Genomic DNA, 72,089 nt, shown 5'->3' on the forward strand with positions numbered 1-72,089 from the left:
AAAGGAAGAGGACTTGTGTAATCGGTCTCTGGGAGCCAGAATTCTTGTTGGTTGCAAGGGGATCAAATACTTATTTCACACAATTAAATACAAATCCATTTATATCTCTTATATAATACATATCTCTGGATATTCTTTTTGATATTCTGTCTCCCCTTAGTAAAGTAACCTTAAAATGATAGACTGTTCATTTATTTGTAAGTGGGTAAACTTACTAAATCGGAGCAGAGAAGTAAGCGGCTAATTGAACAATCTGAGCCGTGGTTGGCAGGACCAACCAGAAGATCCAGAGCCGGCAAACCCAAGATGTTGCTATCCACATCTGCAGTGTAGAGAATAGCCCTTTGGCTCTGTTTGACCAAAGCAGAAAGAAAGCCACTCATTGACCACTCTGAGCCAAACCAGAGCTGTCAAGCCCAAAATGTTGCTATTGATAACTGCAATGTAGCTTAATTCATATTTCTGTCAGGCACTCAACTGATAGCTATCGCTAACTGTGTTGATTCGTTTTAATATGGTAAACAATGCTCAATGATTCTCAGGAAATCTGGAATTTGTTGAACAACCTTGGATATTGTCCAACAAAGCAAAAGTGACAAATTATCCTTTTCATCGTTACCACATAACTGAAGGAGGCGGTGACAGTTACAGTCCTGCCAAATTGGCAAGGCAAGGCAAGGCAAGGCAAGGCAAGGCAAGGCAAGGCAAGGCAAGGCAAGGCAAGGCAAGGCAAGGCAAGGCAAGGCAAGCAAGGCAGGCAAGGCAAGGCAAGGCAAGGCAAGGCAAGGCAAGGCAAGGCAAGGCAAGGCAAGGCAAGGAAGGCAAGGCAAGGCAAGGCAAGGCAAGGCAAGGCAAGGCAAGGCAAGGCAAGGCAAGGCAAGGCAAGGCAAGGCAAGGCAAGGCAAGGCAAGGCAAGGCAAGGCAAGGCAAGGCAAGGCAAGGCAAGGCAAGGCAAGGCAAGGCAAGGCAAGGCAAGGCAAGGCAAGGCAGGCAAGGCAAGGCAAGGCAAGGCAAGGCAAGGCAAGGCAAGGCAAGGCAAGGCAAGGCAAGGCAAGGCAAAAGGCAAGGCAAGCAAGGCAAGGCAAGGCAAGGCAAGGCAAGGCAAGGCAAGGCAAGGCAAGGCAAGGCAAGGCAAGGCAAGGCAAGGCAAGGCAAGGCAAGGCAAAGGCAGAGGCAAGGCAAGGCAAGGCAAGGCAAGGCAAGGCAAGGCAAGGCAAGGCAAGGCAAGGCAAGGCAAGGCAAGGCAAGGCAAGGCAAGGCAAGGCAAGGCAAGGCAAGGCAAGGCAAGGCAAGGCAGGCAAGCAAGGCAAGGCAAGGCAAGGCAAGGCAAGGCAAGGCAAGGCAAGGCAAGGCAAGGCAAGCAAGGCAGGCAAGGCAAGGCAAGGCAAGGCAAGGCAAGGCAAGGCAAGGCAAGGCAAGGCAAGGCAAGGCAAGGCAAGGCAAGGCAAGGCAAGGCAAGGCAAGGCAAGGCAAGGCAAGGCAAGGCAAGGCAAGGCAAGGCAAGGCAAGGCAAGGCAGGCAAGGCAAGGCAAGGCAAGGCAAGGCAAGGCAAGGCAAGGCAAGGCAAGGCAAGGCAAGGCAAGCCAAGCAAGGCAAGGCAAGGCAAGGCAAGGCAAGGCAAGGCAAGGCAAGGCAAGGCAAGGCAAGGCAAGGCAAGGCAAGGCAAGGCAAGGCAAGGCAAGGCAAGGCAAGGCAAAGGCAAGGCAAGGCAAGGCCAAGGCAGGCAAGGCAAGGCAAGGCAAGGCAAGGCAAGGCAAGGCAAGGCAAGCAAGGCAAGGCAAGCAAGGCAGCAAGGCAAGGCAAGGCAAGGCAAGGCAAGGCAAGGCAAGGCAAGCAAAGGCAGGCAAGGCAAGGCAAGGCAAGGCAAGGCAAGGCAAGGCAAGGCAGGCAAGGCAAGGCAAGGCAAGGCAAGGCAGGCAAGGCAAGGCAAGGCAAGGCAAGGCAAGGCAAGGCAAGGCAAGGCAAGGCAAGGCAAGGCAAGGCAAGGCAGGCAAGGCAAGGCAAGGCAAGGCAAGGCAAGGCAAGGCAAGGCAAGGCAGGCAAGGCAAGGCAAGGCAAGGCAAGGCAAGGCAAGCAAGGCAAGGCAAGGCAAGGCAAGGCAAGGCAAGGCAAGGCAGGCAGGCAGGCAATGCAAAGGCAAGGCAAGGCAAGGCAAGGCAAGGCCAGGAAGAGGCAAAGGCAAGTGCAAGCCAAGGCAAGGCAAGGCAAGGCAAGGCAAGGCAAGCAAGGCAAGGGCAAGGCAAGGCAAGGCAAAGGCAAGGCAAGGCAAGGCAAGGCAAGGCAAGGCAAGGCAAGGCAAGGGCAAGGCAAGGCAAGGCAAGGCAAGGCAAGGGCAAGGCAAGGCAAGGCAAGGCAAGGCAAGGCAAGGCAAGGCAAGGCAAGGGCAAGGCAAGGCAAGGCAAGGCAAGGCAAGGCAAGGCAAGGCAAGGCAAGGCAAGGCAAGGCAAGGCAAGGCAAGGCAAGTCAAGGCAAGGCAAGGCAAGGCAAGGCAAGGCAAGGCAAGGCAAGGCAAGGCAAGGCAAGGCAAGGCAAGGCAAGGCAAGGCAAGGCAAGGCAAGGGCAAGGCAAGGCAAAGGCAAGGCAAGGCAAGCAAGGCAAGGCAGGCAAGGCAAGGCAAGGCAAGGCAAGGCAAGGCAAGGCAAGGCAGGCAAGGCAAGGCAAGGCAAGGCAAGGCAAGGCAAGGCAAGGCAAGGCAAGGCAAGGCAAGGCAAGGCAAGGCAAGGCAAGGCAAGGCAAGGCAAGGCAAGGCAAGGCAAGGCAAGGCAAGGCAAGGCAAGGCAAGGCAAGGCAAGGCAAGGCAAGGCAAGGCAAGGCAAGCAGGCAAGGCAAGGCAAGCAGGCAAGGCAAGGCAAGGCAAGGCAAGGCAAGGCAAGGGCAAGGCAAGGCAAGGCAAGGCAAGGCAAGGCAAGGCAAGGCAAGGCAAGCAAGGCAAGGCAAGGCAAGGCAAGGCAAGGCAAGGCAAGGCAAGGCAAGGCAAGGCAAGGCAAGGCAAGGCAAAGGCAAGGCAACGGCAAGGCAAGGCAAGGCAGGCAAGGCAAGGAAGGCAAGGCAAGGCAAGGCAATGCAAGGCAAGGCAAGGCAAGGCAAGGCAAGGCAAGGCAAGGCAAGGCAAGGCAAGGCAAGGCAAGGCAAGGCAAGGCAAGGCAAGGCAAGGCAAGGCCAAGGCAAGGCAAGGCAAGGCAAGGAAGGCAAGGCAAGGCAAGGCAAGGCCAAGGCAAGGCAAGGCAAGGCAAGGCAAGGCAAGGCAAGGCAAGGCAAGGCAAGGCAAGGCAAGGCAAGGCAAGGCAAGGCAAGGCAAGGCAAAGGCAAGGCAAGGCAAGGCAAGCAAGGCAAGGGCCAAGGGCAAGGCAAGGCAAGGCAAGGCAGGCAAGGCAAGGCAAGGCAGGCAAGCAAGGCAAGGCAGCAGGCAAGGCAAGGCAAGGCAAGGCAAGCAAGGCAAGGCAAGGCAAGGCAAGGCAAGGCAAGGCAAGGCAGGCAAGGCAAGGCAAGGCAAGGCAAGGCAAGGCAAGGCAAGGCAAGGCAAGGCAAGGCAAGGCAAGGCAAGGCAAGGCAAGGCAAGGCAAGGCAAGGCAAGGCAAGGCAAGGCAAGGCAAGGCAAGGCAAGGCAAGGCAAGGCAAGGCAAGGCAAGGCAAGGCAAGGCAAGGCAAGGCAAGGCAAGGCAAGGCAAGGCAAGGCAAGGCAAGGCAAGGCAAGGCAAGGCAAGGCAAGGCAGGCAAGGCAAGGCAGCAAGGCAAGGCAAGGCAAGGCAAGGCAAGGCAAGGCAAGGCAAGGCAAGGCAAGGCAAGGCAAGGCAAGGCAAGGCAGGCAAGGCAAGGCAAGGCAAGGCAAGGCAAGGCAGGCAAGGCAAGGCAAGGCAAGGCAAGGCAAGGCAAGGCAAGGCAAGGCAAGGCAAGGCAAGGCAAGCGCCAAGGCAAGCAAGACAAGGCAAGGCAAGGCAAGGCAAGGCAAGGCAAGGCAAGGCAAGGCAAGGCAAGGCAAGGCAAGGCAAGCAGGCAAGGCAAGGCAAGGCAAGGCAAAGCAAGGCAAGGCAAGGCAAGGCAAGGCAAGGCAAGGCAAGGCAAGGCAAGGCAAGGCAAGAGCAAGGCAAGGCAAGGCAAGGCAAGGCAAGGCAAGGCAAGGCAAGGCAAGGCAAGGCCAAGGCAAGGCAACCGCGCACAAGGCAAGGCACAAGGCACAGGCAAGGCAAGGCAAGGCAAGGCCAAGGCAAGGCACAAGGCAAAGGCAAGGCAAGCAGGAAGGCAAGGCAAGGAGCAAGGCAAGGCAGCAGGCAAGGCAAGGCACAAGGCAAGGCAAGGCGCAAGGCAAGGCAAGCAGGCAAGGCAAGGCAAGGCCAAGGCAAGGCAAGGCAACAGGCAAGGCAAGGCAAGGCAAGGCAAGGCAAGGCAAGGCAGGCAAGGCAAGGCAAGGCAGCAAGGCAAGGCAAGGCAAGCAAGGCAAGGCAAGGCAAGGCAAGGCAAGGCAAGGCAAGGCAAGGAAAGCAAGGCAAGGCAAGGCAAGGCAAGGCAGCAAGGCAAGGCAAGGCAAGGCAAGGCAAGGCAAGGCAAGGCAAGGCAAGGCAAGGCAAGGCAAGGCAAGGCAAGGCAAGGCAAGGCATTAAACATTAAACATTAAACATTAAACATTAAACATTAAACATTAAACATTAAACATTAAAAGAAAAAATACATGGATAAAAGTTACAGTGCAGGCTAAGATATGAATAGTTCAATTAAACATTAAAAGAAAAAATACAAGTTAAAAGTTACAGTGCAGTTTAAGATGTGAATAGTTCAATTAAAAGCAGCGACAAAAAGAAAAGTCTTCAGCCTGGATTTAAAAGTATTCAGAGTTGCAGCGGACCTGCAGGTTTCTGGGAGTTTGTTCCAGATATTTGGAGCATAATAACTGAGCGCTGCTTTTCCATGTTTAGTTCTGACTCTGGGGACAGAAAGCTGACCAGTCCCTGAAGACCTGAGAGATCTGGATGGTTCATAATTTAGCAGGAGGTCAGAAATGTCTTTTGGGCCTAAACCATTCAGTGCTTTATAAACCAGCAGCAGTATTTTTGAAATCTATTCTTTGACACACAGGAAGCCAGTGTAAAGACTTCAGAACAGGAGTGATGTGATCCACTTTCTTAGTGTTAGTGAGGACTCGAGCAGCGGCGTTCTGAATCAGCTGCAGCTTCCTAATAGATTTTTTAGTGAGACCTGTGAAGACACCATTGCAGTAGTCGAGTCTACTGAAGATAAAAGCATGGACAAGTTTTTCCAAATCCTGCTGTGACATTAGTCTTTTAATCCTAGATATATTCTTTAGGTGATAGTAGGCTGATTTAGTAACAGTTTTAATGTGACTGTTGAAACTCAGGTCAGAGTCCATGACTACACCTAGATTTCTGGCTTTATCTGTTGTTTTGAACATTGCAGACTGAAGCTCAGCGCTAGTAAGTGCATGATTCAGGCAACATATTCCTTTTCAAGTATACAAATTCTCATGCATTGAGATCCACAAAATTGCCCTCCCACCTTATCTTTTATTCCTAAAAAAAGGCCAGAGAAAAACGACTGACAAATAAAACCTCAGGTTGCACAACGAGAACACTGACAGCAAACAACATACAAGTTCTCATTCATAACACTCCGTTCGATGTCTCACTATGGGATGCGCCTCATCGCGGAGCAAACAGAAGCATCAATCTCATTACGCCAATCCTGATTGGCTGGTGATCTTGACGTCAGCGTCAGGGAATTCACCCCCTATAAGTAGCTTGCGCCACGACGCATGCATCATTCAAACACCTCTTCTCGCTTCAGAGCACATCTCTATAGTAGCCGGACAAGCTTAACGGTCCACAGACTGAACCCAAATATAACCATTTCGGTCGACGGGCGCTCGCCGGCTACTCCTTCTGCTTCACAAGAAGACGGTAATACTAACGCCAGTTAGTATTAAAATCGACCTCGCCGTTTCTTTCCCCGGAAAGTAAGGTACGGTTTTGATTTTTCTCAAGCTAGCTACACACCTGTTGCTAGCTAGCTTCCCCTTACTACCGACACCACGGTAGCGAGGACGCTTTTCTTTTTCTCTCTCACGGAGGAGAAAAGGATTAGAAGTATATTGACACACCAGTCAATATTCTTTGAGAACAAAGGACCCACACCGTCCCTTTTTCTCCAGATTAAGGACGGGTTGGTAACACTTTTTCTCTCAACGACGTACCTGTTACGAGCGGGTCCTCTCCACGCCACGAGGCGAACAAGATGGACGCCTCTCCCCCTCACACCAGAGGAGTCAGGGACTCGGAGGCTCGGTCATGCGGCTGCGGGTTGAAGATAGCAGGCACAGACTCACACCAGGTCTGCTCGTCCTAACTCGGGCTGGAACACGCCCAGGAGGCTATCGACAACCCCGGCTCGTGCGGGTATTGTGCCCTTTTCACCCGAAAGAGCCTCCACCGACGGCTAGCACACCAAGCTAGCTTGTTGGAACAGGACTCCCTCATGTCCACTGATTCGCCGTTTGGCAATCAAGACACGGGGGCTTCCGCCGCAGAGACTGAGCCCCTCACTGTGTCGGTCTGGGGCTCACTAACAGCGGCAGCTGCGGAACCGGGATCCCACGCCGTGTCAGGCCGGGACCCGGTGGCGGCAAGAGACGCGGGAACGGAGCCCCACGCCTCACCATGGTCTCGCCCGCAGAGGCTCGGCCTGCTCCGCATACCACTGATGGAACTGCTGGTGGCAGCCCACCTCCTACCGAGGATGGGCCCGTCACCAAGCAGGAACCCCACGCTGCCAGCGAAGGTGGACCGTTTCCAGTCGACCATGACTAAACGGTCCTACAGAGCCGCAGCGTTGTCCGCCAGGGCTCTGAACGTTTCCTCACTGCTAACCGCATACCAAGCGGAGCTCTGTGAGGATATGTTGAGTAATCCTGGACCGGCCGTTCTGGATGAGTTGGCCGCGGTCACAGACATTTGTCTCCGTGTCCAACGCTGCGCCGTCCAGGCCACGGGCAAAACAATGGGGATCATGGTGGTGCAGGAAAGAGCTAGATGGCTCAACCTCACCAACCTCCCAGACCGGGAAAAGGAGGATGTGCTTGACATGCCCATCGTTCCCGAGGGGATTTTCGGCTCCGCTCTTGCCTCCATGCAGAGGAGATGCGAGTCGAAAAAGAAGGAGGACGAGGCCCTCCACCTCTGCCTCCCTCGAAGGGCCCAGCCGCTGTCTTCGCAGCGGCAGCCCTTCGTCCAAGCTGCTCCGAACCCTGCTCGGTTCAAAATACTGAAAACGCAGAGGTCGCAGTCCGCCCCGAGTCCCCAGCCCAGGCAGGGGACGAGGGCGAGCTGGCCTAGAAAATCTCCGGTTCCGGCTGCAGCCCAGGCGCAGCCAACCCAGAATTTCGGCCAGCAGTCGAGGAAGAAGAAGCGAGCGGCGTGACAGCCCCTCCTTCTCCCCTCTGTGACAGAGCTGGAAGTCTACACTCTAAATGTGTTCCCGCCGCCTCGAGAGATGCCTCAACACCATCCTCAAGTCCGCGTAAACACATGTCACACACTTATTGATTTTTCTGTCATAAAACATTTTCCGCAGACGCATCCAGGCTTCGAGCCAAGGGCGCAGCTCGAAAATGAAAAGAAAAACAATAAACAGTCCGTCTACTGTTCCCCTTCTGAGAGCAGCTACGGCCTCTCTCAAAGGGCGGACAATTGACTGGTCTGTGAAGGCACCACCGTCACGCGCATGCGCAGTGCCGGCTGGGGCTGTAAAGGCACCACCGTCACGCGCATGCGCAGTGCCGGCTGGGGTCGTGAAGGCACCACCGTCACGCACATGCGCAGTGCCGGCTGGAGCTGTAAAGGCACCACCGTCACGCGCATGCGCAGTGCCGGCTGGGGTCGTGAAGGCACCACCGTCACGCACATGCGCAGTGCCGGCTGGAGCTGTAAAGGCACCACCGTCACGCGCATTGTTAGAGATTTAAAGGGAAAACTGATCCGCTTTTCAAATCTCCGCGTGTCCCTATCAAGCTGGTTATAATACAGGAAGGAATCCATACCTACCAAGTAACCGTTAACTTTAATGGTAATACGACAATGCAATACAATCATTACAATACAACATAATGGTTAAGGAGTATGCCGGCTCACTCCTGCCCTGGTTCGCGTGCTGCGGAGATCCTTTCGCTCGGGGCAGCATGTGAAGAGAGACCGAACGCCAGGGATCCACCGGATATATACCAGAGTAAGAAGGAGGGGTTAGGGGTTAGGTCAGCTGGTCATCTTTTCAGGTCATCTCATTGGGAGACGCAACGCTGGCCAGCAGGAAACCAAACAGGCTCACTTTCCAACCAAAGGTCTCAAGGCCTGCATACCTACACCTCCCCCACAGAGCAATAAAACCCTGTTTACTCCAACCAGCCCAGAATGTTTATAGCCATTTTTAGTCCTTACATTTATGAAAGGACAAAACAGAGAAATCAATATAAAACACAAACACAGGTATTGTTTGAACAGTATTCACTTAACTGCTACTATTGATAACCACCAGAGAAACCCAAGGGACCTCTCTTAATATCACAAACACTGTAGCTAGATCTAAGTTGAATGCAAATCAAGACATGCTCTCACCTTCCCCCATCTTCCTTTGTCCTCAAAAACACATGTCAACAGGCCCCATATCCAGCTCACAGTTTTACCCAAATTATTCCCATTTTAAGCTTATCCATAGTTTGCTAATATGAATACATACAAATATTACACTACAGCATGCGCAGTGCCGACTGGGGTCGTGAAGGCACCACCGTCACGCGCATGCGCAGTGTCGGCTGGAGCTGTAAAGGCACCACCGTCATGTGCATGCGCAGTGCCGGCTGGAGCTTTAAAGGCACCACCGTCACGCGCATGCGCAGTGCCGGCTGGTGTTGTGAAGGCACCACCGTCACGCGCATGCGCAGTGCCGGCTGGAGCCGTAAGGGCACCACCGCCACGCACATGCGCAGTGTCGGCTGGAGCTGTAAAGGCACCACCGTCACGTGCATGCGCAGTGCCGGCTGGAGCTGTAAAGGCACCACCGTCACGCGCATGCGCAGTGCCGGCTGGTGTTGTGAAGGCACCACCGCCACGCGCATGCGCTGTGTCGGTGGGGATTGTCGAAATGGGGCACCACAGTGCTCAGACACTGGAGGGCCCCATAACACAACAAATAGAGACTCAGAGGGGAAGAGACGTGACATCTCAGCTGGCTCTAAGGAGCATACAGCGGGAGATGCTCACGACATCTGCTTGGGTTTCTCAAGACAGTTACACGGAGCTACAGACTCCAAGTCACCGTCACCCCCCCCTCGCTTCTCGGGCATTCTGCATTCGCAGGCCCGAGGAGAGTCAGCCCATATTCTGGAGAGAGAGATTCTCTCACTCCTAGAAAAGAGGGCTATATCTATTGTACCCGCCGAGCAGAGTCAGGGCGGCTTCTATTCCAAGTACTTCCTCGTTCCCAAACGGGGAGGGAACGGAATTCGGCCAATACTTGATTTGAGGGCTCTGAACAAATATCTAAAAATATATAGGTTCAGAATGCTCACTCACACATCTCTGCTGCGGCTCGTGCGACAAGACGACTGGTTTACATCAGTCGACCTGAAAGATGCGTACATCCCAGTATATTACCCACACAGGAAATATCTGGGATTCGCATTTCAGGGGATCTGTTATGAATACAGAGCACTCCCCTTCGGTCTGTCTCTCAGTCCAAGGGTGTTTGTACGATGTACGGAAGCCGCGATAGCCCCGTTAAGACAACAGGGTATTCGCCTGGCGACCTACCTGGACGACTGGCTGCTTCTCGCACAGTCGGAGCAGGAGGCTGTTACGCAGACAAATGTCCTCGTAAAGCACCTGCTCAACCTGGGTTTCATAATAAACACAGAGAAGAGCATGTTGTGCCCCGCGCAGACTATACTCTTCCTGGGTTTACGCCTGAACTCGGTGCCCTTTTCAGCTCGCTTGTCAGCGGAAAGAGTGAAAGCTTTCAGAGCTTGTCTCGCTCTTTTCCAGCTGCGCAAACATGTTCTCTTCAGATCATGCCTACGATTGCTGGGGCTCATGGCGTCAGCCATCCTGGTCGTACGACTGGGACGCTTACACATGAGGGAGTTTCAGCGCTGGGTGGCCGCCCTAAAACTAAACCCATGGCGCGCGGAGAGTTATGGTTACTGTGAAATGCGTAATGGCACTGCGCCACTGGCTGCACCCGACTTTTCCAGTACGAGGTGTGCCTATGGGTGCTGTCCTTTCACGGAAAGTGGTCACCACGGACGCATGTCTGACAGGTTGGGGAGGTATTTATGAAGGTCGCCCGGTGAGGGGTCTCTGGAGCAGAGACCTCCAGCGGGCGCACATCAATTACCTGGAGCTTTTAGCGGTGTTTCTCACCCTAAAACGCTTTCTGCCTTTCCTCAGGGGACATCACGTCCTCGTGAGGACAGACAATATGACCACAATATCGTATATTAACCGCCAAGGGGGTTTGCGTTCTCTCCAGTTACACACACTGGCGCGCAAACTGATCCTATGGAGCGGTAGACGTCTCCTCTCTCTGAGAGCGACGCACGTACCGGGAGTGATGAACCTCGGGGCAGATCTACTGTCCAGAGGTATACCACTTTATGCAGACTGGACTCTACATCCAAGGATTGTGAGCCAGCTGTGGGTGCGTTACGGCAGAGCCGCGGTGGATCTGTTCGCATCGAAAGACAACGCTCAGTGTCAGCTGTTCTTTTCGATGCGTGATCTAAATGCACCGTTAGGCGTGGATGCACTCGCACACGATTGGCCCCCGGGCCTTCTGTACGCATTCCCACCCCTGGCTCTGATACCCCCAACTCTGGCCAGAGTGAGAGAGCAACGCCACACACTTATCCTGATAGCTCCGCACTGGCCAGCTATGTACTGGCCAGCGGAGATATATAAGCTGCTGTGCGGGCAGCCATGGCAGCTCCCACTACGCAGGGACATACTGTCCCAAGCGGGGGGGGCGATCTTTCACCCACACCCAGAGCGCTTGGCTCTATGGGCCTGGCCCGTGAGTGGTACAATCTGAATATAGTGTGACATGAAGCTGACCCTGGCAGCTGCCAAGCGAGCCAGTGGCACTCATGCGCTATCTGTACAGTCTTCATGCACTCAGTTTGCCCCAGGGCAAACAGAGTGTGGTTGAAGCCCAACCCTACCTTTATCTTAAGGCGGTTGGTTCAGGTACCACATTTGACATTGAGGCATCCTCCCCGCCACTGTATTCCTCCGGGGAACAGCGGCCGGATTTGCCGTGTCCAGCCCGTGCTTTACGCACGTACAGGGACAGATCAAGGGTGCTTCGTCATAATGACCAACCCCTTGTGTCCTGGGCTAACCCTTATAAGGGCAAGCCTGTTACTAAGCAATGGCTCTCCCACTGGTTTGTGGAAGCAATTGCTTTGGGGCCCATATGAGTCAGAGTTTGCAGGCACCCTCGGGTCCGCGAGCTCTTTCGACTCAGGGTCTGGCTGCATCCTGGGCTCTGTCCAGGATGTCTCCCATCCAAGACATTGGTGCAGCGGCGAGCTGGTCCTCGCCGCTCACTTTTGTCCGCCTCTTAACAGGCTGGACGTTCTGCTCCCAGTGTGACTCAAGCAGTGCTGGGCACCTGGTTGAGTCAGAGCTCTACCTGTTAAGTTCTGGTTGGTTTGGTGATTTTCGAGATAAGCTCGTCTGACAATACGGGAGCTACAATTTCCCATAGTGAGACATCGAACGGAGTGTTATGAATGAGAACTATAGGTTACTTACGTAACCCCAGTTCTTAGAGTAACATGAAGTGAGATGTCTCACCAGACGGCCCTCCTTGCTATGGTGAAGCGAGAAGAGGTGCTTATTTTGAATGATGCATGCGTCGTGGCGCAAGCTACTTATAGGGGGTGAATTCCCTGACGCTGACGTCAAGATCACCAGCCAATCAGGATTGGCGTAATGAGATTGATGCTTCTGTTTGCTCCGCGATGAGGCGCATCCCATAGTGAGACATCTCACTTCATGTTACTCTGAGAACTGGGGTTACGTAAGTAACCTATAGTTTCGGCTGGTTTAGTTTGCATTTTGGTTGCTGAGAATGTATGTACAGTAATATAAATTACAACAAAAAATGTACTGTTCATTAAAGTGGACACATACAGTGTCCATTTAAATGCTCTCATTAAATTAGATTGCATTCAGGTGACTCTTTAATCCAAGACGATTTACAATAAGGGCAGTAAGCCATAAGGATTCATACTAAGGACCACAAGAAAACTGCTGACACATTCACTTCAAACGAGCAAGACCATTGAAAGTGCTGTTGCATAAGAAAGACTCTTAAGTACCTTTTTATTTTTTATCAGCCAAGGTACAAGTGAAACAGGTGGGTTTTCAGTTTACAACGCAAGATGCTAGACTCTCTGCTTTCTATACGTGAAGCTAAAATGCATGTATTTTTTCAGCTGTACCTGGGTCCACTTCAAAGTGATTATCTTTTGTTATTATTATTAGTTCATTTGTTTTTGTTTTGAATTCATGGGTAGAGAGAAAACACATATTTATCTTTTTCAGATCACATACCGTTGCCTTAAAAAACATTATTTGTTTATTTTCCTGTGGTTTCTCAGTTGCAGCAACTGTTCAGCTCAGCTGACTAAAGGGATGTTTCACTCAGACAAGATAACCTTGACGGTCCAGAAAAGGTTTTGAACATATCGCTTCATTATAAGATAATGTTCAACATGTTTTTAATGTTTCATGTGAAAAGTGTTTTAGCCAGTACAAAATAAACTCACAGCAGCTTTTCAGTCAGAATCTACTTGAACACAGTGAGCTACACGGATATTTTGAATGAGCGAGGAAGCTTGTGTTGATCTGGCGTGCTGCATTTTATACACAATCATGTAAGTATTTTTCCTCATTGACTTCCATGTCAATAAATATAAGTACAAGACTGCCTAATGTCTGCACACTATGACAATGCATTTGTTCTTTTTTTTGCCATGAAAAAGTGTCAGCATTCTCATATTATTTTCACATTTCCTGCTTAAAAAAAGCCTGGTCTTCTGCAAATGATAGACTTGCTCTCCATTGAAGAGCTTCAGTGTTCAGCCCACTGAAGCCATGCCTCTGGCTCAGAGCTTTAGATTAGAGATGTTTTCATAAAAAACTGTTTTCCTAGTTTTAAAGAAACAACAATATCAAACCTGTCACTAATGTTTCCGTCTTTCTTGTGTCATTTTACAATGATTACTTATCCATATTGCATCATGCAAATTATATTTAGTAATTCTCTGAAAACCTGCATTACAATTTTCTCCATCTTCATCTGATCTCTCATCACATATTTCTAGTAGTCTCAATAGCCTCTGGCGCTGTGTGACCTTAAAGCAGAGAAGTAAGCAACTAATTGAACAATCTGAGCCGTGGTTGGCAGGACCAACTGGCAAGCCCAAAATGTTGCTTTGGACATCCGGAGTATAGAGATCTTATTATTCATATGTCTGTGGAGCTAGGATATTTACTTAACTGGTACCACCTATACCTACTGTTTTAATTAATAATGAATCGGTAATTGATTCTCAGGAATTTGTGAACAATGGTGTCCAATGAAAGTAAGGGTGGATTATGGTAAGGTTTTCCATTTTAACAAATCTACAACTGATATCATGCCAGGTTGCATAAAGAGATCACTGACAGCACACAACATACAAGCCTCGACTGATATTTGCATATTTGGTTTGCTGAGAACATATGTCATGTAAATGGCAATAACATGTTTTTACTGTACATTAGAGTGTTGGGTAGGTCAGCTCAAAGGATATTGTAACACTTTGGACCCGTCCTCCTTTTTAAACACTCACAAATTAAATAAAACAATGTCTGACAGTGACAACTACACTTGAACATTACACACTTTGCAATGGCAGAATTCATGGCATTGCTTACATGATATTGTACAGGTAAATTAAATAAAGTGTCTATTTAAATGTTCTCATTATATTACATAGCATATAGCTTCCACTCCTCTCTGAAGATCCTCTCCAAATCCTTCAGGTTTTGAGGCTGATGCTTGGCATCTCGAAGCTTGCGCTCCCTCCACAGATTGTCTATGGGATTAAGGACCGGAGACTGGTTAGACCCCTCCCTCACCTTAATGTGCTTCTTCTTTAGCCACTTCTGTGTTGCCTTGGCCGTATGTTCAGGTTTATTGTCTAGCTCTTTAGTCTTGCCCATGGTGAGGAGGTTGGAATCTGATAGATTGATTCTGTGGACAGGTGTCTTTTTTACAGGTAACAAGTTGATATGAGTACTTTTTTAAAGGAAGAGGACTTGTGTAATCGGTCTCTGGGAGCCAGAATTCTTGTTGGTTGCAAGGGGATCAAATACTTATTTCACACAATTAAATACAAATCCATTTATATCTCTTATATAATACATATCTCTGGATATTCTTTTTGATATTCTGTCTCCCCTTAGTAAAGTAACCTTAAAATGATAGACTGTTCATTTATTTGTAAGTGGGTAAACTTACTAAATCGGAGCAGAGAAGTAAGCGGCTACTTGAACAATCTGAGCCGTGGTTGGCAGGACCAACCAGAAGATCCAGAGCCGGCAAACCCAAGATGTTGCTATCCACATCTGCAGTGTAGAGAATAGCCCTTTGGCTCTGTTTGACCAAAGCAGAAAGAAAGCCACTAATTCACCACTCTGAGCCAAACCAGAGCTGTCAAGCCCAAAATGTTGCTATCGATAACTGCAATATAGAGTAGCTTAATTCATATTTCTTTGTATCTAGGAAATTCCCCTGTCAGGCACTCAGCTGATAGCTATTGCTAACTGTGTTGATTCGTTTTAATATGGTAAACAATGCTCAATGATTCTCAGGAAATCTGGAACCTGTTTGAACAACCTTGGATATTGTCCAACAAAGCAAAAGTGACAAGTGATCCTTTTCATTGTTACCACATAACTGAAGGAGGCGGTGGCAGTGACAGTTCGTCAAATTGTATTAAACCACTTTAAGGATCGGTAATCAACTTGGTTTCCGATGAAAGGCAAGTAAGTGCATGATTCAGACAACATATTCCTTTCAAGTACACAAATTCTCACGCATTGAGATCCACAAAATTGCCCTCCCACCTTATCTTTTATTCCTACAAAATGCCAGAGAAAAACGACTGACTAATAAAACCTTAGGTTGCACAACGAGAACACTGACAGCAAACAACATACAAGCTTCGGCTGGTTTAGTTTGCATTTTGGTTGCTGAGAATGTATGTAATATAAATTACAATAAAAAATGTACTGTACATTTAAGTGGACACATACAGTGTCCATGTAATGCTCTCATTAAATAAGATTGCATTCAGCTGACTCTGTAATCCAAGACGATTTACAATAAGGGCAGTAAGCCATAAGGATTCATAAGGACTGTTACGTGCCGTAGTGTTTGTGTGGTCGTGGGTGTGTTTTTTCTCTCTCTCCCTCTGACTCCCCAGGTGCAGCCTGATTGTCCCCAGGTGCAGCCTCTCCCCAGGTGCTCCCAATCCTCAATCAGGGCTTCCATATAGGACCGGAGGAGGACGGCAGTGAGACGCCTTTTCTCGCCTTCTCATCTGGCTGCATGTGTGCAGCATGTCTCTGTGTGAGACCCAGCATAGTTGTGTGTTTATTGTAAGAGTGTTTTGTAATTTGGCTGGTGAGCCGCCTTACTTATTTACCAATTAAAACCTCACTTAAACTCCTTCAGCATTCAGATTCCTCTCCTTTTTCTCTCGTCCGGCTATCTTGTGTGTCGCTACTTCCCTTGGTACCCCTAGCTCTACAAGGGAACGTAACATGGGGGCTCGTCCAATCTTTGAGACAAAGAGTGAGTATTTGGTTGTTGGTTAGTGTTGATATTGTGTTTTGTGGTGAGCAGTAGTGTATATAAGTGTAGAATTGGCTGTGAAAGTATTTACTGTTGAACATCTTCCTCAGTTTAGACAGGGGAGTGTCTAGCTGGACTGAATCAGTCCTTCCTTCAGGCACTCATTTTTTATTTTGCCTTTTTTATTTTCGGGGTAATCCTGGGTGGGGATTTATTCCCTGTTGGGGGCAGGCGATTCAGGGTTTCGGCCACTGATGTTTGCCTTTTTAAAGTGGCCTCGAGCCCGGCACGCCCCAGAAGATAGTTAGGTAAGTTTGGTAGGCAGGATCTGGGGAAGTTTGTAAATAAATAAATAATAATATTGTAAGTAGCCGTTGCTGAGGATGGTTTTTGTGTTGGAGCAGTTTGTGGCCAGTCCTACTGTGGGTCAGCTAGACGGGTGCAGGAAGGTTGATTTGCGGTTAGTTGCTGACCATTATCATGTTTCTGTCTCCTCGGCTCTGGTAAAAAGTGAACTCAAGGCTACTTTGATAACTGGACTAGTTGAACAGGGGGTTTTGAGGCGGCCTGCTTTAGTGGAATCTCCTGACACGGTGGTTCAGAGTGCTACGGAACAGGCAAACATTTTCACCACACCTCAGTTTGACTCGTTTTCGGCAGGATCCTCACCTACGGGGTCTAAATTAGATGCCAGGGTAAAAGTGCGTATGGCTGGTCTCCAGTGTGAGAGGGAGGAGCGTGAGCGAGAGTTTCAGCTCAGGAGGGAGCTGGAGATCAGGAAGCAGGAGCTGGAGCTGGAGATCAGGAAGCAGGAGCTGGAGGCAGACACTGCTGTCCGGATGCGTCAGCTAGAGCTCCAAGCAGCTGGGATGGGTGATTCTGCAGTTACACCTTCTGGTCCTGCTGCCTCCTTTGACGTGAGCAGGCATATTTCTTTGGTCCCTGTGTTTCAGGAATCAGAGGTCGATGTCTATTTTGGTGCATTTGAGCGCATTGCTGCTGCCCTGCACTGGCCAGAAGACGTGTGGGCTATTCTTTTACAGTGCAAGCTAGTCGGCAAGGCTCAAGCGGCTTGCTCTTCTCTTTCTGTCGAGGATAGTTTGGTGTATGAGAAGGTGAAAGGTGCTGTTCTCAGGGCATATGAGCTTGTGCCTGAGGCCTACAGGCAGCGTTTTCGCGGCATGAAGAAAGCTTCTGGTCAAACGTACGTGGACTTCGCGAGGGAGAAGAAAGCGCTCTTTGACAGGTGGTGTAGAGCGTGTCGAGCTGATGACATTGCTTCAGTGTGCGAGCTAATGATGTTAGAGGAGTTTAAACACTCTGTACCGGAGCGTACGGTAGTCTATTTGAATGAGCAGAAAGTGACTACTCTTCAGCAGGCTGCCATTATGGAAGACGAGTTTGCGCTGATACACAAGAGCGTTTTCTTTCAGCGTGATCCTCCTCAGCGGGACACTTATCGTAGAGCTCCTGACAATTATGTTCCCTGTGCCAGTGTTCCATTGTTAGGTCCCAGGATAAACAGAGCTTGTTATTTTTGTCTGGACCCAGGTCATATGATAGCCGACTGTGCAGCTTGGAAGAGAAAGCAGACAGTGGATGGCAGGCGCCCAGAAGGGGTGGGTTTGGTTACAGCAGTGTGTCCTAGTGGACGGGCCACTGTTAACAAAGGGCCTGATGAGTGCTGGAAACCTAAAGTGTATCCTCAGGGCAGTTATCCTCACTGTAGGGCTCGTAACAGACGTGTCACACGTGCTCAGTCCGTTTCTCTCCCAGGTCCCGACACTAAGAGATTGTGTTTCTTTTGTCTTGACCCTGGTCATTTGGCGGCGGAGTGTGATGCTTGGAAGCAGCAGGTGGCAGTTTCCAAGCATCCAATGGTATGCTGGTGAACTGGGTGGTGGGTGTTGTTGGTAACTGTGACCAAACACTTGTTTGGTTTTATGGGGGGAAGTGTTACGTGCCGTAGTGTTTGTGTGGTCGTGGGTGTGTTTTTTCTCTCTCTCCCTCTGACTCCCCAGGTGCAGCCTGATTGTCCCCAGGTGCAGCCTCTCCCCAGGTGCTCCCAATCCTCAATCAGGGCTTCCATATAGGACCGGAGGAGGACGGCAGTGAGACTCCTTTTCTCGCCTTCTCATCTGGCTGCATGTGTGCAGCATGTCTCTGTGTGAGACCCAGCATAGTTGTGTGTTTATTGTAAGAGTGTTTTGTAATTTGGCTGGTGAGCCGCCTTACTTATTTACCAATTAAAACCTCACTTAAACTCCTTCAGCATTCAGTTTCCTCTCCTTTTTCTCTCGTCCGGCTATCTTGTGTGTCGCTACTTCCCTTGGTACCCCTAGCTCTACAAGGGAACGTAACGAGGACAACAAGAAAACTGCTGACACATTCACTTCAAACGAGCAAGACCATTGAAAGTGCTGATGCATAAGTAAAACTCAAGTACCTTTTTCCTTTTTATCAGCCAAGGTACAAGCAAAACAGGTGGGTTTTCAGTTTACAATGCAAAATGTATCACTCTCTGCTGTCTATACGTGACGCAAAAATGCATGTCTTTTTTCAGCTGTCCCTGGGTCCACTTCGAAGTTATTATATTTAGTTATTAGTTCATTTTTGTTTTTGTTTTGAATTCATGGGTAGAGAGAAAACACATATTTATCTTTTTCAGATCACATACCGTTGCCTTAAAAAACATTATTTGTTTATTTTCCTGTGGTTTCTCAGTTGCAGCAACTGTTCAGCTCAGCTGACTAAAGGGATGTTTCACTCAGACAAGATAACCTTGACGGTCCAGAAAAGGTTTTGAACATATCGCTTCTTTATAAGATAATGTTCAACATGTTTTTAATGTTTCATGTGAAAAGTGTTTTAGCCAGTACAAAATAAACTCACAGCAGCTTTTAAGTCAGAATGTACTTGAACACAGTGAGCTACACTGATATTTTGAATGAGCGAGGAAGCTTGTGTTGATCTGGTGTGCTGCATTTTATACACAATCATGTAAGTATTTTTCCTCATTGACTTCCATGACAATAAATATTAGTACAAGACTGCCTAATGTCTGCACACTATGACAATGCATTTGTTGTTGTTTTTGCCGGAAAAAAGTGTCAGCATTCTCATATTATTTTCACATTTCCTGCTTAAAAAAAGCCTGGTCTTCTGCAAATGATAGACTTGCTCTCCATTGAAGAGCTGCAGTGTTCAGCCCACTGAAGCCATGCCTCTGGCTCAGAGCTTTAGATTAGAGATGTTGTTTTCATAAAAAACTGGTTTCCTAGTTTTAAAGAAACAACGATATCAAACCTGTCACTAATGTTTCCGTCTTTCTTGTGTCATTTTACAATGATTACTTATCCATATTGCATCATACAAATTATATTTAGTAATTCTCTGAAAACCTGCATTACAATTTTCTCCATCTTCATCTGATCTCTCATCACGTATTTCTAGTAGTCTCAATAGCCTCTGGCGCTGTGTGACCTTAAAGCAGAGAAGTAAGCAACTAATTGAACAATCTGAGCCGTGGTTGGCAGGACCAACTGGCAAGCCCAAAATGTTGCTTTGGACATCCGGAGTATAGAGATCTTATTATTCATATGTCTGTGGAGCTAGGATATTTACTTAACTGGTACCACCTATACCTACTGTTTTAATTAATAATGAATCGGTAATTGATTCTCAGGAATTTATGTGAACAATGGATGGTGTCCAATGAAAGTAAGGGTGGATTATGGTAAGGTTTTCCATTTTAACAAATCTACAACTGATATCATGCCAGGTTGCATAAAGAGATCACTGACAGCACACAACACACAAGCCTCGACTGAAATTTGCATATTTGGTTTGCTGAGAACATATGTCATGTAAATGGCAATAACATGTTTTTACTGTACATTAGTGTGTTGGGTAGGTCAGCTCAAAGGATATTGTAACACTTTGGACCCGTCCTCCTTTTTAAACACTCACAAATTAAATAAAACAATGTCTGACAGTGACAACTACACTTGAACATTACACACTTTGAAATGGCAGAATTCATGGCATTGCTTACATGATATTGTACAGGTAAATTAAATAAAGTGTCTATTTAAATGTTCTCATTATATTACATAGCATATAGCTTCCACTCTTCTCTGAAGATCCTCTCCAAATCCTTCAGGTTTTGAGGCTGATGCTTGGCATCTCGAAGCTTGAGCTCCCTCCACAGATTGTCTATGGGATTAGGGTCCGGAGACTGGTTAGACCCCTCCCTCACCTTAATGTGCTTCTTCTTTAGCCACTCCTGTGTTGCCTTGGCCGTATGTTCAGCTTTATTGTCCTGCTGGAAGACCCATCCATGACCCATTTTCAGTGTCCTGGCTGAGGGAAGGAGGCTATCGGCCAATATTTTACGGTACATGTCCCCGTACATCCTCTCCTCGATGCAGGGAAGTCGTCCTGTCCCCTTAGCAGAGAAACACCCCCAAAAGCATAATGTTTCCACCTCCATGCTTGATGGTGGGGATGGTGTTCTGGGGGTTATAGTGAGCGTCTCTCTTCCTCCAAACACGGCGTGTCCAGTTTATGCCAAATATCTACATTTTGGTCTCATCTGCCCACTTCATCTTCTCCCAAGCCGTCTCTGAATCATTCAGAGGTTCAGTGTCAAACTTCAGACGGGCCTTTCATGTTCTTTTTGAGCAGGGGACTTTGCAGGCGCTGCAGGATTTGATCCATTATGGTGTAGTGTGTTACCAATAGTTTTCTTGGTGACTGTGGTCCCAGCTGCCTTGAGATCATTAACAAGTTCCTCCTGTGTAGTTCTTGGCTGATACTTCACCTTTCTCATCAATACCCCACGGGGCGAGATCTTGTGTGGAGCCCCAGACCGAGGGCGACTGATGCTCATTTTGTGTTACATCCATTTCAGAATGATCGCACCAACAGTCGTCTCCTTCTCACCAAGCTGCTTTCTGATGGTCTTGTAGCCAATCCCAGCCTTGTGCAGGTCTACAATCTTACCCCTGAGGTCCTCAGACAGCTCTTTAGTCTCGCCCATGGTGAGGAGGTTGGAATCTGATAGATTGATTCTGTGGACAGGTGTCTTTTATACAGGTAACAAGTTGATATGAGTACTTTTTTAAAGGAAGAGGACTTGTGTAATCGGTCTCTGGGAGCCAGAATTCTTGTTGGTTGCAAGGGGATCAAATACTTATTTCACACAATTAAATACAAATCCATTTATATCTCTTATATAATACATATCTCTGGATATTCTTTTTGATATTCTGTCTCCCCTCAGTAAAGTAACCTTAAAATGATAGACTGTTCATTTATTTGTAAGTGGGTAAACTTACTAAATCGGAGCAGAGAAGTAAGCGGCTAATTGAACAATCTGAGCCGTGGTTGGCAGGACCAACCAGAAGATCCAGAGCCGGCAAGCCCAAGATGTTGCTATCCACATCTGCAGTGTAGAGAATAGCCCTTTGGCTCTGTTTGACCAAAGCAGAAAGAAAGCCACTAATTCACCACTCTGAGCCAAACCAGAGCTGTCAAGCCCAAAATGTTGCTATCGATAACTGCAATGTAGAGTAGCTTAATTCATATTTCTTTGTATCTAGGAAATTCCCCTGTCAGGCACTCAGCTGATAGCTATTGCTAACTGTGTTGATTCGTTTTAATATGGTAAACAATGCTCAATGATTCTCAGGAAATCTGGAACCTGTTTGAACAACCTTGGATATTGTCCAACAAAGCAAAAGTGACAAGTGATCCTTTTCATTGTTACCACATAACTGAAGGAGGCGGTGGCAGTGACAGTTCGTCAAATTGTATTAAACTACTTTAAGGATCGTTAATCAACTTGGTTTCCGATGAAAGGCAAGTAAGTGCATGATTCAGACAACATATTCCTTTCAAGTACACAAATTCTCACGCATTGAGATCCACAAAATTGCCCTCCCACCTTATCTTTTATTCCTACAAAATGCCAGAGAAAAACGACTGACTAATAAAATCTTAGGTTGCACAACGAGAACACTGACAGCAAACAACATACAGTACAAGCTTCGGCTGGTTTAGTTTGCATTTTGGTTGCTGAGAATGTATGTAATATAAATTACAATACAAAATGTACTGTACATTAAAGTGGACACATACAGTGTCCATTTAATGCTCTCATTAAATAAGATTGCATTCAGCTGACTCTGTAATCCAAGACGACTTACAATAAGGGCAGTAAGCCATAAGGATTCATACTAAGGACAACAAGAAAACTGCTGACACATTCACTTCAAACGAGCCGGACCATTGAAAGTGCTGTTGCATAAGAAAGACTCTTAAGTACTTTTTTATTTTTTATCAGCCAAGGTACAAGTGAAACAGGTGGGTTTTCAGTTTACAACGCAAGATGCTAGACTCTCTGCTTTCTATACGTGAAGCAAAAATGCATGTCTTTTTTTAGCTGTACCTGGGTCCACTTCGAAGTGATTATCTTTTGTTATTATTATTAGTTCATATTTGTTTTTGTTTTGAATTCATAGGTAGAGAGAAAACACATATTTATCTTTATCAGATCACATACCGTTGCCTTAAAAAACATTATTTGTTTATTTTCCTGTGGTTTCTCAGTTGCAGCAACTGTTCAGCTCAGCTGACTAAAGGGATGTTTCACTCAGACAAGATAACCTTGACGGTCCAGAAAAGGTTTTGAACATATCGCTTCATTATAAGATAATGTTCAACATGTTTTTAATGTTTCATGTGAAAAGTGTTTTAGCCAGTACAAAATAAACTCACAGCAGCTTTTCAGTCAGAATCTACTTGAACACAGTGAGCTACACTGATATTTTTAATGAGCGAGGAAGCTTGTGTTGATCTGGCGTGCTGAATTTTATACACAATCATGTAAGTATTTTTCCTCATTGACTTCCATGTCAATAAATATAAGTACACGACTGCCTAATGTCTGCACACTATGACAATGCATTTGTTGTTGTTTTGCCGGAAAAAAGTGTCAGCATTCTCATATTATTTTCACATTTCCTGCTTAAAAAAAGCCTGGTCTTTATTGCAAAAAAGGACGTTGTTGTACATGAGTTTTGGTCTTAATATGCGCTGCTCAATATGGGCCTAATAAGGCAGTAGTACCAGAAGAATAGTAATTCTCTCATAATAACACTTAATAAATATAATATATTCTTATTTAACAAGACATGAAAATATAGGTGTTAATCAAGTCTAAATAACTCAAAAGTAGGTATTCTATCTAAGAATGTTCCCTATTTTAAAGTGAAGTCTTGTTCATAACCAATAAGCTAGTAATTTCACTCTAATAGATCTGAACAGGTTCCCTATTCTAAAGTTGCCTCCTCTTCACACTTTGTAAATACATTATAGCACAAAACTACTGAAATGAACCTCAACAGTACATGAAGAAAGTAGGCACACGTTGAAATATCTGTTTTATTAATGAACCCCTAAAGAGAGGTTCAGACACATGTTCCAAAACATGTCAAGTTAAAAAGCAGTTAAAATGTAAGTATTGAAGTCAATGGGGAGAGAAAAATCATCTTTCGATCCCGTTTGAATTGTGCCACGAATTACACAGATGTTTTTCAATTTAAAAGATAATTTTGCAAGTTAAAAAAAAAAATGGTCGTACAACTGTGAAGTAACACTTTTTTTGTTTGTGTGAAACCGCTCAATGAACTCCATCTCTGGTCTCGCACAACACACGTTACCACCACCAAGACGGCCGTCACGTTGGCACATTTCACCTCTTTCTTTCAGAATGAGGCAAAAAGTATTAAACGAGGAGAAAGTCACTACAAGTCTGGGCATGTTGAGAGCTGTATATACACAAAAGGGGAGTTAGTCGGTTCCGTATGCATTTTCTAGTTCTACTACTTCTTTCTGGACACTCCCACAAACTGTTTGTATAAATAGCAGAATCAGTGGGGATTACCTTTATCGAAAGATCCTTTCTTCAGAGAAACTTCTCGCTCATTAAAAGGTAAGAGAGATGCTTTGTGATTGTTGATCAGTTAAGCAATGACTGGACAGTAACACATTCAGTGGGACATTTTATATTAGTTGTATAATACTTTTTGCTTAAGTCATTTTAATTATGATACCGAATTTGAAGGGTTTCTTTGCACTGAGGTCGATGTAATCACAGTTACTCGTATTAGTACTGAATGGTTATTATAGTTCTCTCACAACCAGGATTCTTCTGCTTTCCAGAGTGAAAATGGTGGACTATAAAGTGACAGTATCCACTGCCTGCTTCGATGATGCCGGCACTTCAAGCAGGGTCCACATTAAGCTGAAGGGAAGAGATGGGGATAGCGAACGCACCTGGCTTAAAGGAGATTCCTCTTTCATCCCAGGAGCTGTAAGTCTTAAATATGCCTTTCTATTTTTAAACAAAGGCTTTAACATGGTTCCATAAACTGAACAAGAGATAACACACACACTTGTTCTAATTTACAGAAACTCAAATAATATAAACCTTTAATTATCCCTGTAGGGTAATTCAGGTGTTTATTAAGCAACATGAATAAGATTGAAATACAGGATAGCACAGGTAAGTGTTCACACAAGGAACACTCTGCAGCCTTGACATCTAGTTGCTCTCTGGGAAGAGGAAGCAAGGACAGTGAACATCTTCCGTATTACGCACATTTTATTATTTTCTCAAACCTTATACATTCACTCATTTTGTGATAATCATTTCGATGTCGAAGCTTATTGGTTATCAAATACACTTTATCTCTTGTATCAATGTTTCCAAACAATTCCTGTCATTAAACCAGGTGTCTTCTTTCACTGTTTCCTGCCCTGTCTCCATTGGAGATCTACATGGGATAGAGCTAGACAAAAAGCCACCAGAAATAGAAGATGATTGGTTCCCTGTCAAGGTGGTAGTCAAATCCCCCGAGGGAGTCACCTACACGTTTCCTATTTTCCGCTCCATCCCTACCACTGATGTACAAAACTTTGATGAGGAAAAAAAAATAAAAGGTTTGTGAAAATGTTTGTTGTACTGTACGATGTTCATTTACCAGAAGACATTAAGTTACAACAAGTTATTCAAGCTGGTCTATAAGGAGTCCAGAGACAATTCTGTATGTTCAATCTTTTTTTGATTCTTTTTTTAAGCTCCGACTATGCGTTCTAATGCAAAACGCAGTCGGCACCTTGTGCACCGGGATTGGGAAAAGGAATACAAGTAAGAGCTCAGAGCGTATTCACATTTTAATTGTATTTATTCCAAAGATAACATGTATCCAAACCTCCTCCACCTTTGGGTAAATATATTCATGATATGTAATGACAAATGAATCACAATGTGACATTGTTGTACCAGGGGTTATGAGTATAAAAAAAAAATTGTAGGTGCAGTTTCCCCCTTGTTAAGCATTAGAGTGGTCGTTTTAACAGCTAATAACGGCCTCACCACTTTGCTTTTTTCTATTTATCACAGGTGGCATTTGTATGGAGAAGGAATGCCCTATTGCATGAAGGCAGAATCGATTTGGTCTCTGCCTTCGGAGGTCAGGTTCTCCTTGACCAAGGATGCGGAGTTAGCATATAATCTCTCGACAGGGTGAAGTCTACAAAACACCTACCTACCTACCTACAAATACAGTGATTGTATTTTAATAAAGGTTTTTTTCTAGGCTGGTAGAGATGAAGGTGAAGGGACTTGCTGATTCCAAAGAGAACTGGACTGATCTTGATGATATCAGGGCAATATTATGGACCAAGAACTCCTTAGCAGGTGTACAATCATAGATTTTCAAATTATTAATTTATTTTGTAACCGAAAATGGTAAATCATGCGGAAGATTTTTATAAAAGAAAATCATAAACTCAACTAAGTGCAGCTCTTTTGTCCAGACCATGTCCGGAAACATTGGACAGAGGATGCTTTCTTTGGCTACCAGTACCTAAATGGTGTCAACCCCATGTTGATCCGACGTTGTTCAGCTCTGCCCAAAAACGTTCCTGTCACTGATGAGATGGTCTTCCCCAGAGGTCTGTATACCTTGGCAGAGGAAATGAAGGTGAGTGTCTTGATACTCTCAGTAGTGTTTTGCCCAATGACATGATGAATTAAGAATTGTCTGTCACAATTACATGTTCATTTAGTATGTGTAATATATATACTGTGTTGATGTGATTCAAATTGTTATTCATCCTCTCTAAAACAGAAAGGCAACATATTCCTGTGTGACTACAAGCTTCTGCATGGACTGAAAGCAAACATCATTGATGGGAAGCAGCAGTACATGATGGCTCCCCTCGTCCTGCTCCACAAAACACCTGATGACAAGCTGAAGCCAGTTGCTATTCAGGTAAGATTTGCACTCAAGTAGCTAACATAAAAGATCTATGCATTGATTAACTATCATTGATTCAACATACCATTCAAACTGCAGAAGAAGTCGGCCTATACGTTTATTTATTCCTGCCTGAGCCAGAGCCAGGCAGGAGTAGTTGAGTCGGATCAACTTTTTTTACAAGACACAAAAGCATTGATGTATAAAAGACAAAGGAACGTGGGGCTGCTGCTCTAAAGTGAACCCTTTGGTCTGACATGGGCTTCAATGAAAATGTATATTTCCCCTTAAAGGTTCTATATAAATGCAATACATCTATATATATAGCGCTTTTCCAGTCTTTGGAACCAATCAAAGCGCTTTTACTCTCATGCCAGCATTGATCCATCCACACACTAATTAGGGGAGACTAATTTACACCCCAATTGGCCATTCCATCGGGAGCAATTTAGGGATCAAAATCTTGTCCGAGGACACTATTGAAACCATTGACCCGACAACTGGTGGATGGCGCTCTTCCTCCTGAGCAACATGGTTGCTATGAAACTACTTTCTATGTAAAGATATAGGAGTATTGATTATCTAAGTAGTGAATTAAGTCACAGTACGTGGACTAACTTCCATATTTAAGCGATTACCATATTGATTGAAAAGCAGAGAAAAGTTATAGTAAATAGGCAAAGAAACAGCAACTAGAAAATGCATTTCTTGCAGAAAATGCGTGCGAATGCTGTAAACTGTGAACATTTATGGCTGAATTTAGCTGAAAATGCAGAAAAAGCTGAATATGTTATTAGCTGAATGGTAGCTGCTTTTAGCTAAAAAAATGCAGAAAAAGCTGAATATTTAAAAGAAAAGGTTTAAAAAAGGTATAAACAACAACATGTATAGCCTTGATGTCCTGAAATAGCTGAATAATGTAATAGTTTAATGGGTTATGCAGCTGAAAATAGGCTGAAGGAGTTAAATATCAGATGTAAGTAGTAGTGAATGAATTTGTATTAAGATGAGAAAAGAAAGTAAAAAGGCTTGGGAAACTTTTGAACTAACTTGATGGTGAATGATCTGTCGCCATGGCAATGGCATTTGATGACATCCCATAATACTCTTAGATGTGTTGATGGCTGCATTGTTACCAAACCTGTGAAGTTTTGGGCCATTTCGAGTATTTTCACTGAAGTTATGAGAAAACCGTGTTTCATGGTGAGCATTGTGTTGCCATGGCAACGGCATTTGAAGAAATCTCAAAACTGTCACGTAGATGTCTTCACGGCTGGACTGTTAGCACACATGTGAAGTTTGCGCACTCTTTGAACATTTGCATAGGAGTTATAGTGACATCATATTTTATGGCGAGGGATGCGTTTCCATGGAAACGGCATATGGTGAGATCTCAGATTTGGCGTAGAGCTGTGGAGGCATGGACCGGTAATATACAAGTGAAGATTGGGGGACGATTGGACCGTGTCCATTGGACTTATAGCGACATCAAGTTGTATGGCGAGGGATGCGTTTCCATGGAAACGGCATATGGTGAGATCTCAGATTTGGCGTAGAGCTCTTGAGGCATGGACCGGTGATATACAAGTGAAGATTGGGGGACGATTGGACAGTGTCGATTTGACTTACAGCCTCATCGTGTTTCATGGCGAGTGGTCTGTCGCCAGGGTCGGCTCTAGAACAAATCGAATGGGGGGGCAATCATTTACCAAGGGGGGGCACACACTGCCGTCAACAACCAACACACAAACACCAACGCAACTTCAATTTAAAAAAACATGCTGTAAAGTCTATTGTCTTTCACACACATTGCAGGGGTGTAGTGCTATTGTATAGCGCACCTATGACTTGTGCATACATGCACGGTTGTGGCTGGCACGACCACCAAAACAGAAACATATAAGGACAGAGGGTGTCGTTTTCTCATACTGATATTCTGCACAAACTGTGCTGTTGTATTTGCTGTAAAGTGTCTTTACTGTAGGTTATTTTTTTATTATATGTACAGCACTTTGGCTCGACCAAAAATCGTTGAAAAATGTGCTATATAAATAAAACTTGATTTGATATGGACATAGGCCACCATATAAAAAGTGTGCAAATGTATTTAGTATCCTATCCATGTGAACATGTTTTAGGTGGGGGTGGACCTAACCTCCTCTAGGAGGGTCTGGGGGCATGCTGCCCCGGGAAGATTATTTTTTAAAATATTGAAGTTAAAAGCATCAATCTGGTGCACTTTGACAGCAAAATGAAGAGATCTATGGATAGCCTACACTCAGCATCCATATGAAACAGAACTGTACACAGATTTACTTTTTCTTTATGGATATTTTACTAATCATTCCCCTTTTAAACTGTATTCTTGTGTTACTGTCCTATAGTATTTCATACCCGTTTTTCATTTATTCTCTCTTTAATAACTATAATGATCATATAAAGGTATTCCTCGAAAATACTTACATAAATGGTGACCAAACCGTGTGAGACCCACTGAGATAACTTACACTAAAGTGAACTATCTAAACACTGAGAGAGTCCTTACCTCACTGAGCTGACGTTATAAGATCCTCACAGTCTGACAGGAGAGGACTCTCCTCCACCTTGGTGTAGAAACAGCCCTTTATATCCGTTAGCATAGCTAGCTAACCAGATGCTAACAACATTCCACGTTACCGCTCGCGAACTCACAAAATGCGCTCGTGCCACACACACACACAGAGCCGAGCTTGAATGAAACACAGAGACCCATGTACTTGTACTGTACTGTATATCATATTATTTTCGATGGCTTTACTCTGTATAATCAGTATAACAGATGAACAGATCGCCACTGGGCTTTCATCTAAACACACAGCCACGTAATGATAACAAAAAAAAGGTCGGGGGTCATTGGTCAAGCAACACACCAATCAGAGAGCAGCAGTGAGCACACCTCAGGCTGTGTTTTATATTTGTATTCTTTATTTCTGATGTATTTCACACAAAAAACCTTTAGTGGAAACGTTTTCACTTATGATTACAAAAAGAAAAAAACGGCAAAGTGGCAAGGCTTGCCAACCCTGCGTTGGGGGGGGCACAGTGACTCATTTGGGGGGGGCATGGCCCGCGAACAACCTGATCTCACCAGAATGCGTGACTCCACCACGACTCCTTAACACCGCATTGCGTGGTGGAGTCACGCATTCTGCTACATTTACGTGTCGGCACCACGCAAAAAACCCCAATGTAAAGTGAATGAGGCTCTTTTGTCGTGGTGCACACACGCATTTCTACAACGTCCCGCAGTGAGCTTTTATTCTATAAAACGTTTTTAAAATCTACTTTATATCTTGTAGTAACTCACAGGAGGCTTCTTTTATTTTATTTGTATTCATAATAATTTTCATTTTTCGTCAGAATGTAAAAATTACATTAGTTACGAATTGTTGTTCTCAAAAAACAGTGCATTGTGTGTAATGCAACTGTGATTTTTATTAAATTAGTTAGTTTTTAAGGAAGGCCAGAGCTTCAGCTGTGTCAAATAGATTGTTCCCTTTAGTTCACGTTATTTAAAAGATAATGATCATGTCCCCTTTATTGTATTACGAGCGTCCATTCCCATTGGATAATGGAGAATTTTACACCCGACTGTCGAGTGATTTTCTGCACTACTCATCAGCTCAAAAACACCACGTTCTGTTTTAATTTCACAATAAAGTTAGTAGTAATAATCTGTTTTGATATTATTGTTTTGTATTAACTACTAGACCGCTGGGTCATGTTAAGACCATATTTTCTGTGTTGCTGTGGGGTTTTTCCATCGCTTTTGTGTTACAAATATCAAAACAATAACAAAATATATCCGTCGTAAACTAAACCAGAAACAGCAGTATATTTTATTTTGTTAACACTTTAAACTTGACCGTTTTTTAACCCGCACCTCCTACTGGTTAAAGCACGTTATTACACGTTTGGAGTAATTGCAATGCAGGAAGATTGTGTTGCTTTTTAATGACTGTTTAAAATGCCTTTTTCTTAATGTCTTTCATTTTTGTAAAGCACTTTTGAATGTGTTATATTTGATGAAAACATTTAAATATTAAGAGTACATACACAATAGTGGGAAAGTAGAAGGTCAATGATATACATATAGAATAGAAAATATCAAGAAGATACTGTAAATAATATCTACAATAAAAACAGTTTAGTGCCTGATAGGAGGATGTGCAAAACAAACAAACTAATAAGGCTTTATTTAAACATTAAAGAATACTTTAGGCTAAGGTCTTCTTTTAAATAAGAAAAAAGCTGTGGGGGTATCTATCTACAGATACTTATTAAGCCTGACAAAAGACTTAACGTCTAATATATATTGCATGGTTTGTTTTGGAACTTGACAATCAACTTTCCTGCAATGTTAACTATGTTGAAGCACTTATTTTAACCGATATTATACATATTTATTATACTCTTATAAGATGTTAGATAGAATAATAAATGTGCAAAATGTGACAGTTTAATGGTGGAGGTACACACATATTGATAGATGTCTTGTAATGCACTGTTGAGGAACCTGTGACCCAAGTTTTGCATTCATTGCATAACTACACCGTAGCTGTGTATATGATATGTCAATAAACCTTTGAAAATCTTGAAAGGGATGTGCAAAATAGCCATAATATACAGTCTTTAATGAACGATTAGAGAATAACGAGTAATGAATATGCTTTATACGGATCTGCAGATAAATGTTTAGTCTTCTCGAGCACCAACTATCAAATATCTCGCCTGATTGTTGGCACTTGACAATCACCTTCACTGAATTTTACTCAGGTGTAACTAAAGTCTGATTTAAGGGTTGTTTATATTTCACATCATTAATCCAAATCTGTAAAGTAACTAAAATAAATGTAGTGGAGTAAAAACACCACGTTAACCTTAAAGAAAGCCCTCAGGATTATAAAAGACCCCCATCACCCCAGCCACAAACTGTTCTGTCTGCTGCCGTCTGGCAGGCGGTACCGCAGCATCCGGACTAAAACCACCAGACTCAGGGACAGCTTCATCCCACAGGCTATAAGATTATTAAACACCTGAACTTAGAAACAACATCCATAACATTCATCTGGCTGCTACCTAGAAATTATGTATCTAATATATCATATTCACAATGTAGTGACTGCTTTTTGGCTTTTGTTTTCTTAGTTATGTTCTCTTTTATATGTGTGTGTTATGTGTTATGTGTAACGTTGCTGCCTTCTTGGCCAGGTCAGCATTGAAAATGAGATTGTATCTCAATGCTTTTATCTGGTTAAATAAAGGTTAAATAAAAAATAAAAAAGATACCAATCACTTGTATGTAGACTCTTATTGCACTATTTCACTATTTTTTCTGTATATCTGTTTTATTGTGTTGCACTGTTGGAGGAGCCTGCGACCTAAGGGGGGGATAGGACACGTTGGATTCCTGTTTTGAATAGTGTGCCGTCGATGGGTTTCATTCCATTTCAAGGTGCTTTTTGACGCTCCGTGTAAACTTCGCGCACTGCCACTTAGGGCTGTGCAATTAATCGTATTTTAATCGCGATTACGATTATGGTTTGCGACGATTATGAAAACAGCATAATTGACAAAATACGATTATTTTTGCTGGGTGCGCTTTCGCCCCTCCCTAAATGCCCACTCGGCCACGTGGGAGTGACATGTGTTGTGAGTGTTCAGCGCGAGCGAATATGTCAGATCAAGAGCAGCAACTCGTTAAAAGGAAGGGTACAACTATTTCCACTATTTGGAAGTACTTTGGCTTTCAGGAGTCCGACGTGGAGCAAAACAAAGTATAGTGCAGGATTTGTTACCAGGTTGTGTTGGCACCACACGCTAACACAACCAATCTCTTTAATCATCTGAAATACAACCACAAAGTGCAATACGACCGGGCAGTAATACAACAAAAAGCAGATGCCCGCTCGACTTCATCCACAACATCATCACAGTCATCGATTCAGGACGCATTGTACAGAGCAACGGCCAACGCGACGAGCTCGCAGACACACAGAGATATTACAGGTGCCATTACATTTCACATCGCTAAAGATATGTGCCCAGTTAGCACTGTTAGCAACCAGGGCTTTAAGCAACTTGTCAACACGTTGGACAAGCGTTACGCGATGCCGTCTCGGTATTATTTCAGCAGGTCTGCGGCTGCGCTATATGACAAATGCCGTGGGGAAGTTGAGAGAGATGTGGCTTCAGCTGACTACTTTGCTACCACAACAGACCTATGGTCTAGCCCAGGGGTGCCCAACCAGTCGATCGCGAGATGTGTCTAAAAATAGAACAACAATATTCTGTTTTATCGTTAATGTCCTGTAACATAATCTTCCTGTGCCAGAATAATGCACTTGAACGCATCAAAGCTTTGTGATTGGCCGGCGTCACCGCTGTGTCGGGGCGTGGCTGAGGGTCTTCAGTACAGGTGGCAATATTGTCACCTGCCTGCGCTCATCTCTGAAACCAGACCATGTAAACAGCCTGGTGTTTCTTGCAAAACATCTTTAAGAGATGACATGAGCAGCCCTACCAGCATTTGCCATGGTGGCCTAAACATTTTTATTTGGTCTTAAATTGTAGTTCAACATTTATTTCCTTACTTACGTCATGGTTACTTCTGGACCATGACGGTTGGCCAGCCTTCAACGTTTAACTGAGTGGAATATGTTGAATATGTTGAACCAAAATGTTGGCTATATGTTAAGGAGTTTTCAGTAGGTTGTGACAGTGCACTGCAACATATTTGATTTCATTTATTTTGGTCTAATTTATTTTTATTTATCATATTAATAATATATGTTTAGTATGGTTTTGGAAGTGCGCTCCAACATATTTGTTGATCTTGTTTATTGGTAAAATATTATTTGTTTTAAAGTTCAATAAATGGTCAATGAATAATCGTCAAAATAATCGTGATATCAATTATTGACCCAAATAATCGTGATTATGATTTTTGCCATAATCGCACAGCCCTACTGCCACTCCAACATCCAATCACAGAGCTTGGGGACTGATCACGGGGTTTGTCAAGCTAAGCACATGGTGTAGTCCCAAACGATAGCTGAGGATTCTGGGTAGTGTAGTGTCTTCTGCCATCCAAAAACTCCGAACAAATATTCGTTTCTCCGAATCGAAGGGGAAAAATACAAAAGCATTGTACACAATTTAAACCAATCAATGTTGTGTAATTAACAAGGATAATCTGGTGTTTTTGAGTTGATGAGTAGTTCAGATATCACTGTAAAATCAATCGACAGTAAAGAGAATACTCACTTCCGGGTGTAAAATTCTCCGTTATCCAATGGGAATGGACGCTCGTAATACAATAAAGGGGACATGATCATTATCTTTTAAATAACGTTAACTAAAGGGAACAATCTATTGATACAGCTGAAGCTCTGGCCTTCCTTAAAAACTAACTAATTTAATAAAAATCACAGTTGTATTACACACAATGCACTGTTTTTTTAGAACAACAATTCGTAACTAATGTAATTTTTACATTCTGACGAAAAATAAAAATTATTATGAATACAAATAAAATAAAAGAAGCCTCCTGTGAGTTACTACAAGATATAAAGTAGATTTTAAAAACGTTTTATAGAATAAAAGCTCACTGCGGGACGTTGTAGAAATGCGTGTGTGCACCACGACAAAAGAGCCTCATTCACTTTACATTGGGGTTTTTTGCGTGGTGCCGACACGTAAATGTAGCAGAATGCGTGACTCCACCACGCAATGCGGTGTTAAGGAGTCGTGGTGGAGTCACGCATTCTGGTGAGATCAGGTTGCCCGCGAATGACCCCCCATGACGCCGACCCTGTCTGTCGCCATGGCGATGACATTTGATGACACCCCATACTACGCTTAGATGCATTGATGGCTGCATCGTTATCAAACCTGTGAAGTTCTGGGCTGTTTGGAGTATTTTTACTGAAGCTATGAGAAAACCGTGTTTCAAGGCGAGCATTGTGTTGCCATGGCAACGGCATTTGGAGAAATCTCAAGACTGTCCCGAATCGTCTTCACAGCTGGACTATTGAAGTCTGCTGCATGTCAGTTGGAGTGATGACATCATCGTGTTCCATTACACAGGTGTTTATATTTGAACTAACGAGCTCTGTAGAGATCACAGGTTTCCATTGTTCTGAATGAGAGATGAACCTCTTACATGTGAACGTTTTGTGGAAGAACCGTAACAGATATCTGTGAAATTTCAAAACGTGAAGCATGTCAAGGAAGTTGAGTATCTGAAGTGTAATTTGTGTGTAGTTTTGGGTTAATAATGTGGCCTTTTTGGCAGTTTAACTAAAGGTGTGCGGCTGCTACCATGAGGAAATATCTGCCTGAAATTACAATGGGCTTCAATGGAGGAATGTTGAACGTTTTTGTCACTTAATGCCCTCAAGAGGCATTTTCTTTAATATTTTTTCTTATTTTTTCTTTATTTTCCAAGCTAGGAGAGGTTTTCCTACGTTTTCCATGAAAAAATATGTCTGAGGAGTGTAGGGTTTGGGAAGTATGGCAAGTTTAAAACATTTTTGGGGGAGAATTTTGAGCTGTCCTGCACTCTGTTTTGAGATCAAAGCACTCTAGAGTTAAAGAGCTGCTCCATCCACTCCAATGTTAAGATCTAGAAAATGCCTCTCTACCAAGCTCCAAACTAAATTCAATATTTCAAAAAGTTGAAAAGATATCAAAATCAAAGTGTTATAGCTGAAGGTATTGTGATCATTTGAAAGTTGGAATGAAGTGTCTGGCTGAAATTATGTGGAAGGAGATGCATTTGGCGCAAAGTGTAGGAAAAGTGGATTTGAAGGCTCTTCCCATTGACTTCAATGTTAAAAAAAAGAGTTTAAAAAGCTGAATATTTCAAAAAGTATGAAATATTTTGAAAAAGCTGAAAGTTTCCCATCGATTCCTGAACAGGCTGAATAGTTTAATATTTGAATGGTTTCTGTAGCTGAAAATAAGCTGAAGTTATGGAGTGCCAAAGTATTGGCTGAAATAATAATAATAAGGGGAAGAATAAAGTTTTGAAGTACTATAGTGGAATGCTGTAAACAGCATTCGCACTAATTACAGAAAATTGATCAATGGATTGAAGGAACCACATCACCCTTCCTTCTCCTGCAGCTGAAGCAGACTCCAGCAGGAGACAACCCCATCTTCCTGCCTACTGATTCTGAGTACGACTGGTTGATGGCCAAGGTTTTCGTGAGAAGTGCAGATTTCAACCTGCATGAAATCAATGGTCACCTGCTGCGCACACATCTGCTGGCTGAAGTCTTCACAGTGTCACTGATGCGCAATGTGTCAAGGAAACATCTACTGCATAAGGTACCTGGAATAAGAATACTTGAATAACTGTAGCTGTATTTTTTCAACTTGCTTTCTTTGTTAGCATTTAATAGCAACTAACAGAGTTCCCTCTTTCCAGCTGCTCCTACCTCACACTCGTGACACTCTGGAAATCAACGTACTAGCTCGAAACTACCTCATATCTGAGAAAGGATCTTTCTCACAGGTACGGAAAGACCAACTTTTTTAATATCATGTACAGTATTTGTCTCTAACTATATCCCGAAATATTGACCGTTCCCTAGTTTGTAGCTTCTGGTGGAGAGGCTTTGAAGACCATCCTGAAGCGATCACTGTCCTCATTGACCTACAGCTCCCTCTGCATACCAGAGGATATCACTGAGCGTGGCCTGGAGGCTGTGCCCAACTTCTACTACAGGGATGATGGACTCAAGCTCTGGGATATCATCCAAAGGTATCATAGTGTAGGCAGTTTCTATTCTGCAATAATAATATGTGCTAGGGATGCAAATAATGTATATTGTAGTTGCCATGCGATAAAGACTCAGATGTTGCTTAGGGGTAGGTTTGTTTGAAACAAACAAACAACTGAATCACATAAAACTAATTATGTCAATGAAGAAAGGATAGATCCGTTGGCACGCACAAAGGCTATGGATCTGTTTTAGTGCAGTTATTGCCCCAGCAAAGAGCACTAATCCTGCAGTAAAGCAACTTGAAAATACAAATGCAGAATTAGAGTTGATTGTTTTCCATTCCCCATCTGCAGAAGTGTGCTCCATATTTTGGTTCATGAGGCCTGGCTACAAAGACTTTAAGATTTCATAAAGTGTCAAACGTACACCTATAAAACCAATTGGTTCCCAACACTTTGAGAAGGTTTATTTACACAAGAGAACATCTACCATCTTGAGAACTGTATCCATTTTCAGTTGGTGGGTGTATTTCTGGGAACCCAGTGGTGTAGCTAGCTAGCAGAACGTACAATAATTGTGATCCCAGTATGACTATCCAGCGGCGTCCATGGTTACTCACATTGCAATGGTCACATGACTGTTGTCAAACATGGATAACAAATTGTGGGGCAGGAAAAACTCAAACAAAACGATATGAGGTTAATATATTGAATTGCTCTCTCTCTCTCTCTCTCTCTCTCTCTCTCTCTCTGTCTGTCTGTGTGTGTGTGTGTGTGTGTGTGTGTGTGTGTGTGTGTGTGTGTGTGTGTGTGTGTGTGTGTGTGTGTGTGTGGGTGTGTGTGTGTGTGTGTGTGTGTGTGTGTGTGTGTGTGTGTGTGTGTGTGTGTGTGTGTGTGTGTGTGTGTGTGTGTGTGTGTGTGTGTGTGTGTGTGTGTGGTGTGTGTGTGTGTGTGTGTGTGTGTGTGTGTGTGTGTGTGTGTGTGTGTGTGTGTGTGTGTGTGTGTGTTGTTGTGTCGTGTAACTACTCTGGTCTTGAAAGAACTTTACGCATCGAACTGATGTCCACAATCACGTTTATTCTCTTCTTTGTACAATCATGAAACACCGTGAAAACGTGTTCGCCTAGTAGACCAGCAGTAGAATTATCGTTATCACATCGTTGACACTTTTACCGCCCTTTTACTCTCTCTCAAACACAATATAAACATCCGGGGCAAGAGGTCACATGTCTTCCGGAAAGACAACTCTGAACTTTGTTTTATTTTGTAAAAATGATAAAACATACATTAAACACTCTTCAAAAAAGGACAAAACAATAATAAGGGACCTTTGAGCGTCAGCTACACTCCCACCAAAATTACCTTCAAACACATATGCAGATGTCAATACATATACAATATGAGATTTGCACCTTCCAAAGTAGGATGAATGCCGTCTCTCTTAATCAGACCAGGTTTTCCCCAGAAGGCTGTCCAATTATTTACGAAGCCCACATTGTTTGCTGGGCACCACCAAGACAACCAGCGCTGAAATGATGACATGCAGCAATACATGTCATCATTGATCAGATTGGGGAGGGGACCAGAGAAGATTACGGTGTCCGACATTGTTTTAGCATAACTACACACCGACTCCACATTAAGTTTGGTGCATTCTGATTGCATACATCATTACCACCGACGTGAATAACAATCCTCCTGTATTTACGTTTATTTTTAGCCAGCAGTTTAAGATGCGCCTCAACGTCGCCCGCTCTGGCCCCCGGAATGCATGTGACTTTGGAGGCTTCGGTCTCTAAATTCACGTGTCTCATAATAGAGCTACCAATAACCAGAGTTGGCTTCTCAGCGGGTGTCTCGCTGAGTGGGGAATATCTGTTAGATACGTGAACGGGTTGGTGGGGACCTGCGGGTTTCGCGGTATGCCCCTTCTGAACAGTCACCCAGTCTCCCTGCTGCTCGGGAGTTGCCGGGGGACGGCTAATAGGAGCTACCTTTTTGCCGGTCCGCACCGGCTAACATGGGCTTTACTGTAGCTGAGTTACTTTCTAAGATGCAGAGCCGGGCTTCTATGGCTATGATTCCCGCCTCCAACCTAACAACTATACTACATTTAACACATGTATCGGTACCAGTAAAGGAGGTAGGGAAGTAACCAAACATGAGACAGGTAGAGCAGGAAATAGCACCCGAGGGTGAGGAAAGAGCCATGGCTAGCTGGGTCATTCTACAGAAAAGGTGGAAGTGCTGTCACTTACTTTTGCAGACACCAAAATACATGACGTTGACCTAATACTCACATTCATTATATATATTAAATAAATAGAGATTGTCTTTGCAATGGTACTAAATAAAAATAATTAAATAAATGGTTTTATACGTAAATTGCAATTTATTTAAAATGCCAAGTTCAAGGAACTGCCTTGTCACTTTGATCATACATGGAAGTGGAGCCTATAGTTTTAATTTAAAAGATTTTTTTTTCAATAAATCTAATTTATATTTACATAACATTACAAGCATTAAATATAACACTGAAATGGTAAAAAAACGCAAATTATTATTAATAATATCAAATAAATGTCAGTCACCCAAAATTACGTCATTGGTGTTACTGCTACACAAAACGCTTTTATTTTTTAAATAATGTACTGTCTCTGAAGTGCTTCCTGTAACAAGAGATTATTTGAGGCAGTGCAGTGGACAAAGACATAAGGAAAGTCAGATACTTCTTACTTTGTTTGTTAAAGGTGTCATTTTATCTTCAAATTTTACATGCGTCTTTCAAGTCTGTCATTAGTGTTACTCATTGCATAGCCCTAGGGGTGAACATTTGAATGGGAAAATGTATTGTATTGAAGAGTTAAACGATTTTGACATTGACTGAAGCCATATTTGGTCTGACATGGCAGCCATTTTGTTAAAATGGTAGTGTTTTCTCCAAATTGTCACTGGTGTTACCGTCACTGGTGTTACTCTTCTTCCTGGTAACACGTAACACCAGTGACATTCCTATACAAATACGCTTTGTATAAAGTATAAAAATAATTTTAAATATAAAAATACTTTAAGCTCTACTTGTTGTGGATTCATCAAGTTAAGAGTTAGTTATTGCTATTTAACAGGTTTTAGATGTTTTTAGAAGGAATATATTTCAGCAGATTTGTATCACCCAGATTCCACCTTTTCTGTAGAATGACCCAGCTATCAAGCTAAAGTAGCTACCGTTAGCAAACCCGAATAGAGTGTAGGCAACTGTGGAGTTACAGTCGCTAAGAGAAGGAGAGTTGTGAGTGCTTAAGCTGTAGTAACGTGTGATTACAACGTCAGGCAATTGCCGTGATCAAGAGTTTTAAAACGATCGATTAAGTTAAGATAATAAGCTATCAGCAACAGAACAGGCACACAGGATACCCGGAGGTGACAACAACAACAACAACAACAACAACAACAACAACAACAACAACCGGAAGTTACAACATGCTTACCGCAATAGTGGTCCGTGTAGAAACAGTCTGTGTGTGATTACTATGTGGGCCATAATAATATGTGAGACATTTTCGTTTTCTTGGACCTTGATGTGAAGTTAGGATTTGTAATAAGCTTTGGGTATTGCAATTTCACACGTCTACAAAAGTATAGCTTAATTCAACTGATGAGGGCTATGTGAATAAATGTAAGCGATGTGATGCAAGTAGCTGTTGGCCACTTTAATTTGTTCAAAGTAGCTCTCAGATGAAGAACGGTTGGAGACCCCTGCTCTACAGAGTGTCATTCTAGTGCAGTGTGTATAATACACCAGCTAGAAATGTGTTTTACATTTCAGGTTTGTGCAGGGAATGCTCAGCTTCAACAGGAGTGATGCTGATGTTGAGCGTGACGACCAACTGCAGAATTGGATTTCAGAAATCTTCAAATATGGATTTCTTTCCCGATCATCAACAGGTGGGCTAAAGAAAAGCTACATGTTTTAGATAATAACTGTGCACATTGATGTACCATTGTAATATGATTATTTAAAAAAGGCATCTTAGTAAAGCATTTACTTCCCTCTGGTTCAGGGATCCCACAGAGCTTCACCACCGTGGAAGAGTTGGTGAAGTTTGTCACCATGGTGATCTTCACCTGCTCAGGACAGCACTCAGCCGTGAACACTGGACAGGTAAAGCCTCTTAATTAATATACTACAATTATGTTTTTGTGTGGAATGGGTAAATAAGGTTTTATTAGTATTTTTCTGTTCTGGAGAACGATGGATGAATTCTATTAAAACAAATTATATTAGACTTAGAGGATTGCAAGCAAGTCTTTGAAATAAATTTGAAAGCAAGTCAGCAAGGCTGTAGATAGGCACAGTGAGGCTTTAAGCCAAAACCAACAAACTATAACATGCTGTTAAACTCACAAGAGCAACTGGATTGAACCCACAATGCAAAACAATGAGAACAGAAACAGGAGTTGTATTACTTTAAAAAGGTTTTATTGCAAAACGGGCAGGTACTGTGAGTTTGTGGATCTAGTTAGGCAAGGCAAGGCAAGTTTATTTATATAGCACCTTTCAACACAAGGCAATTCAAGGTGCTTTACAAACATGAAAGACATTCAGACAAAGGCATTTAAAAACAGTCAATAAAAAGAAAAGATAATAAAAGAAACATTAAAAGAAAAAATAGTACATGAATACAAAAGTTACAGTGCAGTTTAAGATATGAATAGTTCAATTAAAAGCAGCGGCAAAAAGATAAGTCTTCAGCCTGGATTTAAAAGTAGTAAGAGTTGCAGCGGACCTGCAGGTTTCTGGGAGTTTGTTCCAGATATTTGGAGCATAATAACTGAACGCTGCTTTACCATAGTAGCAGAAAGAGCTGACACAAAAATCCAGGACACGGGGCTGAGGGATATATAATATATTATATAATATACTATATAATATACTATATAATAAGAGCGGCATTGGCTCAGTCTCAGGGACTTGGCTTGGGAACCGAAGGGTTAGTCCGATCACACCAAAAGAAAATGAGGAGTGTGCACTGGTAGCTGGAACCAGTTCATCTCCTGGTAACTGCTCCCTGGCTTCTTCACTCTACCACCTCTCATATCCTTCATGTGACTCTGTATTCTTCTTCTTTTCTTTCTTAATAGTGAAGATATATCTTTAGAAAAACATTGAACATCAAGGAGGCACTACAGAAAACTCTGTAATCTCCTCTCTGGACAATTAATGTCTGCACATATTTTGTTCTAAATGTAATGGCAACAAAATATTAATTCATTGCAGTATGACTATGGTGGCTGGATTCCCAACGCTCCAGCCACAATGCAACTTCCTCCACCAACCAAAAAGGGGACAACAAGTGAGAAAACACTGCTGCAGACATTGCCTAACAAGGGTCAGACAGCTAAAGCAGTGGTCACCTTGTGGCTACTCAGCCACCCAGGCAAAGACACCGTAAGTGCCCAAAACTTCCTGTGAAATAAATTACTATATGACCTCAAGATGTTCAGATGCTGTATCAAATCAATTAATATTATTAGCATTATATATATATTGCCAGATGTTATTTTATGTTTGATATACATTTAAATTTGAGCAGGAACATTTATTTTTGATGTATAATTGATGCCATCAGGTACATCTTGGCGACTACCCTAATGCCGACTTTGACGACACGACCCCCTACGAGCTGGTAAGGGCCTTTCAAGGAGATCTTCAAGCATTAAGTGCATGCATCCGTATTAGAAACGTGCAACTGGAGTTCCCATACACATACATAGATCCAGCGAAGGTAGAAAATAGTGTGGCTATCTGAATATCAGAAGGAATATGTTCCTGAGGTGCTGGCCAAATTCACCTTCATATTAACCAAAGTAGAAATGGGGAAAAACTGCATGTTATTAAATAATGTTGGTGTGGTGGAAGGAAACAATACTGCGTTTGATCATTGAGTGATGATCTGGGAATTTTTTTAACAGCCTGATTGATAAAACGGAAAATGTACAGTTTTAAATCATAATTGATAATTATTTCTTCTTATTAGCCCATTAAACAATACACAGGGTATCTTAAATCTTAACAAAACAAATAGCTCCTGGAAAAATATTATTTTGCATCACAATTGTCAGACTTAAGTAAACTGTGCCTTATTACTTATGGTAATAATGAAAAGATAAATATTTGTAGAGGGAATTTTGTTTTGCCATATTCACTACATGCCGTGTAACGTATCTGTATGTATAAAAAAACTGCTAGTGAGAAGTTTCTTATGATATCCATCTTTCATGGACGAAATGGGACAATTCCAACTTGTTTGTTTAAACTTGTATGTGATATGGAAAATGTAATAAACATGGTGTGGGTCATCTGAATATAAAGGTCATGTGGTGGATTTTTGGTTCCCCGAGAAAGGCAACTTGGTTTAATTATTATGTAAAAATGTACACTTATTTATATGATTAATAATGATATTAAATATATTAATTAACTTTTTTTTGTAATGATTATTAATTCCTCCGGATTCATTTTAGTTCCCTTATTGAGCAAATGACCCAACTTCTTTAAGTGACTCTTTATGTATGTCAAAGCTACAGATTCAATAGGATTAAGAACATTTTATTAATTTAATTGTATTTAACTATTTCTGGACACAGGTATAGTTATGTTGACATGTTGAAATTACAGGTCCGGCCTTTATTATTAAACAAAAATAAAAATCTCTAAAACTTGCTTTAGAGGAACCTGTGCACTTAAAGCACAGCTGAAGTAAGACATAATGCAAAGAGTGCAAATACAAAATATATAAATAAGGTACCATTATTTCACATAATGCATGTCCCATATTATCCCATAAAATAAAATAATAAAATAAAAGTGTGAGTGACTAGCAAACAGTGTTGCGCAAGTTACTTCCAAAATGTAATATAATACATATTACTTATTACTCTCTTTTGAAAGTAATAAGTTACATTACAATATTACTGTCTCTGAAATGTAATGAGTTACACTACTTTGTAGTTACTTTTGAGTTACTTTCACCAAAATAACCGCAAAAGAATGGCTAGGTATTTTAAATGCTAAAATGTAGTTTAGTGCAGCTCATTATACATCCAGTAAAGGGCAATGTGGTATAGCATAACAACTGTGTATGCCCTTAAGGCTACTAACAACTTGTATTACACGGCTTAGTTGAATACTCGATTCTGATTGTAAATTCTTAACATGTGACACGTTGTTAATCCAGCAATACAGACCACTGTCAATGACTATAATGAAGGTTGCTAAGGAGGATCAAGAAAGAGAAAGGAAAAGAGGTTAAAAGACGGAGCGCTGGACGTCAGATAAATCACCAGAAGAAGGCAGAGAGGAAGTAAACAATAACAGGACACGGAATGGGCTCTGTAGTGTGTTTAGTATATGGCCGTGTGCAGGCCCGGTTCCAGAACTAAATGACTCAGGGTGCCTCTGAGATTACAGGGGGCGCAGCAGTAGTAGGTTTACATGAGCAATAGTGGCCGGCAACAGCAATGAAAAATAGCATTGATGGTCCCCAATGAACAGATTATGGCATTTGTTATGTTTTGAAACCAAGCAAGTGAGAACATTTCAAGTGAGTTAAAAGTGCAATCCTGAAATATCTCATATAGTCCAAAGTGGACTATGGCAAAGAAAAGCACAAAAGCTTCAGAACTGTACTGATAAAACAAATGAGAACATATTGTAAATCAAGGCACATATTATTTGAACCAGCTCATGGTTTGAAATGGCAAACATTGAAAAGCAAAAGTATTATTAAAACCATTGTAGGCTACTACATCATCACCTTGGTCCCATCATATACTCTGGGAAGAGAATATTTACTGTGCTTGAAAACTCGTACATCATCATGTGAGGTTGACTTTGTGACCTGGGGAACATTTCCGCTGCAACATTAGCTTGTTGATAAGCTTGGGATATGAGATAGTTTTGTAGCCATTCGTGGTGAAGGCATCTGTGCTATTGTATGCATTATGTTTGACCCAACATTTCTACAGGCATGGCAGAATATGACACTATTTCCACATGAATATTCTAGCCACTGTTTATTTTTATACCACGACGAGCTGCAAAATGACAGGCTAACCCCACTGTACAGGCGGGTACTTGTTTAGATATACCTGGGCAGGCTCTGTTTTGCCGTGGTATCCTGGCACCTGCGGGCCGCAGAGGGGCGGCGTAGTTTCGGGCGACGAAGACTGCTGCTCTGGGGGCAAGTCAGGCGGGAGTAAGCTAGTGTCCACAACGGAGGGTAACGTGATGTCCCCATCTGACCTGTTGCTACTGTCTGCAATAGATGCAGTGTTGCTGGCGTTTAGTGATGGTTGCTTTAACCATTTTCGTATAAATGATTATCCACAGATGTGTGTCACTGCTGTGGAAGCACTTTGGAAATGATGCACGCGCAGCGGAGCAGGTCACGCGCACCTGACACAATTTGTTGTTTGCATTTTTCGCTCCGTTCTCTTTTTTGAATAGAGGGTGCATAACATAACTGCCCCGAAGATCCCGACGCGAAGCCTGAAGGGTAAACACACCAGGTTTACTAATCTACCCGCACAATTTGTCTGATGTCCGAATGTCTCGCTATGTTAGTACATTCTTAAAAAACAAAACACCATTTTATTTCGGATTAAAATGTGTTGTAACTGCGTTACTGAGCATTGTAACGGGTAATATATTTCATAAGTAATGCGTTACATTACTTCGTTACAGCAAAAAGTAATATATTACTGTAACTCCGTTACTTTTGTATTGCGTTACACCCAACACTGCTAGCAAATGATGGAGAGGGTGACGGTTATTGTCACATGCTGCAACATGTTGTGCAGCATCCTCTTTTAAGACAAGGCAAGGCAAGTTTATTTATATAGCACCTTTCAACACAAGATAATTCAAAGTGCTTTACAAAAAACGAAAGAGATTAAGAAAATGGCATTTAAAATCAGTCATTAAAAAGAAAAGATAATAAAAGAAACATTAAAAGAAAAAATACATGGATAAAAGTTACAGTGCAGTCTAAGATATGAATAGTTCAATTAAAAGCAGCGGCAAAAAGAAAAGTCTTCAGCCTGGATTTAAAAGTATTCAGAGTTGCAACGGACCTGCAGTTTTCTGGGAGTTTGTTCCAGATATTTGGAGCATAATAACTAAACGCTGCTTTTCCATGTTTAGTTCTGACTCTGGGGACAGAAAGCTGACCAGTCCCTGAAGACCTGAGAGATCTGGATGGTTCATAATTTAGCAGTAGGTCAGAAATGTATTTTGGGCCTAAACCATTCAAAGCTTTATAAACCAGCAGCAGTATTTTGAAATCTATTCTTTGACACAGGAAGCCAGTGTAAAGACTTCAGAACAGGAGTGATGTGATCCACTTTCTTAGTGTTAGTGAGGACTCGAGCAGCAGCGTTCTGAATTAGCTGCAGCTTTCTAATATGTTTTTTAGTGAGACCTGTGAAGACACCATTACAGTAGTCCAGTCTACTGAAGATAAAAGCATGGACAAGTGTTTCCAAATCCTGCTGTGACATTAGTCTTTTAATCCTAGATATGTTCTTTAGGTGATAGTAGGCTGATTTAGTAACTGTTTTAATGTGACTGTTGAAACTCAGGTCAGAGTCCATGACTACACCTAGATTTCTGTCTTTATCTGTTGTTTTGAACATTGCAGACTGAAGCTCAGTTTTATCTTTGTTTAATTGGAGAAAGTTCTGACACATCCAGTCATTGATTTGTTCAATGCACTTACTCAGTGTTTGAATTGGAGCATAGTCTCCTGGTGAAATTGTTACGTAAATGTGTGTGTCATCTGCATAGCTATGGTAACTTATTTTGTTGTTCTTCATTATCTGAGCCAGTGGTAGCATGTAGATGTTAAAGAGAAGAGGCCCCAAGATGGAGCCTTAAGGAACCCCACATGTCATATTTGTCAACTCAGATGTGTATTTACCTATAGAAAGAAAGTTGTTTCTGTCCTTTAAGTAGGATTCAAACCAATTTAGAACTGTTTCCGAAAGTCCCACCCAGTTTTCCAGTCGGTCTAGTAATATGCTGTGGTCAACAGTGTCAAACGCAGCACTGAGATCTAATAATACTAACACTGAAGTTCTGCCGCTGTCTGTGTTTAAGTGGATGTCATTAAAGACCTTTACAAGAGCAGTCTCAGTGCTGTGGTTTGGACGAAAGTCTGACTGGAACACATCGAAACAACTATTTAAATGCAAGAAATTACTCAACTGTTGAAAAACAACTTTTTCAATGATTTTACCTAGAAATGGCAGGTTTGATATGAGCCTGTAATTGTTCATTACTGAAGCATCTAGATTATTCTTTTTTAACAGCGGTTTAATGACTGCAGTTTTCAGGGCCTGTGGAAAAATACCTGAGTGAAGAGATTTGTTTACTATATGAAGTAGATCTGAGGCAAGGCAAAACATCTTTGAAAAATCCTGTTGGAATAATATCAAGGCAGCAAGAGGAGGATTTCAGAAGTTGAATAATGTCCTCTAGGTTTTTATCATTAATCTGATGGAATTGTGTCATGATGTCTGAATTGATATTAGGTGGACATAGGGACAACACATTTGCTGTACCTGATGCAGAGGCACTGACTGCTTGTCTGATTTTCTGAATTTTGTCAATGAAGAAGAAGGCAAAATCATTGCATGCCCTGGTGGATAGAAATTCAGAGGCTACTGACACTGGGGGGTTAGTTAGTTAGTTAGTCTGTCGACGGTAGCAAACAAGGCACGTGCATTGTTTTTGTTTTTGGTAATGATGTCAGAGAAGAAAGACTGTCGTGCGTTTTTCAATTCTAAATTCTAAAAGCCAAGTCTCTCTTTATAGATTTCAAAGTGAACCTGGAGATTTGTTTTTCGCCACCTACGTTCAGCTTTTCGACACTCTCTTTTTTCTGCTCTCACGATCATGGCCTTTCTCCATGGAGATATTTTCTTCCCAGTCACTTCCTTTACCTTAGTTGGAGCAATGGCATCTATAACATTTTTAATTTTTGAATTAAAGTGATCTACTAGCTCATTTACTGAGATGTTAGCAGGGGCAAGTGTGGAAGAAAAATTCTGAGTAAACATTTCCCTAGTATTTTCAGTTAAATATCGCTTTGTGGTTACCTCTTTTTGAACATTTTTGTAAACAGAAATAGAGCTCTCAAATAACACACAGGAATGATCAGAGAGTGCAACATCAGTCACCACAATCTTAGAGATATTCAGAACCTTTGAGATAATTAAGTCCAGAGTGTGCCCCTTATTGTGCGTGGGCTCCGTCACATGCTGAGTCAGTCCATAGTTATCAAGAACACAAAACAGTTCTTTGGCCCCTCTGTCCTGGGGGTTGTCAACATGGATGTTAAAATCACCAACAATGACTAGATGATCAAAGTCAATACACACTATAGACAGCAGTTCAGTAAAGTCATCAAAAAAGCTTGCACAGTATTTGGGTGGTCGATAGATATTTAGGAACAGAGCTCGAGAGGAGCATTTCAGCTGAAGGGCCACATATTCAAAAGAAGAAAAGTTCCCATAAGATGTCTTCCTGCATTGAATGGAATCATTGAACAAAATAGCAACTCCACCCCCTTTCTTATGCATTCTTTCCTGACTCATAAAACTAAAGTTGGGAGGGGTTGATTCGATAAGAACAGCTGCACTGTTATTTTGTTCAATCCAAGTTTCCGTTAAAAACATAAAATCAAGATTGTGCTCAGTGATAAAATCATTGATTAAAAAGGTTTTTCCTGCCAGAGACCTGACATTTAATAAAGCTAGTTTAAGTTTGTTAGATACACTATCAGTAAGATGTTTTGTGACAAGCTGTGGCTGACATGGAATCACTGCTAAATTTGATAAACTCACACAAACGTTTGAGCACTTCCTGTTTCTAAGCTGATTCACCGCACTTAATCTATTACCTATCAACACAGATATCGGCAAAGCTACTGGCAGGCAGGGCCCCGGCATGTCCTGGAAAGAGTTAAGAGTGCCATACGACCTTGAGCCTGGACCCAGCACATATCAGTAAGAGTTTGTTGCGTTTTGTACACACACATCCTTATCAGGCTTCGGAGACTGCAGATGCTTTCTTGAAGGGAGGGGAGGTGGTTGACGTAGGCACGGTGATGGAGACGGGGGAGATGGTGCGGGGGTAGAGGACATTCTGCCAGGGGGGGAGGTGGTTGACGTAGGCACGGTGATGAAGACGGGGGAGATGGTGCGCTTTTGGTGGCCGTCGCTGAGGAGCGGGGGTAAAGGACATGCTGCCAACCCTGCGTATCACCTTAGTTTGGTCTTTGAACTCCAGGAAGGAATCGGTGCCAACCCTCTGTATCTCCTTTGTGTGTTCAGCGATCTCCAGGAGGGTGGGCAAGGGTGAAAGGGTGAACGGAGAGTAGAGAGAGCTGTGGGGTGAAGGAAGAGTATCCTCAGAGGTGATAGGGGGGGTGAAGGGCGGTGGAGACTCCTCCATTTGTCTCCCATAATCAAGATATTCCTCAGGCGGGTGCAGTGATAGATTTTCAAGGTTTTCTGAGTGATGTGTTGTGTCTTTCTCTTGTTTTGATTCCTCTTGTTGCTTGTCCTTGGCAAAGGGAACAGATTGATGACGTAGGCAGCTGAATACGTTAGAGATAAACAATTTCACTCCTGATTTGTTCAGACAAACTCCATTTGCCTTAAAAATATGTCTGCGGTCCCAGAAAAAGTTAAAGTTGTAAATAAAATTGACAGAATGGTCAATACAGACAGTTGAAAGCCAGGTGTTCAGTGCAAACAATCTGCTGAATCTCTTCACTCCTCTTCTGACTGGCGGTAGAGGGCCACTGATGAACACCTCTGCATTTAGAGAGCTGGCAGTTTCCAACAGACATTTAAAGTCTTTTTTCAGCACTTCTGACTGTTGTTTCACAACATCATTTGTTCCAATGTGCAGTACCACATTCTTCACAGTGGGATGTTCAGCCCCAATATGCAGGATCTTCTCAGCCAAGTCAGAGACCATATCCTTGGGAAAACAGAGTACTTTGGTGTTGTTCTTACTACACAGACTGTTTACATCTCTTACAGCAGAGTCATCCACAATCAGAGTTTCAGGCCCAGTCGTTAGCTTTCCCTCTAGCCTTTTACTTTTGGAGTAGCTATTGGTCCTTACCCTGCTGTGTGAAGAGGACGGGTTATCCAGGTCATCAAAAAGAGATCTCCGGTTCTCGGTCAGCGGAGTGCTCTTCCTGGGTGATAACAATGCAGGCCAGCCGGTCGCATCACAGATTTCAGAGCGCTGGGCTCTGCCTGTTGTTCGTCCTCCCAAATCCCATGGAAATGATTTACTCTTCGGCCTTGCACCCAGAGAGTTCGAGAGAGGACTACCACTTGTAGATTTATTACCCGGTACACAGCCCTCCTGTTCCTTGGAATCCTTGTAGCTGCTAACTAGCTTTGAGTTAGCATGCCTTTGTCCATTATTTTGCAACACTGGTAAAGTGGTATCTGTTATGGAAATAATTATCATAGACGCCAATTTGTAACATACAGGACAAACCTTGATGTCTGTTTACCTTCTTTAAGGACACAGGCTGCTTAGCCAATAATGTTATTGTTCCCATTCTGTGACCGGTCAATACTGGGTCACAGATGGTCTGTGTTGTGGGTACACTGGGACACTTCCTTCTCTGTATTTGTGGACTCCAAGGTGAAATCTTCGAGGTCATAAGTGTCCGACGCAGGTAGCTCAGTGTTCCCACACTGTTTAGGCTATCTTCTCAAATATGTTGTTTACTCTCTGCGAAACCAGTTAGATGGGCTGGCAAGAGAGAGGCTCTCCAGAATTGACGTGGCAACTCTACCGTGAAGTCAGAACCTCTGACTCTTGGACTTGTGATGTGAATCCTCCGGCCGTAACTCCAAATAAACCATCATGTGTTTGACATCAAAGCTACTGCTCCTACCGTGTCTCCTTCCTGAGTCGGTGACTCCGGCTGCATAGCTACACAGAAGTTTCCTCTACAAATTGGCGTTGTCGGCAGGATGCCAACAGATCTTCAGATTCTGGTAAGTGTGATTTTCAAATCTACTTTGAACATTGCCTTATCAGAATCTGTGATTGACGGTATCCTAAAATTACCTGTGAAACTGAGCGGCTGCGTTTCCTTTTGGTTAATGAACATTTGGGGATAGTTAAACCCAGGGAATCAGTGTCTGGGGACTCAGTCCTGGCTGATTTCCTCTGTGTGTGCTGCTCGGGACGGAAGTGCCATACAGGCATGCACAGCTCATGTTTAAAGAGACCTTAAAGAAAGGGCATCAGTGAGGTGGAGCTTCTGTGTGAATTGAAAGCAATGCAAAAGATTTGTACTGGACAAATCGCCGGATTTTGAGGGTCTTAGCGGCCAAACATAGCAGTTGAAAATAAGCAGCCAGAGATATTTACTGCTATCACCTCTCTGTAAAAACACGGCTCCAGCTGCAGCCTTGTGTGTGTGTGTAAAACCTCCCTGCGTGTGTGTGGGGCTGGAGCAGTGCAGGCTGAGAGGGAGAAAGTCACAGCTTATTGCCTATAGGCTTTAACTCACGGCACCACCGTCCTTCAAACGGGACGGTCTAAAAGCACTCGTTGTTTAGGACCGCTTTTCTCATGGTTAGACGGGCCAGCGCGAAGTGCGTGCACTCCCGATGCGCCACGGCTCTCTGGAGCAGGTGGCGGTCAGGAGTGCATACATAAAATTATAGGCTAATTGATCAGAGGTGTGTAGTGGCAAGCAAGCATAGGCAAACTGTGTTTCACCTTGAGGTGAACTCGATAGCAAGTGTCCCTTAGCAAAAAAATCTATAGAATACTATAGAAAGATCTATGGACGAATTCTATAGAAATGTTCTGTAGAATACTACAGGATTTTTGCGGACATAGTATAGAAATGTAAATATAGATTCTGGGAAATAATCTATAGAATACTATAGAAAGATCTATGGACGAATTCTATAGAAATGTTCTGTAGAATACTACAGGATTTTTGCGGATATACTATAGAAATGTTACTATAGATTCTGGGAAATAATCTATAGAATATAGTACTATAGAAAATATATACTGTGTAGATGGTTTTTTTGTAGAAAATAATCTATAGAATCCTATAGAAAAACCCATGGATGCTTTCTATAGAAGTGTTCTGTAGAATACCATTCTGTAGAAAACTATAGAATTAGTGACCTATATTCTATAGAATCTGTGGATATTTCTATAGAACTTCTTTGAGGAATACTATAGCATTTTTGCAGATATTCTATAGAATTTACCTATGGATTTTACTATAGATTCTGCAAAAATAATCTATAGAACAATCTATTGATGTTTCTATAGAATTTCTGTAGAATATACTGCAGGATAGTGGCAAATATTCTATAGAATTCACCTATGGATTCTACTATAGATTCCACCAAATAATCTATAGAATCATATATTGCTATTGTTTTCTATAAAATTGTTCTGCAGAACAGTACAGGATTGGTGTAGAAATTCTATAGAATTAACCTATAGATTTTCCTATAGATTCCATAAATAATCTATAGAAAATCCATGGATGTTTTCTATATAACTGCTCTGTACTCTATAGAATAAGCTCTACAATATGAATGGACAATACAGAATCTTCTATAGCTAACACCACATGTGTTGTGACATTATATAGAATATTGAATTATATAGCAATGCCTGATATTGAGTCACATACAGCTATATATTTGATACATGTTTTAGAGAATGCCCCACAGTAATTATGTGTTACATGCCATATAATAGACTGAAAAACAGAGTAGAGTACTGCAGACTCCAATGAGTTGTTTGTAACAGACTCACACTAACAATAGCTATTGTTATGTCGCTTAGCTTTAATCTCCAGTTGTAACAGATAATTAGTTCAGTGTTTCCCACAGATATGAAATATACTTGGGCGGGTGGTGGCAAGGGGGGGTGCGCGAAAAAAAAAAAAAGTTTTAACAACATTATTTATTGACTTTTCATTCCGGTATAATCATTTTGCGCAAAGATGGCACTGTTTGTCAGAGCACTTCATCCTTCTGGGATTTCATGAAGAACAGCTCCAACGCCTGTGTGTATGGGAATGCCTCTGGTGCTGGTCCATTAACTGCCAGTGTTTCCCACAGATCTGAAATATACTTTGGGGGGGTGGTGGTAGCGGGGGGAGTTGAGGTGACGTGCAACAACATTAACCTTTCTGTTGGTCGCTTGTTAGCAGACCCTTCACGCGATGGCAGAGCGAACAGGTACAGGCAGGGTCCATAATGATAGCCCTATAGTTTAAATCTACTACCCACACATGAACATATGGAAATGGGTTACTATTTTAAAAAATAAATGTATTTATTAATGTATTTAGGAACCTATCCATGTGATTTTTAGTGGGGGTCGACCTCAAATCCTCTAGGGGGGTCTAGGGGCATGCCCCCCCGGTAAGATTTTATTTTTTATTTTGGAGTTAAATGCATCAATCTGGTGCATTTTGAGGGGAAAATAAAGAGACTAGATCTATGGAAACACCTATATTTAACAGAACTGTATGCATTTCAATAATCATAAAATCAAGGCCATAACCAATAACATACCATTTCCAATATGAAAAAAACACTGAAACTTGTTTATTAATTTAGTTTTGGTTCATTTATAGTTGTGAGTGTGTCTGTGCTCCTGAATCAGCCTCTCCTGTCTCCCTCCTCTCCCCCCTCTCCATCCTCTCCCCCCCTGCTCCTCTTTGAGGCAGCAGCAAAGACTAGTTTTCTCTCAACAAGTTTTAAAAGTGTATCTTACCTTTTTTCACCTAGTTAACTTTTTATTTATTTATTCATGCATATTTTACTAATCACATTACATTTCATTTAGCTGACGCTTTTATCCAAAGTGACTTATAATGACCGATTACAGGGACATTCTCCCTGGAGTAACTAAGGGCTAAGTGCCTTACTCAAGGGCACACTAGTGGTGGTGTTCCTGGCGGGATTTGAACTCACAGCCTTCCGATCTTCAGCCCACCTCACTATCCATTAGACCAATCACTACCCTCTCAAATGGAAATATGTGTTTACATAAATGGTGACCACACCGTTTGAGACCCACTGAGAACTTAGACTAAGTTAACTATCTAAACACTCAGAGAGTCCTTTACCTCACCTGAGCTGAGGTTATCCCGAGCTTGAATGACACACAGAGACCAATCAAGGGCTTTGATTTATGATCTGTATGACAATGACCATGTCAGCAGGCCACATCATGTGGACAGCCAGTCACCCTGTGTGAGGCAGGCCACTTAACAGGCCAGAAGGAGGCGAGATCAGAGCAAGGGAGCGAGGGATCATTGTCTACAAGTTAATCGATCGCAGATGGCGTCGTGGTCGAATAAAAAAAATATATATAAAAAAAAAATTTATAAAAAAAATAAAAATAAAATAAATGGGTCGCGAAATATACTTGGGCGGCCGTTAATATACCTGGGCGGCCCGCCCAAGTATAGTCTATGTGTGGGAAACCCTGTAGTTACATAACAAAAGTGATCAACGTATACATACAGATGCAGTCACAGAAATTCTGGAGCATTTACATCAGAATACAATAAAAATTGTGAAGCATGGCAGTGAGTAAAATATGTTACTATCCAAGCAAATATAAAGTACCTTAAATAAGCATGTGTGTTAAAAGTACTAAGATTAGAGCATACAAACTGAGCATAAATGTAATAGAACATTGGGCTATATACATTTATTATTTATATTTATTTATTATATCCCAATATACAAGGTTTAATATAATATTGTTATGCCGGTAAGCTACTTTTTCGCAAGTTATGCGAATTTGGGCCAAGAGACCTTCTGGGATAATGAAATGAATGATGAATCTGTACTCTATTGGCTGGCGTCTGGAGGTGTTGCCACTTTCCTCGCCGAGACCACTTTGGCAGCCCCATTCAGTTTCTGGCGGATGGCCAGCCGTACCTCCATGTCCGTCTTGGTGGCGAAGATTTGTTTTGCTGCCGCTATAACAGAATAATATATTGAAATTTGCATTAAAGCCATTCACCAAAGAATATTGATTCATGAAGGTAATAAATCAATCAATTTTTTGTTAATGCAATGGTTAATATAAATAGTAATTTAATCAGTACATGTATTCATATTATAATAGATGGTCGATGTATGACTATATATTACTACACAGAAACTCTACAAATAGTTCACTTAATTCCCAGCATCACAACATTGTTTTCCACTACACTACAAAATATGTATAACTACCATGTACTTGGAAGATTTCAACTTGCACATGATTTCAATATAAATCTACTTTATTTGCCAAGTTGCATCATACTCCCACCTAACACACTACGTATATATGACGTAGTGGTTAGGTACCGTTTAGGTAATGTCTTGAAAATACGTAGTATTTACATAGTACATGTTTATGCACGTACTTCAGCAACGTTAGGCCAACTACGTAGTTATATTACGTTGTGAATACGTAACAAGGACACGTAGATGTTTATTTGGTGATCTGGGATTTGTTTTTGTACATATTAGTTAATTTTAACGTTATTTAATTAATGCATAGAAGCAATTTTCTCCATAGAACAAAATTATTAGTTTTTGTATGTGTATGTGAAAATTGTGTGAAAACTAGAATACATTTTACTAAAGTAAACTGAACAAGTGTGCACACTGCACACAATGTATAGAGCAGTTGCATGGCGGTTTGGCAGTTGGAATCTTTGGTACGATCTTTGTTCAGATTTTGCGCTTTTACAGCGGGAACTACGACATGTCTTGATAAAATATGACATGTTTCTTTAATAGTCATAGAACATGGAGGATATGTGAAGCAAAGTTTAGCACAAAGTAGAAACAAACATTTGCAGGGGAAGCCGAAAGGTCATGAGAAAGTGCCCATTTGGTAATTTCACTACGTAGTAAAAAAACGTATCTGGCAGTCCAGAAATTCTACTAAACCACTACGTTGTAACTACGTAGTTAATACGTACATTTGTTAGCTGGGACTATTGCTACATATCAACAAATCTTACCAATTATTTCAGCAACCTCTTCTTGTGGAATGCTGTCCTTCCTCTTGCCAGCATCAGACTCCTTACTGGCCTTGTAGCCAGTAAGTGAGTGCTTGGCCATGTACTCTGTGCAATACAGGCCATGGAGGAGGTCATTGATGAATTTCTGCAGCGAGGTGGTCGAACATCGCCTAATCTGCCACTTTGCTATTGGGAACTGCAATGAAATCCAACAGCATAATATTGTATTTTATTAATTGACTGTGACAAGTAACAAATAATAATAATAATAAAAAAAAATATATATAATAATAATGTACCATCTAATATCCACACAGACTGAAGCAGGTATTACAATTGATGATATTGGAGTTTGCAATCGGAATTTATGCTGCTATAGGTTACAGTAGGTGGATGATATTGGAATTTCAACGTATATTATAATGGTGATGGCGAAATGGATCTTTAGGCCACCATTTTGCACAATCTCCAGGCCAATTAAGAGATCTGGAATAATGAAATTAATGATTAAACAATTCTCTACTCTTTTGAATTGATCTGCTGCTGACGGTACCAACCACTTCGCCACGGAGGCTCAATTTTGATATAATTAAAATTGAATATACAAATTGACACAGGCACTGCACCATGACACTAGTCCAGCTGATGGGTTTGGAAGTAATACATCTGGAATTCTCTTCCTACTTAGCGGAAACATCAAATTGAAAAGATAATTCCTTACCTTTTTTGCTGATGGGGAACCAGCAACCGATGCATCTCCATCATCTCCATCTCTGTAAGGCACGCAAGGTAATAACTAATTAACTTCACATCCCAATAGTATGCAGTGTTTGTTAGAAAAATGTGCTCAACCCTTTTGGCGCTAATTTTATATTTTTTGTGCATTGCTCAGCGCTGGATATTTCATATATGTATTTCAAATAATATGTATTTCATATATGTATATATTTAGTTCATATATATATATATATATTTGATATATATATATTCCATTCATATATGTAGGCCACGAGTGCATTAAGGTCAAACGTCGACTAGTCGTCTGCCGCGCCGAAAGAGTTAAACAGAAAAAGCTGGTTTGTTGTAAATAATTAAACACTGCATGGCCCAGAGACATGTACAACCAAAATCCAGTGTGTACTAGAATCGTTACAATTATAACAGAAGCCCAAAAGACAGTAATAATTATTCATAAAAAATGTAAAACTCATTAATTTACCTCAGTGTACTTGACTCTCGATTGAAGGGACTTGGAGGTGTCCTCATGGGCATTGTCATATCTGGCAGCTTTGGAGCTGGCGTGTGACATAGCAGCTCCAATTTGGCAACAACATCTCCAGCGACTGGAAATATTAATTGGCACATTTCAGACATGGGTTCGAAGTACATATTTTTTCTAATGTAAACTTAAAACATATTCATAAACATTTTATATATAAAGGTTTTGGAACACAACAGCATTCAGTTTTCATGCATTAGCAGAAATAATGCAAATCACCCATCCTCCATGTTTTGGACTGCTACTGCGATCAGACCCGCCAGACTGTCTTCCCCCCAATGTAATAAAACAATTATTTGTAATGCTGAATAAGTGAAATTGAACACTTACTTTTGTTCATTCTCAATGACGCCAGCAATGTAGCTTTCTCCTCCTCAAGGATGTCTATTTGTTGTTGAAGTAGTTTGCATTTGCGGCATTCCTGGTCGGGATGCGAACATGCGGCTTCGGGCGGTCCACTGTTGTCGTGGCTGTGTGAATACTTTTCCTGCAAATAAATATTTATTAATTATTTAAAACTAGGTGATGTTTCTTTTTGCCCATGGCATGACACAATTTTGGGTAGACATACTTACATAAATACATACACACCTACATACATAAGCAAAGTACAAATAAAGGTACCAGAAATGTTGGTGTTTAATGGTGTATATAACCAAATATAATGGTGTCAAACGGCACAAAAGTTATACTTCTTCTATATGTGTTACCATTACACCCTGCAATACCACTACGCTGACAACAATGTAGCCATATGCACGAGTATCAGAATTTCAAAAACCACTAGTCCTGCTGGCGAGTTGTAAATTATCTTGAAGTTCTACCCTTGTAAATAGATATTGTATATATGTTTTTTTATTTATTGGACCGCGGACATAAAATGATAATACATAGTACATAACATAAACAATAGTGAGTTGCATGCTTACTATTGTATTGAGAGTACACTCCACTTAGTTGAGCTTATATATATATATATATATATATATATATATATTTACCTTCAGCTGTTCCAATACCGATGATGTCATGCTGCTCATTGTCTTCTTCTTCTTGGCAGCGTTTGAAGGTGGTTTGGGAAGGGATGGTTCTTCCTATAACATAGAAATAAATGTATTGCCTTATATATATGCAACTTGTCATGGCTGATGAATATAAGTTATAAATAGTGAATATAATGTAATATGGTGAAATGTTGCTAACTGATTTCCTCAAAAGCTAGACACTATATTAACTGTATCTCACTTCCACAATTTAATTAAACAGGCCAGCATATATGCATGGTACGTTAGATGAAACCCAGCCACCATGGCAGTAACCATCACTCCTAAAACTAGGATGCAATTATAAATTATATATAAACACGTTTATTAAACTGCCATATACTGCATATGACTTACAGTATGATGCAGACAAACACAAACCACCAAATCTAAAATGGAGAAATGTAAACAAATTAAATTACATCATGGTCTTCGATGTCCGAGAGCTTCCTCTTCGGTTCTCTCTTCCCTCGGCCCAGTTCCGGTGACTGCAGCTCTGCACTGCCTAACCGCACAAACTCGTCCCTGTGCCGCAGAAGCTGCTTACGTTGAGCTGAAAAGAACAATAATAATATAATATATACAGGAGTGCCTATATATGTACATACATCGATCCCGGTAGTCTGAGAATATAGACATTGCAGTCTAACTGGGACCCTCAGGGTGCTTACAAATATCAATGTTTCTCACCGGCTAGCACACACACTTTTTGTCCAACATTTGTTTCTTCTAATTATTAATTACCACAAAATGTACTGGACAATTTACTCCATTCCCCGTATACTACACACGCAGCCTCATCTATAGCAAGCTTTATATGATTATAGATCTAGTCCATTCCATTCTATTGTGGCGCCTCGTTTATTTAGTCTTAAGTCAATTAAGACAGTTACATGTAGGTAAATTCTTGCACAATACTTCAATATTACTTGTTGACTGCTTATTTGTGTAATGCAGCAGTCGGACCACACACTAATTAGATTTTTTGGAATTAGCTAAAGTTATTTGGCAAAACAAGTGCCCCCCCTAAAAATGCCAAATAACTTTTTCCAGACACGCAAGATATGTGGGACTTTTGGTTCCATGATTCAGAGCAGAGATTGATCTCAAAAGATTCAGAGCAGATTCAGATTGATCTCAAAAGTGTGAGTAATTTCCGATATTATAAAGCTCATATACTATTTCCAATATGATTTCATAAAAACGAAGCTATGAGTGAGGATACATTATTTAGACATAGCTCTATTAAAACATCTATAGATAGATATATATTTATTGTGTGGATTCTGCTTACCTGCAAACTTGACCACCTTAGCCAGCGACAATTGGATATCGCTCCCCTCCACTCCGCCTTTGGGCCACGCCACTTTAACAACAGTTTCATTCTCCGACACGGATTCCATTGTCAAAGACGAAGGCTCTTGGATCCACGAAACCTTGCCGATGTCAACCGCATTCTCATTAAAAAAGTCAAAGAGAGCGAAACCCATTTTGTTTGCCATCTATATCTATTCCACAACTAGTTCTTGAATCTTGGTAAAGCTGATACAACATACAAATAGAAAAATCAGTGATAATGCGTTCAACTTCAAAATAAATATATCTCCACTCTCCAGCGATCAAAAATCCCGCTAATATACTGCATTGAACTCTGGGTACGAGGTTTCGAATTGTCCAATCACATTTAGGGTAAGTCCCGATCCACTTCTGCCGGATAAGAGCTACGCGCTCATTGGATGATCCACGGGATGACGTAATTCCATTTCCGGTTCATTGAGTGTGTGCTTGTAAACTTCCAGTCTACGTTAGAGCGGGAGACGCATACAAGGACTTCTCAGCAGACATCGCACCACGAAAAAAAAAACGAATGGCTCACTACTCAACTCAACGACTAACACTCTTTCAGAGGATATGTTGGAAATGCACACATCATATATATTTTTTGCACTTACTTTCTGGATATTGTACATCTGTTCATCTGTTATATAAACTAGCATTACTTAAATATGCAGAGAATAATTGAAATGTTTAAATATGTATTTTCCCCCCCGATATAACATCAACCTATGTTTTGTAAAAGTTTATTAAATTAATCTGTAAAATGTTATCATATTGTGGATTTATTAAATTATGTATTTTCCTTTGTTATTTATGTGTGCGTTTGTTTTGAGGATATAATTCATTAGTACCTAAACATAGTATGGTATAACTGCTTTTTGTAATGAAATATACAATTGGTTTGGGAGCAAGAAATATTTTAATCGTTGTTGCCCAGGCTTGCCGAAATGAATGGAAACTTATCTCCCGATTATAACATTGTGTAACTTGCTGCTGTTAAATACCGTCAAACTATGTGCAATATATACTTTATATACATATGCCATCTTTAATAACTGTAATACCGGGCTGCTAAATCCTAAGAACTGCAACAGGATTAGATTTGTAGATTTGATTTGTTTTTTATCTGTATTTTTGAAAATCTTTTTTTAGCATATTGTTTATTATATTATAACTTAGTACATTTTAATGCATGTAAGATATGCAACACTAAGCTTTCCTGCTGTAACGCTGCAAATGTCCCCTCTGTGGGACTAATAAAGGTATTCTTTAGATATTTTGCACATCCCTTTCAAGATTTTCAAAGGTGTATTGATCTTATACACAACTTGGGTCGCAGGTTCCTCAACAGCGCATTACAAGACATCTATCAATATGTGTGTACCTCCACCATTAAACTGTCATATTCTGCACATTTCTTATACTATCTACATACATAAGAGTATAAATAATGTGTATAATATCAGTTAAAATAAGTGCTTCAACATAGTTAACATTGCAGGAAAGCAATATTTTAGACGTTAAGTATACTTTGTCAGGCTTAATATTTATCTGTAGATAGATACCCCCAAAGCTTTTTTCTTGTTTAAAAGAAGACCTTAACCTAAAGTATTCTTTAATGTGTTAATAAAGGTTAATTCGTTTTTCTGTTTTGCACATCCTCATATTAATATCTTTGTACATCCGGCACTAAACAGTTTTATTGTAGAGATCACTTATAGTATCTTCTTGACTTTTTATATTCTATATTTCTATCATTGACCTTCTACTTTCCCCCTATGAAAGTATGTACTCTTAATATTGTTTTAATCAAATTACATTATTCAACAAAAATAATTCAATAACATGCTTTAACCACTAGGCGAGGTACACACAGCATACTAATAATAACTTTGTATTATTAGTGACACTTATGTATGTATAACATCTGAAGATGTGGAGTTTACTAGTTTTATTCATGTTTTTACATAATTTTACAGGATATTGCTATACTATTTATACTCTCGGTGTGTCATAACAAACTGTCAAGCTGTCGAAACTCTGTACTCAAACCGGAAGTACTCGGCCTCACACCCAGTCGCCGGAAGTTGATAGACGCCATCTTGTGCACAGAGCCTATTCGGCATCATCATCCGTACACGGATCATTGAGAACACGGCCACGGTAAACGTTATTTACTTGATCCTGTTCACAATATATGCGTCTTGAAAACCAAAATCGCGTGAGAAAGTGAGTCTTTATCATGCTTAGGGATCCATAGTACTACTACTAGACCTTATATATTATGTGAACTCTATAGGCCGGACAGATTCTGCGTTGCCCGAACGAGGTCCTGGGCAGTGCTTGAATTTGAATGAAAAAGGTGCCAGTACTCTAAAATCAGCAACTTTTTCAAGTCAATTTTATATATACAGCCCACAAACAAGAATTTGGCTACTATAATGCTGGTGGGTTTGTCTCTTTACTACTGTATATTTTAGAAAGGTTCACTGTACTTAACATTTTTTATGATAGGCAGCGGATATGGCTAAAGCTCAGTAAGGTCAATATTAACTGAAAATATAGCAATCAAAGTCTAGATCTTCTGCTGAAGACACATGAAGCAGAGACCTTTCAGGTGAGAGCCCCTCTGGTGGTGTTCAACATTAATGACAAGGAAACAAAGCTCTGGTCAGAAGCATTTTTTATAAAAAGCTTTAACAAAATTAAGTATTTCTGTACATTTTGAATGCAATCTAACTTTCCAACTCAGAAAACGAAAAAGTGCCAAAAGTCTTCTCACATGGCTGAGCTGCTTTGCAATATACTTCACCACTGAAGAATACAAATATGTATAAAGTAAACTATGATGCAATCTAACTTCCAACTCAGAAAAATGATAAAGAGCATGAACAAAGAACATGTCAAAACAAATGCAAAATTTGCACAATCTAAAATGAGAAACTGTAACTGCAAGTAACAAAGTCTGAGCCATGGTAAAGAGTTACATTGAACACCAAGCTGATCAGATAACTCCCTGGTTGGTCTGAAGTCCTTCTATCTCCAGGATCTGTACAAATCGGCACATTATGCCAAAAGTCTTCTCACTGGGTGAGCTGCTTTGCAATATACTTCACATTGTTAGAAAAGGCTCCAGAAGGCCTTGGGGACATCAGTATCAGGGGCTGGAGCTGGACAGGCTCTTTCATCAGCACTTCTCCTTCCCTTTGCCAGCCAGGACCTCACATACTGTTCCGGATTCAACTGTCCTAGTGATGGTCCATTACATTTAATGAAAACCAGGCTGGACAGTCGGCTGACAGAGAGAGCATTCCTTTTTGCAGTAAGGATATCGTTCATGCAGCTGAATGCCCGCTCACACTCACTAGTGGAGACAGCGATGGTTCGGACTGCTTTCAGTAGAGGCTCCATGGCAGCAGGTGTACGGGATGCCCTGGTTTCCTTGTATTCGCGAAAGCCCTGAACAGTCTCTCTTCTGTCCACTTTCAGCACTTCGCACAAACGTAGCACCTCTACGTCCCCATACTGTACGTCTAACTCCTCTTCAGGCCAACTTCCAGGATGGATAACTTTCATGTCCTGGATTAGCTGATTGTCCCGGGCCTCCCGGCCATGTAATGGGATTTATCTTGTGCTGACATGAGAGGAGGTTGTGGAAGTCATTCTGTGTCTCAGATTCTCTACCATACTGCGGAAAAACTGACCTGCATGAATCTGTACAAGCCTGCCATTCTCACGCAGGGCAACACCCTTGAAGGACTTCTCAGCTAGAGCTGTATGAACTGTAGTCATGTGTGGGCCAGGCATGGTGACCATGGATTCAAAAACTCGTATTTCTCGAGTTAAGAGCCTATCTGCTGTAGGCAGTGTCATCTCTCTTTTTTGGAGTTGCCGAGAGAGGTCGCTGAGCTCTGTGAGCGCATCGTACATCAGTCCCAGATTGCTGACAAACGTTGCAGATGTGAGCACATCATCCAGGCCCTTGTACTTTGCTCTGTCTCTGGAATCCCTGCTCGTGTCGTTTGCAGCATTTGTGAAGTGATCATGAAGCACTCGGTAGTTTTCCCAGACTGCTCTGACGCTCCTTTCACTTGAAGCCACCCAGCGGATGGACAAAACACGCCCTATCACCAGGAGACGCTGTCCGACTGCTTGCGCACACTGCGCTAACTGCCTCTGATTTTTGGGGGAGGCATGGAACAAGGAATAGAGTTTGTCAAAAAAGATCTGGAAATGATTGAGCCCTGAGACCTCCTTGACCACATCCCCAACTGCCAGCTCTAGACGATGATTGGAGCAGTGCCACACAAACAGGCTTGGGAATTTACTACACAACTGGGTAGCAACGCCTGTTCTCTTCCCTAGCATGACTGAAGCCCCATCACATGCAAAAGAAACGAAACACTGACCTAAAAAGTCCTCGTTAAAATCTCTTCCAAGACACTCCATTAACGCCTTTGTGATGTCATCAGCCGTTGTTCCATCCAACTCGATCAGCTCCCAAAAAAACGTTTCGGGCTCAGCATCAGCTAATGCTGAGCGTAGACACACAACAAGCACCGTTTTACCACTAATAGTGGTAGATTCATCGACCAAAACACAGAGTTTTCTTTGGTTTTCTGTAATGTCTTTTGCCATTTTTTTCTTCAGCTCATGAGCTATGTGGTCGATGATTTCGCCACAGGTTTTATTGGAGTGCAAAACCCTGCCCACGTTCAGCCCATTCAGTTTCTGTACATTCAAATCAATTGGCATGTCTGTGAATGGCCGGCTATGTTTGCCAATTTTATATGCCGTTCGAAAAACTCTGATAGTGGTGTCTAATTCAGATTTATGCATAGACTGCACTTGATGTTGAATAGTTTCACGTGAAGCAGATGTAAGGATGTCAGCAGCTTTTACATGGGCTTGTGATTCTTTATGTTCTTTGATTTTTTTTCTCAGGCTAGCTTGTTGTTTGCCCTTGTCAACACCGAAATGAGACACTGCACACTCACCCCATTCAGTTGACAGTTTCAGTCCTTGTCCAGTGTGTATTCCCAAAGATTTGACATCTCTGCATATCCGACATCCTAGCTTCTTATCTTTAAGAAGGAGCCATGCATTGGTCTTGCAAAAATATTGCACCTGGTCCGTTGTCCAGCAGTCAGGTGCATCGCTTTGCCCGGTGTTGGTGGTGGCAGTTGCGCCAGCAGCAGCTAACGTTAGAGGCTCTGGAGGAGTCGGCGGAGCTAGTGCTAATGCTAATGCACTAGAACTTGGAGCAGGAGGATCAACCAAAGAAAGCTCCCCATCAGACACAATTTCCAACACAGGCACAGCATTCTCTGTATTTGAAGTTTCTTCCGGCGACAACCGCTGTCTTTTTGCACTTTTTTATTAATCCACGCTAACATTTTAGAAATGCTAATTTGTGACGTGACTTGCTTTCCTTCTCTCGGGGGCGTGCCTGCTCTGTTCTATCACTCTACATAGCCACCCACTGGGTGGGAGTTGCACTGCATAAACACAACACACGTGCATCTAGGTATGTAAATTGTAAAGCATTAAAACATGGTTTTACTAACAGTTTTCAGTATGTTGTTACTTCGGCATTATTATTATTATTATTATTATTATTTTGAAACGTGTATTACTATTAAATCACGGTCAAATAGGTTAATTTTGACATAGTCGTTTCCACCACAGTATTTACATGGAGAAGATAAGCCCCGCCCCCTCTCCAGCACGTTCTGTTTGAATGACAGGAGTAAACAGCTGACAGCCGCTGTGAAACTCCAGCAGTTAGAGCGATGAGAATGTCCGTTCGGCACCTCATGACGCATCTACTGAGTACCGGGCGCCTGTATATATATATATATATATGGATGTATAATAAGAACGGCGGGAGAGTGTTGAGTACTGGCACGGTGCATGAGTACCAGCACGGTGCATGAGTACCGGAGTACCGCCAGCATGCCGGTACTGAGCAAGAAGTGCCGGTACTCCATGGGTCAGAACCAGAAGTGCCGGTACTGCGTACCGGTGAGTACCGGCCCAATTCCAGCACTGGTCCTGGGCGATAATATGTGCTACGGCATGGTATGCTGAAACCGCAGAGCACGCTACCATGCTCCGCGTCTGAAGAGCTGAAGACCATCGACGCAGCCACATCTGTCACCCGTCATCGCTAAAGGATAGACTGTATACAGTCATCAATGTGTAAGTACATGTATCATATATGTCCCTTTGTCTGTAGCCTTCGAAGTTAGAATGCATTATGGATCATCCAAAAAAGCCCTGGCCTGACCCCAGGCTCCTTTTTGCTTGCAGCTATCCCCCTTTGATCTCATCTGTAAAATGATTTCCCCCCCTCCCTTCCAAATTCCTGTATCCTCCCCTGTAGTTACACAATAATGCTTTAGTCATAAGAAATATGACAATGATAAGAAATATAATCGGGTGAAATTGGAAAAAATTTGATTTATCAATTGAACCAAAATATTTCATTTATAAATTTGACAACTCAAGCCATTTTTTACAGACAGAATTAATTTATAAATACTTGATAGCACTTATTATGCAGATTAAGAGTCGGTTGCCAAAAATGCTACAATGTCATGATTTGAATGTATTTTATTGTTTCTTTGCACCTTAGATGTAGACCATGGATGTGCCGAAGAACCCGACAAAGAAGCGCTATAAACAGTATCTAACAGATGACTCGTTACAAATACCAGATTCCACAGCACGATACAGAAAATCACCATGGCAAAAGAAAGGTGGGTAATATATAATTCCTTCACAGACAGCCAGAAGACAGGACATTATTTGTAATCTATACCAGGCTCCAGTGAGACTTTGGGCAGGACCAGCATGCATACTGCATAACTGGGAGTTGGGTGGCTGGATACAAATTACAATGGTTGATAAAAAAAAACTGGATTTAGAATTTAAAACAAAATGGATTATTTTATTTAATAACGATTTTAATTGATGTAAATCATTTATTTTAAATTAAAGTTGTGTTACATAACAACTAAATGAGTTATTGTTATAAGTACCAAATTATGTTCTTATTAACAACTATACAATTCAGACTTATCAAATTATTTGAATCAAACCACCCTGTTGCAGTGTTGCTCATGTCTTGTGTCGTGGGAGGAAGGGGGGTGCAAAAGGCAAGAATCACTAGTTCAAAACCTTCCTCAGATAAGGAAATGTACAAAAATCATTTGCCATTGTTCCTTTTAACAACCATAATTGAATGCAAATTTTTATATTTTAGTTCGCCGCTGTGAGCAACCGATAGGGCTAGATGTTGGCCCTGAATCTGATGACGAGTTGTCACAATCTGACGACGAGTTGTCACAATCTGACAGTGCAACACATCGTGGTGCCCATGGACAGAGGCTGCATTCAGGACCCGTGGCTCATGCCAGCTCATCAGAGGGCAACTGTCACGAAATTCCGGAACATGCTGCGTGTGAGGCAGTCCCAGGATCACCCGACAAAGGTGGCAGCTCTGCAGAAGGCGCTGGGCAATGTGATATCTCTAGTGAATCAGTGAGCCCTTCTGACATATCAGGTGGATCATCTGACAGCTGCGATGCTGCATGTGCATACAGCGATACACCTGTTTCTCATACCATTGAATACAGAGAAGAGGCCAATGTTGACTCATATTTGGATGCAGTGGATCAGCAGCCAGATGTTGCTGAGAATGAACAAGGGATTGGTCCTGTTGGAGACAATAGAGTGAGTAATTTTGTATTAAGCATATATTTTAACAGGCCGTATAGTCAAGTAGGCAGTAATAATTGCATTCGTGACTGAGTGAACGCGATGTCAGGAGCACAGGCTGAGATTTTATATATTTTCGCATTTTAACCGTGCAATTCAAAAGTATAAGAATATGGCAATTCGTCTTGATTGATATATATATATGCATATATTTAGAAAAATATATATTTTTAAAAATAAATAAAAAAACGAATATCCGAACAATGAAATTGAAATCCGAATAGTTGGCCAACGAACGAATAGTCGAATATTCGGGTACAGCCCTAGTATTTAGGCCTATTCATCACAAAGTTTGTGGCCACCTTTCATATTGGTGGAGCCACATGTCCACCCTCTCATCTTCTCAATCACTATCCATCCCACTGTCCTCACTCGAAGACTATTACAAAATTATGGCAGTATAATTTATGTACCAAGTATCTTCGACACAGAAGCACATGTACATGTATTCCGCACGTATATGCGCTTCACTTTAACGGATATTGCTAGTATTATAATGGTTTTTTTTCTTTCTTTTATAGGATGCTCCTCGTGACTTTGATGGTTTGGAGATGGACAGGCCTATTTATGACGAGGCAGAAACCACAAAAGGAACCCTTGTCCTGCTTGCCATTGGGTATGTCCTTCGACATGGACTTAGTGGATATGGACTGTCAGATCTGCTGAGTTTGTTAAATGTAGCTATGCCTGGCTGTGTGCCTGCAACAAAGTACTTTTTGGACAAATCATTTTTCAGAATGTCTGATTTTGCAGAGCAACATTTCTACTGTCCTGATTGTCAAGCCTATCTAGGAATAAATATAGCGAGACAATGTGCTGAATGCGAACAGGAATATACCAAAGAAGCTTTGCTTGCCAAGGACAGTTTTTTCCTAGTGATGCCCCTCTCCAAACAGTTAACTGACATCATGCAGAGAGAAGAGATACAAAATGCTCTTGCAGGAGACCAGAGGCAATGTATGAGTGATGGTAAAGAGGGAAGTTGTTATAGAGAGTTAGGAGACTGGGTAAGAAACAAAGACAATTTGACATTGACATGGAGCTGTGATGGGGCACCTGTATTCAGGTCATCAAATAAGAGCATTTGGCCCATACAGTGTATGATTAATGAATTGCCGTTTGAGTTGAGGAAAAATAATGTTTTGCTTCACACCTTATGGTTTGGAAAATCCAAACCACGGATGGACACCTATCTTAAGCCATTTGTTGATGAAATGAATCACCTGCATGAAAATGGTTTTGTCTGGGAGGACAAAGGTGGCTTACGACACGTCGGTAAGTGTGCCGCAGTAGTATCTGTCTGTGATGCCGTGGCCAGGGCCATGTTGCAATCGTTCAAGCAATTCAATGGCTTTTTTGGCTGTGGCTTCTGTGAGCATGAGGGAACACGAGTGGAAAAGGGAAGAGGATCAGTCCATGTCTATCCACAGACAGGAGATATTCCAAAATTGCGTACACATGATAGCACAGTTGAATATGCCACCATTGTTGGAACAACAAACAGGGACTCTGAGAGAGGAGTAAAAGGTGCAAGCCCTTTACTGTTGCTTCCCAAGTTTGACATCATCAAAGGCTTTGTGCCAGAATATATGCATTCTGTTTGCCTTGGGGTGGTCAGACAGATTACCGAGCTGTGGTTGGATGGGGCCAATAACGACCAGCCATTTCATTTGAAGCGACAGCAGCTCGAGCATATCGACAGCACTCTCACAAAGTTGAAGCCGCCATCAGATATAACAAGGACTCCGCGTTCATTGAATGAACGCCAATTCTGGAAGGCGTCAGAATGGAGATCGTTTCTCCTCTGTTACTCGCCAGTTGTCCTGAAAGACGTCTTGCCAAGGGCCTACTTCGTTCACTGGCTATTGCTTGTGCATGCCATAAATGTGCTCATGGCTCCTCTTGTGTCTCCAGAGGATATCAATATGGCGGAACTGTGTCTGGTGAAGTTTGTCACCATGATACAAGAATTGTATGGAGTACAACATATGTCCTACAACATACACACACTGACACATCTGGCCAATAGTGTGCGGCACTGGGGTCCACTTTGGTCGTACTCGGCATTTGTTTTTGAGGATGCCTGTGGAAAGCTTTTGGATTTGTTTTCCGGGACTCAGGCAGTGCAAATGCAAGTCTTCCGATATTTCTTTGCCAGACAAAAACTTACACTGTATGCAGAGGAATATATGGAACAAATGTCCGATGAAGCTGGAACTTTCTTGTGTAGAATGTTGAGTAAAACAAAAAATACTCAGAAAATTCTCCAGATCCAGCCAAGTGTTAGCGTCTTTGGTACACCACGTATCAGACAATTCACTATTGCAGAGCGATTTGCACTGCAGGAATACCAAAATGTTGTACATTTTGGTTCTCCGCTGTCTTGTTACACACGAGCAATCATTGACAGTAAAGTGTATACAAGTTCCGCATATTGCGAAAATCTAAAGCGAGACAACTCTGTAATCCTATTGGATAATGGGGACTGGGGTAGAATTCATTCATTGGTAGTGGTGGACAACATATGTGGCTGCATTGGAGATTGTAGATGTGATAGACTCTATGTATTCTACAGAACATTGGTCCCAGAAGCTCCACAGTTCCGTGCATATGATAACTTTGTAAAGTGTGACACTGCCAGTGATACTGTACTGGTACAGACCTCACTGAGGTTGTCTGCAGTACCAGCCACGAAGATTGCAAACAAAGGGGTGATGATGAATGTAGGTGACAGGATGTATTTGTGCAAACTCCCGAAGTTTGAGCTAGACTAGATATAGATGTATTTTGTATTTAGACTGATGAGTTCCAGTTTACCGTCTTTCTCACTGTAAATAACTCTTATACACTGTACAGGGTGAACCTTTCATTGTAATAAATGCATTAATAGTGACTCTACTGTTTTGTTTGTTTGTATCCCCATATAAGCAACAATGAAGTCCGTTCAAAATTGTGCAAATATATGGATATCCAGCATTTGGTATAATAGCCAAGTACCGGTATATCTGCTGTATAGAATAGTATTTATTTGGTATAATTCTAGTTCTGTAGAATGATATAAAAAATCTACAGATTATTAAATGCGTTTCATAAAATGTTGTGGATCACTGTTTTTCTCAATAGAATTCTATAGAATACTGTATCATAGAAACTTGTTTAGATAGGTTACATAATTTAATTGGGCACATAATCCAGTATACATTTGTAAAGATTTCAAAGGGATCTACCCGTACAGCTTTTGCAAAGCAGCTCAGTTCCACAAAATGATGTAGATTACTATGATTTTCTCTATTCCAATTTAAAGACGAGTTTTATATCATTCTATAGAATTTAGTATAGGTTGCACCAGAGAGAAAAATGTTTTCTTTGAATGCTATAGATTTCTATAGATTTCTACAGATATGTCATGAGTCGGTTCTGTCCTATAGAATTCTTTAGATTGTTATAGTTTTAATTATAGAAGTTTATAGAAAAGTACAAATGTATAGTATTCTACAGAATGATCTAGAGATTTCTATAGATTTCTACAGATTTCTTTAGCATGGCGACTATGTTCTATAGATTTCTACAAGATTCTACAAGATTCTATAGATTTCTACAAGATTCTATAGGATTTTATAGATTTTTTTGCTAAGGCTGGTCTCACGGACTACAGTCAACGGAGCTGTTGTTTGGATAGAAAGGGCAGGGAAAAGTCTGTGGGCTCCGATCGGGGGGGCACAGCGCCACTAGAAACAGATAGCCTAGTGGTTGTCGCAAGAGGATAAGCTTAGTTATCGCTCTTGGACGGCTTTCAAGCACCGATAAATCACTTGTATACAAGGGTGAGGCGTGAGCAGACGCCCACTGGAGATAATTCCCCACCCCCTCTAAGATCTCTAAAATCCGGACTAAATTGAGCTGGATGAGCTTTGCTGTCGCGCTGGTGTTTATTACGAGTTCATGTTTTGTTTGTCTGATTGTTTGTATGGGGGTCTATATTGGTTTGTCCCGCCGTCTTGTGTATGTTTTGTAACAACTAATAATAAATCAGTCCATAGCCAGGGTGAAATGAACTAAACTTTAGTTATCTCACCAAAAGTAAATGACTTGAGAAAAATAAAAAGAGTGTTTTTATGTCCTGCCTCTGAGTGCAGGGGAAAATGTAAACAAGAAGCACACTGTTCAGGGTGAGCGCTAGGTGTAAGAAGAAAAGAAGATTATATTGCTTTAAGAATCCATTCTTAAATGGTATTGCTGGTATGTTAAGATATCTTTGTGACCTTGTATAAACCCTATGCCCCGTCCTGCGCCCCGAGACCCTCAGAGACCTGCCTGAGGAGATCAGGGTTGCAAAATCTGTTTTTGTAGGTCAATGTTGTATTATTTGTTTCATTTATTCTTAATCTATGTATTGTATAGTAATAATGAATAAAAACGTAATGTATTGAACACATTCCGAAACAAAGCAGATAAGACAGAACTCAACTCAGACATAATACTAATTGTTGTTGAAACCTTTTGCGCTGTTGCAGCAAAATGGAAACGGTGTTAATTATTCTGTTCCAACTGGCCACTGGAATCAGGTAATTAATATAAGTTGAAGTTCAATTACAGTTTTAAAAATTGTTTAACATTCTTTATTAAACTGCTTCAAATTATTTCTAGTATCAACCAATTGGTCTCTATAGACATTACTAAAATTAAAATAGTTGTTAAACTACTGACAAGTTTTCTGAAACCGAGCTTATGAACAACAGAGTAAAGGTTGCTGGTTAAGCCAGGATCAATATATTTGTTGAAGTTTTTATTGTGTGCATAATAAATGTGTTAAATTAATTGAGCAATTCTTTAAAAGTATAATGTTGCAATTTCTTTAAAATAAGTAATTACAGTTACAAAATAGATGTTGTTTTCCAAGGGCCTCTCTTTCACAGGCACTTTGAATCATAACACTCCCAAGTCCTACAGAGATCAGTATCACTTTGTGTTGCAAGCCAAATCCAGGGGTTCTACTCGAGCCCAATTTTAAATACCATAAAGAAAAGTATTGAACCCAGCTCGAGCTAAATGTCAAATGTATTTAATTAATGTGCAAGTGTTTTGATTTATTTAAAATGTTCCAGTCTAGCTTCCTTCAAGTTTAGTATAAACAACAGATTGGTTCTCATAACATTCTCACTGCTGTGCTGTCCCAAATGTTTCAAACCTTGGGCAGACAAGCACACACACACACACACACTTTGGATGAGTAATCACTTCATCCAAATTGTAAATTGTTGCCTTCTTTAAAGTTATTAGTAATTCAAGATTAATTATTAAATTAAATTAGGTACATAACAATAAACAAAACAACTTTGAATTGATCATTTTGTTCACAACATTAGACCTTGTCCTCTAATCTCTACTAGAATAAGATAAGTGTGCATGTTTGGGTGTGGAACACTCCTGTAAAGTACCTAATCTTGTTATCCTTTTCATCACAGAGCTGGGGAAATGGTGTATTGATTAGATTCTGATCCGTGCAAAGTCCAATTTTGA

General features: G+C 41.9%; 2 protein-coding genes across 3 annotated transcripts; one reads left to right on the top strand and one right to left on the bottom strand.

Annotated features, from left to right (window-relative positions):
* The first annotated feature begins 23,875 nt into the window (after positions 1-23,875).
* LOC117537750 (arachidonate 8S-lipoxygenase-like) lies at positions 23,876-42,375 on the top strand. Of its 2 annotated transcripts, none has more exons than XM_034203081.1 (15): positions 23,876-23,902; positions 24,133-24,283; positions 24,705-24,912; positions 25,051-25,120; positions 25,376-25,498; positions 25,572-25,672; positions 25,792-25,958; positions 26,106-26,249; positions 35,403-35,606; positions 35,707-35,793; positions 35,873-36,042; positions 39,830-39,948; positions 40,065-40,165; positions 41,282-41,452; positions 41,634-42,375. In XM_034203081.1, exons 2-15 carry the CDS (start codon positions 24,140-24,142, stop codon positions 41,811-41,813), a joined length of 1,989 nt encoding a protein of 662 aa, XP_034058972.1. In that variant the 5' UTR covers positions 23,876-23,902; positions 24,133-24,139; the 3' UTR covers positions 41,814-42,375. The 2 variants fall into 2 exon arrangements, with proteins under 2 accessions (XP_034058972.1, XP_034058973.1); XM_034203082.1 differs by having other exon boundaries at positions 23,877-23,902; positions 24,115-24,283.
* Positions 42,376-53,765: 11,390 nt separating this feature from the next.
* Positions 53,766-59,110, bottom strand: LOC117537761 (BEN domain-containing protein 6-like). The gene is made up of 8 exons (XM_034203100.1): positions 58,744-59,110; positions 57,872-58,002; positions 57,408-57,500; positions 56,737-56,893; positions 56,347-56,470; positions 55,849-55,900; positions 55,128-55,323; positions 53,766-54,086 (listed from the first exon to the last, which is right to left on the bottom strand). Exons 1-8 carry the CDS (start codon positions 58,949-58,951, stop codon positions 53,956-53,958), a joined length of 1,092 nt encoding a protein of 363 aa, XP_034058991.1. The 5' UTR covers positions 58,952-59,110; the 3' UTR covers positions 53,766-53,955.
* Between the last annotated feature and the right edge of the window lie 12,979 nt (positions 59,111-72,089).

Source organism: Gymnodraco acuticeps, unplaced genomic scaffold (assembly GCF_902827175.1).
Source record: "Gymnodraco acuticeps unplaced genomic scaffold, fGymAcu1.1, whole genome shotgun sequence".
Classification (NCBI taxonomy): domain Eukaryota; kingdom Metazoa; phylum Chordata; class Actinopteri; order Perciformes; family Bathydraconidae; genus Gymnodraco; species Gymnodraco acuticeps.

Bases quoted from the DNA above. Each gene is read 5' to 3' on its own strand.
- LOC117537750 (XM_034203081.1), top strand. From the start codon at position 24,140: ATGGTGGACTATAAAGTGACAGTATCCACTGCCTGCTTCGATGATGCC. The intron at 25,121-25,375 runs GTAAGAGCTCAG...TATTTATCACAG, and splicing joins GATTGGGAAAAGGAATACAA to GTGGCATTTGTATGGAGAAG. The intron at 36,043-39,829 runs GTATCATAGTGT...TTTACATTTCAG, and splicing joins CTCTGGGATATCATCCAAAG to GTTTGTGCAGGGAATGCTCA.
- LOC117537761 (XM_034203100.1), bottom strand. From the start codon at position 58,951: ATGGCAAACAAAATGGGTTTCGCTCTCTTTGACTTTTTTAATGAGAAT. The intron at 55,901-56,346 runs GTAAATTAATGA...CGTGCCTTACAG, and splicing joins CGAGAGTCAAGTACACTGAG to AGATGGAGATGATGGAGATG. The intron at 55,324-55,848 runs GTAAGGAATTAT...ATTTCATTGCAG, and splicing joins GTTCCCCATCAGCAAAAAAG to TTCCCAATAGCAAAGTGGCA.